We start from the raw sequence: 72,089 nt of genomic DNA, 5'->3' as shown, positions 1-72,089 counted from the left end.
ACCAGGTCCGGAGGAACGGGAAGTGCTAGACCTTCAAGCCCGAAGGTGGATCACGAATGGCCCCCAGTAAAGTGTGCAAGATTTTATGGTCACCTTTCAGCAGTTTGAGGCACCAACGCAGAGATATGTTTTTGATGCTATGTGTGAAATTTTAAGTCAAGAGTGGGAGGATATGGGTTTGGGACGAGCCCCTCGGGGCCTGCTCGATGTACAGGCCGCGTTTGATAGAGGACTGATTGTGGGCGCAGAGGTCGAGGACGCGGTAGGAACGCTTGTCAATTTTAGAACGATGCTTGCCTGCCGGTCCTTGCCGAAAAGCGATTCCTCCGTCAGGCGAAAATTAAAGCACTATCCTATGAGAGAGGTTTCCCCAGTGTGGAGAGAGGAGGTTGCAGCCCAGGGTGCTAATCCTCTTATACCTGCTCATTTTCAACGCGTGTGGGTACACGTTTCGTGGAAGCGATCTGAGGTATTGGCCCTTAAACAGTCGTTACCGGACCCCCGTAAAAAGCCTGCAGGGTACTACAAAGAGTTGTCTCAAACTGTCGATGCATGTATCATGAATTTGGCCGATATAGACATGTTAATGGGTAATGTGGTCCCACAACCGTTATGGGCTAGGATTCGGAAGGAGGACCATGTAGGAGAACTGGGGGGTGATTGGGCTGCCATACTCGCCGCGGACAGACTCCAAGTGGGTGGTGCCAAACCTGAACCTCTAATTACAGAACTCCCAGCTAGGATCATTACCTTACTGAAGACTATGATGCCTCCTCTGCGAGTTAATTGGGATAAGTTAGCAGCTTGTAAGCAGAAAGCGGATGAAAACGTCTCTGATTTCTTCACTCGTTTCGAGGAGACGTTCATCGATCATAGTGGTCAGGATATGAGCACGGAAGGTGGCCAACGATTGTTTGTAGACAAATTTGTGTCTAATTTGGTTCCGGAAATATCTAATAAGTTGAAGAATTCCGAAAGTGCGTGGGCGGTCTCCTCTTCGGCTCAGATATTGGCTACTGCCCAGTATTATGAAAATAGGGATAAAGAAGAAAGAGAGAAACTTGATAAAAAGACCAAAGAGTTGAAAACAAAAGTTCTTTTGCAACAGGCTTATCCTCCTCGCCCTGCCCAACGTGAATGTCAGCCGTCTCCACCATACCAGAGACAGTCGCAGAGGGCTGGGCCTTTCGTTCCCCGACCCCCACTGGGCCCAAATCAATGCGCTTACTGTAAAGAAGAAGGCCATTTAAAGTATGATTGCCCGGTTCTGTTACAGCGCACGAGCGGTATTCCCGCGTCACGAGGCCAGAGTGGTTATCAGTCAGCACCAAGAGGTAGAGGTCGGGGTACGCCACCTAATAACCAACGTTCCATGCCCCCTGGAAACTCCACAAATTATTTTGATCAGCAAAATGTTCAGTCTGCCAACTATTACAACAGTGATTACTATACTGAGGATGAGAGTCAGAATTCCCAACCTAACTAGGACAGCCAAGGACAAAGTAAGGGAGTAGTATCAGTTCCAGTGGACCAGAGTGAGCCTTATGTTAATGTGGAAGCACTAGGTGTTACAGAGCCATTCCTATTAGACACTGGTGCGACAAAGAGCTCTATGATTCACTCTAAACTCCCTGGGGCACCTTTGTCTGGCTGTACAAATGTTTCTGTAGGTTTTTCTGGCGCCCCAGTTCAAAACCCAGTTTCATGCCCTTTGCCCATTTCAATAGGTCCTTACAAATTGGAGGCCCCCCTCCTTTTAACGACTGGTTGTGGTGAAAATTTGTTGGGCTTAGATTTATTGAAGAGATTGTATGCGACATTACATTGTTCCCCTTCTGGTGTACGTCTTACCTTAGGTAAGAAATTGGCCTCACCGGTGTACTTGTCTAAAGATCAGCTTCCCCCTGAATTACAATCTCTTCCAGCCACCCTCTGGGCCACCGGCCCCAATGATGTGGGCCTCCTGCGGATTCCTCCCTACATTGTAACACTCAAGCCTAATGCTAAAATTCCTCGCATTCCACAGTATAAAATTTCCAGTGACGGCGAGAAAGCTCTTTTGACTATAGTTCATGATTTGGTACAAAACGATGTGGTTGAAGAGACTAGGGGAAATGTATGTAATAGCCCTGTTTTGCCTGTTTTTAAACGAACCAACCCTTCTCAACCACCTGTCTACCGTTTTGTGATTGATCTCAGAGAGGTCAACAAGATTGTGATACCTCAATTCCCTGTTGTCCCGGATATTAATGCCCTGCTGACGATGGTACCAGCCTCAGCTTCCTGGTTTTCCGTCATTGACCTCAAAAATGCTTTCTTCAGCATCCCCATTGCTGAGGAAAGTAGGGATATTTTTGGCTTCTCCTTAGCAGGCCGAAGCTTCCGGTTCAAGCGAGCTCCTCAAGGCTATTGCGAGAGCCCCTCCATTTATAGTCAAGCAGTGAAATCGCAGCTCGATACTTTGTGTTTACCACCAGGAGCCACTCTCATACAATATGTGGATGACCTGTTGGTTGCAGCAGATTCTGAAGACACTTGTAAAAAGGCTACCATTTTACTGCTACGCCACTTATCTGACCACAACCACAAAGTTTCACCATCAAAATTGCAATATTGTTGCCAAGAGGTTACCTACCTAGGTCATCTCTTGTCAAAGGAGGGACGGCGATTGACCCCAGAACGTATCCAAGCAATTGCCCAAATGCTTATTCCATGTACGCAAAGAGAGGTGCATGCCTCTTTAGGTATTACCTCTTATTATAGACAATGGATCCCCAATTTTTCCCTCCTGGCAAAGCCCTTGGTGGCACTTACTCTTTAAGATACACCACACCCGCTTCCATGGACTGCGGAATGTCAGAAAAGTTTCACGGATTTGCGCACTGCCTTGTGCTCTGCCCCTGTGTTAGGTACTCCTGATTACAGTAAGCCTTTCACACTCTATGTTCATGAGAATGAAGGTTGCGCGTTATCAGTTTTAACGCAGCGATTTGGGGACAAGCAACGCCTCTGTGCCTATGTTTCAGCCACGTTAGATCCAGTGGCCAAGGCATTACCTAGCTATTTGAGGGCTACAGCAGCAGCGGCAGTTTCCATTCGCCAGTCTGCTGGATTGGTTTTAGACAATACCCTTATGGTCATGGTACCGCATGCTGTAGATACCCTCCTAAATAGAACAAAGACTCAACACCTCACGAGTGCCCGCCTTTCGGGGTACGAATTGACACTCTTGGCTAGCCACATACACATTAAGCGATGTAATACCTTGAACCCAGCAACATTGCTGCCAATTCCAGTAGTAAATGACACTCAGGAGCAACACGACTGCTTCATCCGCACGGAGGAAGAGACAAAAGGCAGAGTTGATTTAAAAGATACTCCACTCCCGGACCCGGATGGGACCTTATTTATTTTATTTATTTATTTGTAGGTTTATATAGCGCTAGAATCGACTCCAACTGGAGTATCTCTGCGCTTTATGGAGCCTTATGGGTGAACGGTTCTTGTTTTAAGCTTCCCAATGGTGAAACGACCTCAGCCTATGCAGTCACTACCTTATACACTATTGTAGAAACAGCGCGTATTATACATAACTCAGCCCAGGCAGCTGAATTGATAGCACTGACTAGAGCTTGCGTGTTGGCTGAAGGAAAAAGGGTGAATGTGTATACTGATAGTCAGTATGTGTTTGGAGTGGCCCATAGTTTTGGCCGCCTGTGGAAGGAAAGAGGGTTCCTCACATCCCATGGCACTAAGATACAGCATGGCCAATTGGTAAATGACCTCCTTGAATCACTCACCTTGCCCACTCAGATAGCGATTGTGAAGTGTAGTGCGCATAAGAAGATCATTGATGATGTAGGTCAAGGAAATGCTTTCGCAGACCACATAGCAAAAGAGACAGCTAGAGACACTACAAGCCGCATGTATGTTGTGGGTTCTGCTAGATGGGTTGCACAAGGAGGGATGTGTGAGAATACTGTGGACAGTGTGAAAATGATCCAGGCAGAGGCCACAGAGAAAGAATTGAGTACTTGGAAAGAAAGTATAGGAAGATTGGATGTGACAGGGTGCTGGACAGACTTGTCAGAACATCAACGCTGGTTGTTACCAGATGCTTATGTACTCCCAGTAGTTACCATGGCACATGGTCCAGCCCATATTAGCGCTAAAGGTATATGCAAGTTTCTGGCTCCGGTATGGAAGAATGTGGGGATCCCTAAATGTGCAGACAATCTGGTTAAGCATTGTATTGTATGCTTAATGCATAACCCAGGGAAGGGAACACCAACACCAGCAGGACACTTTGCTCCCTAAACTTACCCTTTTGAGGTTTTACAAATAGATTACATCCACATGGAACGATGTAACAATCTGAAGTACGTTCTTGTTGTGGTATGTGCCTTCTCCCGATGGGTAGAGGCCTATCCCCTGAACGATAATACTGCTCTATCCACGGCAAAAGTCCTTTTGAAGGAGTTTCTGCCAAGATTTGGGTTACCAAGAGTTATCTGGAGTGACAACGGAAGTGAGTTTGTGGGTCAGATCATGCAGAACGTATGTGCAGGCCTTGGCATTCAGCAAAAATTCCACGCAGCGAACCATCCTCAGTCAGCAGGTTTGGTGGAATGCTATAATGGCACCCTTAAGCTTAAGCTGGCGAAAATACAAGCCAGCACGGGTCTTGCCTGGCCTGATGCCTTGCCCTTGGCTCTCTTATCCACCAGAACAACCACCCATTCCCGTATGGGACTTAGTCCTTATCAGGTTGTCTTTGGACGCCTTGCAAATGTTTGGGGAGTCCCAAGGCCAAAGAAATACTCCGAGATAGAGCATCCATTATTGATTGACTATTTACATGATCTAACCACTAAGTTACGTGTCCTTCATCAACAGGTACAAGATACTTTGCCCCAGGCTTCAACGGATCCAGGTCACACCATACGGCCGGGAGACTGGGTCTGTGTCAAAAAATTCCAGAGGTCAAAGAACTTGGAACCTCGCTGGAGAGAGCCCCGTCAGGTGCTCCTGACGACGCGTACTGCAGTAAAGGTGGTCGGCAAAAAGAACTGGGTACATGGAGTACATTGCAAGAAAGTGCCCCTACCATTGCCTTATGATCAATGGGTTCATCAACAAATTAGTGACTCTGAATCCGGAAGAACACCAAAATTTGGACTATTCAGTGATGCACTCCTAGACTTTGCCGGAGCAGGACAAGACGACGACAAGGCCCTCCAGACAGCTATACCACCGGCAGTGAAATTGGACACTACTAAACCACATCTCCTTTTCCAAGAACAAACTGTACCTGGTTCCCAGAGGTACGATTTGAGGCCCAGACTGAACAAAATACCTCAATAGTGCTTCATTGATTTTTGTCTTTTTCCCGATTTCCACATGATTGCAGGGCCGTGATCGTAAGTCTCAGAATTGTGACCCAAATGTGGCTCTAGGCCTGTGGGACTTGTAGGAAAGTATAAAGAACTACAGACAATCACAGCTGAGTGAAGCAACCTCCCGTCACGGGCAATATTTAGAAGCTGGAAATGACTGTTAACAAGGGAATGGACAAAATACAAACAATGAGCACGAAGCATTGTAAATTATTGCATAATCGTTTTATAGTGGTTTTAATAATATTGATTTTGATATGTATTATATTGTCTTGGATGGGGACTACACGTAATTTTTACACAGCCTACTCCCAAAGTTACGGTTGAAATGCATACGCATGGCACTCTACCACCTCATGTTGAGTCAAGAAGGAGTGAATTCCGCAACAACACATTTGTTTCCATGCTACACCAACATCAATTGGCCACTAATGCGACAAACTGTTGGGTTTGTGGTCTTCTGCCAAGTTCAGTGAATACTGGAATGCCATACATTACCCTTCCTTTTTCATTTAATGGCTCTTGTAGTGCATGGTGGGAATTGAGCGCCAGTTGGGTCTTTTCTGGAGATGGGGATACACGAGAAGTAAGGAGCTTGGGAGTACATCTATACCATTTATGTTGGCGAGACAGAAAAAGGATATATGGGACGGATAGTGAGAAGTTAGAATATGCAGATCGCCAAACCAAATCTACAGATTTGTATTTTCTGCCCTCTAATAGAACCTCTCGAAAAGGGCAAACTTTTCTAGTGGTACCTGGACAAGCACCATTCTGTATTAGGAAAGGAGGGTTAGACTATAAAGGTACAAGCACTTGCCAACATATTGTGACCTTAAATGGGACAGATTGGGTTCGCATGGTTCCCTCACGTAACACATACTTTGTGTGTGGAAATAAGGCTTACACTTCTCTACCAGGTAATTGGAGAGGCACTTGTTACATCGCTTGGTTGTTGCCCCCTACTTGTTACATCGCTTGGTTGTTGCCCCCTACATATATAGCAGATGCCAAGCATCATTTACAGAAAAGAGGGGTGGCGTCCGGCCAGGATACGTCAGGACAAGAAGTCGGGGATGTCTTGAAAGGACTCATTCCATTCTGGGGTTCAATAGCCAACAGTAGAGACATAAGACAACTAATTCGAGTTGTAGAAGCCACTGTCAATGAAACAGCTGGAGCTTTGAGTAACATCACTGCAGAACTCGCTGCTGACCGCCTTGTCACGCTTCAGAATAGGATGGTATTAGATATCATCCTTGCTGACCGTGGGAGCGTATGCAGATTGATCGGATCTAGCTGCTGCATTTTTATTCCAGACATCGCCCCTACAGTATACCAAGCCATCTCTAAGCTACATAAGATCGCTGAGTCCGTTCACCAGGATGAAGGGAATTGGTCTCTGATGGGATGGTTTGGGGTACTACTGTTTACATGGGGATGGAAGATTCTTACCTTTGTCGGAGCGACTTTGGCTATTCTCTTCTCATGTTGCCTTTGCCTACAATGTGGTCCAGCTATATGCGGACTCTGCGCCACCCTATGTGTTCCAAATCCAGTATCACAGAAAGCAGCAAACACAAAGATAATGCTGCAACAACAGCTTGTAGATTTCATGGCTATTGAAGTTGATTCAGATTAACACCAGCCTCTGGTTTCTTTGCCTGAGTAATGGCAAAAGGAGGGTCAGAGGAAATTCAAAATATGGCTCGTCTTTGCTTGTAACGCCACCACGCTGTTGCCCTCACTCAGGCCCCTTCAACATTCATAGCGTTTCTTTCACATTCTATACTGTTGCACATATTACACGACCTTTCCTGTTTCCCCGAGCTAAGTCCATTCTGAGACCCGGCTCGAAGCAACTAATCCCCCAGATAACCATCTATTGACCCTTGGTGACCGTTCTCGCCCTCTCCAGTTGTGTTACGAATCACCATCTTCAACACGCAAACACGTCCTGTCGTAAATTAATTCAACCTAGGAATGGCTATGCCACCTGACCTATAGGGTCGGGTAGAGAACACAACCTTAGGGAAGGAATTTCTATTGCCCATTGTTAGACCTGTCAGCCCTTTGGGTGGTCCCTCCTCATCATTATTTATTTTGTCCCACTTTTGCCTCAAACCCTGTTTGAATTTTTCCTTTTTGGGAACCACCAGACTTTTTCGTGTTGCTGCAGATTCAGGGAGCCATTTTACCTACCCCTGAAACTTCTGTCTGAGGGCCTGGAGCACAAAATGGTGGCCACCTGTGACATCACCAGCATCCACTGGAACCTACCAGCACCTTCCAGAACATTCCAGAACCCTGTGACAGTTGGAGGCGGTTTAGAATGTTGGGAAGCTAAGAGAGAGAGTTGGCAGTTGGAGCTGGCAGTTGGCACCTGACTGGTGAAGAGTGAGCAGCAAAAACGTGAAGGAGGAAGGAGTGAAGCAGCAGGGGTGGAAACTTGTGCCTGGAGTGGGGTCCATAAACCCACCCTTGATACTAGTCCCTACTGACGGAGCCCAGCCTAGAGCCCTGTGTGGTAAGAAGTCAGAAAAACCATCCTGAGGACCTGGACAGCAGGAACAGGCCTTAGAAACAAGAGAACAGCAAGATCCTGACCTGGAAGCTGGTTTCCCTGAAGTCCGACGTCGAGTAGCCTAAGACCTGGAGCCCGAGGTGGAGAAGCGGCGCTGACTGGAAAAGCAGACGTCGTACCCGGAGCCGCCAGAGGTCGAGAGAGGGCGCCGTCAGAGGTCGTGAGGAATACCAGAGGTCGAGGAGGAAGTCACCCGAGGTCGAGTGAGCGGCGTCATCGGAGGAGTGAAGTCTGCCCTCCGGAGTCGTCGGAGACCGAGGTGAAGGGTAACGGAGGTCGGGAGTGGGGATCGCACTCCGGAGTCGCCGGAACCTGTGAGAATCGTGCCGGAGGTCGGGAGTGGAGGTCGCACTCCGGAGTCGCCGGAAACCTGTGAGGAGCACCGGAGGTCGGGAGTGAGGATCGCACTCCGGAGCCGCCGGAAGTCGACATCGAGGCAAGGCCGGCCGACGTCATCGAAGCCGAGGTCGCCATCGGACCGGAGCCGCCCGAAGTCGACATCGAGTAAGACTGCCCGACGCCATCGAATCGGAGGTCGAGATCGAACCGAGGCCGCTGACATCGAGACCGGATCCGCCTGCCGGCGTAGTCAAAGAACTGACATTGTGCCGAGGCCGCCGACATCGAACCGGAACCGCCTCACGGCATCGATACGACTCCAGCGGCGTCGGAGCATCAGAAAAAGGGCAGTAAGTGGAGTAGAGGGCGCCTAAGGCCCTGTGGAGACCTGAGAGACTGCTCTAAGGGGCTAGGGAGGTGTTGGAACCAACCTGACTGTGCCAGGGATGAACTGGGACTAATCTAGAGAGTTTGTGTGGAGAGAGAGAGCCAGGTCTCTGGTACTTCCCCCCTTGACCTACCTCAGTTTAGGCCTCAGCCTTGCTTAAGTCAGGGAGTAGTCACCCTCAAGCCTTCCACATCCCCACAAGCTGTGCCTGGGCCAAATCAGCCCGTAGGAATCAAAAGTGATCTGATTCCATGAGTGTCACTGTCAGCTTTTAAGTATTTATTAGGGGCACTGTATTTATTGTATTTAACCTATTTATTGTTCCACTGTATTTATTGGACCACAGTATTTATTGATGCACAATATTTATTGGTTACAGTATTTATTGCCTCAGAATATTTAATTGCCTGTCTGAATTGCACTTTTATTTATGCCTTCAGTATTTATGATCACCCCTATTTATTGAATCATTAAGCCAGTATTTATTTGTCCTGCACTTTCTAAAAAGTTTGTATATTGTGATTGTTATTTATTTTCTCCAATCAGCAACTAAGAGAAAAAGCAGATAAAGAAAGTATTTTCATAATTTTTACGGTGTAGAGTCGTTTTTGGAACGGATGCACGCATGGTTATTGTTTGGGTATGTTGTATGCTTAGCACGGAGCCTCATTCCTGACCACTCGAGCCAAGCTACCACAGTGTGTCCGGAAGACCACCACCACCCCTTCTAGTGTGGGAGTGGGTTTCCAACACCCATTATCCTGTATCTTGTACAAAGAATGTTTTCTTGTGGATGATTTGGATTTTTATTGCACCTTGTGGGGGTTGTTGCTTTAGGGGATTCAAGCGCTACAAAAGACTGTGAGCCACAGATTGAAGTGGCAGTCTCCTGAGAACCTACCACCGATGTACTTCTAGGACAACTGTACTTAGCTGCAGCTAATAAATTGAAGTTCCTATGCCAGGCAGAGTGTTCCGTGTCTCTGTAATTTGGAAGGCGAACTCAGAAGATTTCAGGCGTACCCTGCGCCGCTGGGCTTTAAAAGCCCGGTTCTTCATCCTGCTCTCCCAACTGGGCTCCCCATCCAATTAAACTATCATCCTTCTCCAGTACAACCTCTGGTACACGGCCCAAAATTGATCTTCCATTCCATGCCATGTGCATCAACCAATTAAACTATAGTCTTGCTTTCTGGTTCAAAACAACTGTGTCGCCATACCATAAACCTTCTCTTAAGGCCTGTGCTTTTACCCTCCGTAAAGCTTGATAATGCAAAGGTCCTGGGAATATAGCTTGGATCGATGAAGAAAACAATCCTAATATCCTTGTCCAATCACTCAACATCAAACTGTCCCTTTTTATAACATGTGATACCTCCGTCTTTATCAACTTTCTTTTCTTTTCTGGCACCAACAACACTTCCCCTATCGTGTCTATCTTAAAACCTAAGAATTCCATACTCTGACATGGAATCATAATAGATTTGTCCTCATTTATGAGAAATCCTAAGCCTTCTAAGAGATGTATCATCTCCTTTAATTGGGCTACCAACACCTCCCCATCCTGTGACATTAAACAAATATTTTCTAAATAAACAAACATGTGAAAACCACTTTCTCTTAAATAAGCTACCACAGCACGCATCACCTTTGTAAAGCACCGTGGTGCAGAATATAGACCAAACGGGAGGCATAGAAACTGATATAACTGAGTTTTCCATCTGAATTGAAGGAACCGCTGACTCTTCTCTTCCATAGGTACTGTGACATATCCGTCCCTCTGATCCAATTTTACCAACCAGTCTTGTGCCTGGAGCATATGCCTTAACAGATGTGTCCCTTCCATTGTGAAATGTCTTTAAACTAAGGACCGATTCAATATTCTTAAATTTATTACTTGTCTCCATCCTTTGTCCTTTTTTCCACCAAAAATAATGTGCTGACAAAACTCTTCAAGTGATCTTGTACTAAACATAATGCACCTTTCATTCACATCACCTCTATCTCCAAATCTGCGCTTCTTCTTTGTTCCTGAGATTGATTTAACTCTTTTGGTTTGTTTTCCTGACTCAGTACATCCACAAATTCTATCTCAAATCCTTAGATTGTACTTAAGACCCACGGATCCTTTGCTATATGTTGACATTCATTTAAAAATGTTCACAGTCGTCCCCCTATTCTTTTTAGGGAAGAACTAAAAGAAATCTCCGTACTCACTGCTGGACCCTGAAGCTGATTGCCCTCTTCCTCAGTAACTTCTTGTTCTGCCAACTCAAACATATAACCTAAACAATATTGTAATGACATGTTTCAATAATTATTATTTAAACAATTATTAAAAATTAGCAATGTTTATTAATTATTGTAATTTCCTACACATCCTTTACCCATACAAAAACCACAAAACTCCCCCAAAATATAAATTACACAATTTACATAATTCATTATCAATTAAATAATTATTTATAATATTAAATAGTTCTTAAATAAATATAACTAATTTACTTCCCACCCTGTACCCTTACTAAAACCCACAAAATGCAAATTAAATTTTAATTAAAAATTAACATAAATAATTATCAATTAAGTAATTATAAATAATTAAAAATGAATCCACAATTAATCCACAGTTAACCACAGTTCTGGGGTGCTGCCTGATCGGGCAGCTTTTGGTATCGATGCCACTGTACTAGACCATGAGCTCTAATATTTTAGAAAGCTCATTCTTGATACTGGCTCTCACCATATCAGACATCCTGTTTTTTAACAGGCATGTTGTCCTTTGCATTAATCTCACGGGTACACCAGTTGGTGATCCCTGAAGTTAGTGTGGATAGAGAGATGAACTGCCCCAACAACTGGCAACATTTACTCCACGACCTTCTGGACTTCTCCCTCCACTGACCTATATTGATTCTGGTAAGACAGGAAGTCTGGGAGGGGTATGCTTTTGTCCTCCCCCACCCCATCTGTCTTCATAAGCATGCTGACTTCGCACCTGTAATAGTGTAGCTTAAATCTGTTGACATGCATAACCCTTAAGGAGTTTCTGGATTTTTGGAGGTAAGTCAGGTAGGTGACCTCACTCTTTATTCCCTTGATTTCATAGGGCTAGTCCACTAATCCTGGAGGGCTTGGATTCAATAGGCTCTACAATCCACACTCTCTGGCCAGATCAGAGTGGCTTCTGGTCATATCATCATTTCGTGGCTGGCCTCTGAATTCTCAGTCGCCTCTTGCATGTAGCACACCAACATGGCTCTGGAGGACAACGGAAAGATATCTAACAGTAGTCATGCAGTTGCCTATAGCTTGCAGAGTCGTGGCTCTCTGTCCATTGATGGTAGGCCACTGCCAGTTCTTCTTAATGTATTCAGCCATGTGATCTTTGTGTTCCATCTTCTTATCACGCATGGACACTAGGATTACCGCTGCACTGCTCCTAAAACTAACTGGTACAATCTCCTCCCCCAGCATTACACTAGCAATGCCTGGTGGGGTCCACTGGGGAGCTTCATTTTGGGGCAAATGGTATCTCCCTTCTTGGACCCTGACTGGAAACAGGCATAGCACTGGAGCTGATAGCGCACGACAGGTTACTTCCCACTAAAACCACCCAGCCTATAGTCACAAAAGCAATGGGACACCTTTCCCTGACACTCTTTTGGGGGCCTTTAGAGTAATTCTTTTGATTAGCTTTGCTCCCCTCCTTCCTTTTGCTTGTGGGGACTCAGCCCATCTTTCTTCTGGTCCCCCAGGCACCTTGTTGGACACCTTGGTGCTGATCCAGAAGTGAGCCTATTTCCCAAGATCTCTGGGCACCATAAACCTAGTGTCTACTATGTGCTGCCACAGCACAGTAAAGAACTACTTAAAATGGTTTCTTTCATCATTAAATTGCACAGCCCAGCATAAATGTATACTTTTCTGCCATTCACCCAACCTTACAGTGCCTTACTGTAAGAATACAGAAAATCCACTCATGACTGGTGTGACTGCTTCTGATTAACCCTAAATTTCATGCGACATTTCTCAGGGTTCAGATCAAACTTAACGATAAGGGCTTACCTTATGGGGCATTCATCATCTGATTAGCTACTTCTAGAGCCAATAAGGTATACCTACTTGCAATAGGCATGTGCTTCGACAGACTACCCCACCCAATCCTCCTCTGGATCTCTATGCATAGATAGGGCCACCTCATATATTGCAAACCACTTACCTTTACCATCCCCCACCATGTAAATAAGCACCATGTTTTGGGGAAGTGGACTCTTTTGCCTCCCCTAGGCTCTTCACCATAACTGCCACCATCATCCTTATCCTTAGGGGCACTCCAGGATCTCAGGATCTTGTACTTACTCCTCTCGTAAGCCAGCAGGAACAAGGACAGGGTCAACTTTCTCTCTTCTAGGGCAAGAGATTCTGCTGCCTTTTTTTCTCAGCAGCCAAGGCTGCTTTCTTCTCCTCAGTAGCTCTTTGAGAGCCAAGGTACCCAACTGCATCTTCAACATCTTCACCCGTCAGTTCTCCAGCTCTAATGTAGACAAACCATGGGAGGAAACACTGCTCCCTGCTCTGGGGATACTACTCCTTGTTTTGGTACTGGGGAGTCTTCAATATCATCCTCATTTTCTTCTTTAACTTCTTTCTCAAACTCCCCCAACTTGCAGTGTAGCTGACGGATTTCTGCCCAGACTCTGAGGGCAATGTGATAATCCTCCTTTTGGACTGCTTGTTCAGCTTCAATCCCCTTTGCTTGCACATGCTCCTCAGCACTGCCATGGTAAAGCTCTTCACATTAGCTGGATCCACCTCCTTGTGTTCCCAAAATCTTAAAGTTCAAAAATTGAGGGGATGAGCGCATTAGGGCAAAAATAAAAAATTACCCAATTGCGAGCAAAAGCCAAATAAAATTACCAAAATTCACTTTTTGCTATCTATTTAAAAAGGGATTTCAATTTTAACTTTAATCACTGTGTGGTTAAAGAAAGGCACATTGTGTGAAAGAGATAGTGGAGCTCGAAAAGAATATCTCTTGGTAAGGATAAGAAGATTAAACAAAGGAAGGGAGGACTACTGTCGTGTGGAATAGGGAGACGGGAGGAATCCAATGACGCCCTATTATGTGTAGCAAACGAAAGACATCTCGAGTGTAGTTGCCAAGTTTTAGCGTTTAAAGATAGGAAATAATTGGACATGTGTCATGGGATTCTCAAAGGTTCTTTTTGTGGATATAATTAGGCATTGCACTTTAGCTTTGTTCAGATTTCCTTTAGACTCTGTGGTACAGGCCTCTATGCGATATCTCTGTTGTGTGGCTTCTTGCTATTCTGCTATTCTGTTGTGTAGTTCCCTACTTCCCAGTAGGAACTGCACATTTGTTTGGCAACATAAATGTAGGGATGGTGCCAGACTGATTCCGTACACTCCCACAGGATATGTCGTCATAGAGACCAGCTAGCCCACACTGCCACCATATGCCCCCTAGACGGGTAACAAACTGCTTTGGCAACCACAGAACATGACAACCCCAAGCTCTCCCATGGATCATGTTAACAGATCTAGAACCCTTTAGCTCAGTCACTCGTGTGCTCTTTCTCTGGGAGAAATATACAGGGAATACACAGTGGGGCATTATCAATATTTATTGAACCAAAGTGATTCTCGTATAAAATATATGTGCTGCAATGATAAATAGACAGAAGCAGATTAAAGTGATTAGCAATATGAGGACATTGAAAAGTTCCACCATCTTCTTAAGACAATGTATATAAAACTATATATATATATATATATATTACCTACTGGCGGTGGCCAGTAGGTAGTTATAGGTAGAACCTTGTTTCTATTCAAATATCATTTTTTCTTTTTCCAATATCTTTGGCTCTGGTTGACGAATCTTCGCGAAACTTTCAAAACTAATGGCCCATTCAGGTCAGCACCTGTCTTAAAAGTTTCGGGATGAATCGTCTAGCGGGGGCCGAGAAAAAAGGGGGGGTCCCAAAACGTGTTTTCTCCATGTTAATTTCTATAGAAAACTTCCGACACAGCTACAGCCCGAACTGCTGAAGGGAATTACACCAAATTTGGCAAAAGGTAGCTTTTGGCCCAGAAATCACGCTTTGTTTTTAATGGTGTAAATCCATTCAGTAGTTTTTGAGATAGTTAAAGATTTACAAATATCGATATTTGAGAATTGTGAGATCTGATTGGCTGAACCCTCCCGATCACAAGCTTGTTTCTGATTGGCTGCCAACACTTCAAACCAGGAAGTGTTGGCAGCCATCTTGTGACTCGATAAAACCGAGTTACAAGAAAAAAGGTTAAAAAAAAGAAAAGGGGGCAGGGTAGAAACACTGACTCCCTAGGTCTGCTCAGGAGATCCCACAGGGATCCCGAGGGCCCAAAAAAGCATTTTTGTAAAAATCAATTTGGCGGGATTCGAAAAAAAACAACGCGCGGTTTCCCGCGCTTCATTTTAATGAGCTCCCGGGTGGGCCAGGTCCCGGGTCAATATGCCAAATATATGCGGGGCCCATGTGGGCACCTGCAGCCCCGGGGACTGCCACCTCTCCGGGGCTGTATTTATTATGGGCGGGGGAACGTGGCCCCCCTGCAGCCCCGGGACCGCCACCTCCCTTGGGCATTCTGTTATTTATATTAAGTGTGGGGGGGCTCCTGCCCCCCCACACTGCCCCGGGGACCACCACATTCCTGGGGCACACTTTATTTAAATACAGGGGTCTGTTGCAGACCCCCAGCCCTGGGGACCGCCACCTCCCGGGGCTTTAAATAAGTTGGGAGGAAGGCCACGCGGCCCCCCTCCAGGAGCCCTAAATGGCCCTGGGGACTGCCACCCCCCAGGGCCGGGTCCAGCATTGTCCTGGGGCGCATACCCTCGGGACATGGCAGTTGCAATGACAGGGCGGGTAATACTGCTTCTGTTTTGAAACCTGCTCTCACTTCCATGAAGCAAAGCAGAATTGCTTTTGGACAAGGGGAGTTGCATGTCAGCAGCTCCCCTTGTCCATAAGCAATGCCGGTTCCCGCAGGAGATGGTGAGCCGGCTGGGACCGCGGGGGCATTTTGGCTCCCCCCACTGTCCCCAACGCGAGGCCAGGCCCCAGAGTATGGGGCCCCCGGGTCCAAAAGTGGCCAAGGGAAGGGGGGCCACGTGCCCCCGTATTATTAACTTTTAAAAAAATGAAAAAGAGGCAATGTCCAGGGGGATGGGGTCCCCAGGGCCATTAACACGGCCCCCCTCCTTTAAATTGAGCTTATTATTATTATTTTATTTTAAGTGGCCATGCCCCGCGAATGGGGTCCCCGGGGCCAAAGTCGGCCTCGGGAGGAGGGCCGCACAGCCCCTTTTGCTGTTTTTTGTAAGTTAAAAAAATGTCTCAGGCCCTGGGAGATAGGGTCCCCAAGGCCCAAAAAATACTAAGAGAAGGGGGGCCACACAGCCCTCTTCTAAAAATATAAAAAGAAAAAAAAAGCCAGCCTCTCGCCAGAGGCCCCACCCCTTCCCTGCACCACTCTGCAAACGCACCTCCTGGAGCGTTCTGGGCTGGGGGATTAAGTCCCCTTGAAGGCTGAGAGTCCTTAGGGGCCAACTAGCCCACCTGGAACCTCCAGTAAGCCCCACACAGTGGGATTGCTGAGAGGTGGTCCGAGGCCATGCCCCTTTTTACAACACTCTGTAAACGCACCTCTTGGCGCATTGCTGGTCGGGCGAAAAGGTCCTCTTGTGTCCTGAGGACCTGAGGACTAAAGTGGACTTCATCCCCTGAGAACCAACCTAGAACGCGCCAGGAGACGCGTTTACAGAGTGGTGGAGAAAGGGGGCGTGGTGTGGAAATAAAATTGACAATTGTGCCCCATCATTTCCCTGTTTCTGCCTGACAGCCATTTTTCTCATTCAGACAAGCACCCATTTTGTGTGTGACATCCATTTTGTCTTCAGACCCACAAGCAAGACACCCTGCCTCATTGACCACACATTTCTGTGGTTCTGCCAATTCTGGGAACCAGCAGCAGATAGTTCCTGTTTTAAGAAATAGTTCCTGTTCTTGACTGCAAGCCAGAGAGCAGATGGTCTCTGTTTTACACAAGATGGTTCCTGTTCTTGACTCTAAGCCAGAGATAAACCCCCGAATGAGGAAGGGCCTTCAACTGAAGGAGAACACATTTCCACACATCGCATGCCCTCTCACGAGACACAAGACACGCCCCTACCTTGACACATCTGTTGGAAATTACTGCTTGTCACTTCCCTTTTCTTGTCACTTCTCTTTTCTTCTTTTGCCTATTGACTGAAAACCATATAAATACTCTGATGTGTAAATAAAGCTAGAGACCACTCCTGTACCCGCTTGGTGCTGGAGCTCTCCCCTTAACTCGAGTTAATGGACCCTTTTTTTGTACTCAAGCACCACGGACTCCTCTCTTTGCTTTGACTGAAATTATGATTATTAAGTATAGAAATTCTGAGATGAGGTAATATTGAATTAATTTACCACATTAATTGGCGCCCGAATAGGGACGTTCCCTTTTCCCCACGCGCCGGCGATATTGGACCCGGTACTGTCCCCTCCTGACCTTTGACGGACTTCAAAGTGCACAACGCGGGGAATTCCCGCTGATTCCCTCGAGGCAAAGAGGGGGACCGACTGCGGCTCGGCATCCACACGAGGCGGTGAGGAAAATTGCGGAACGTCCTGAGCCCAACCTGTGAAGAGACGAGTCCGAGGTTCTGCGAGCCCCACCTTAGAAGCTGCGCGCATTTCAAGATCTTCAAGAGGCCTTCCAGTTATTTTTTCGGTGAGTACTGCTGAAAAGTATAAAGACGGACTCACCATTTTGTGGGTGCGGTAAAAATACATGTTTTTGTTGGCTTCTCACCTGTCTTTGGTGAGGACTGCTAAACTAGTATAAAAGACGGACTCACCATTTTGTGGGTGCGGTAAAGATACATGTTTTTGTTGGTTTCTCACTTATTTTGTGAGGACTGCAAACTAGTATAAAAGACGGACTCACCACTTTCGTGGGTACGGTAAAGATATATGTTCTGTTTGTTAAATCTTTTAAAAGCCTTGCCATCATGCCTATTTTCTCGAAAATACGTAAGATAGCAACCAAAAGGAGTATTCTTGAGAAGGAAATTCCCCTTCCTCCTCTGGATACTCCAGGACACTTCATGTATGCAAAACATGGTGTCGGTGCAATTATTTATTGTGATTTATGGGTGGATTATACTAAAGACCCAGAACACAGATATAAATGGCCTAAAAATGGTACTTTTGACATGGAATGTATTATAAAATTAGAGGAACTTTTGTGGAAGAAAAAGGGAGTCCGCCAGTCACAAAGTGACTCGGTGGAATTATGGAGAAAAGAAGCCCATAGGAGGCAACAGAAGGAATTGCATAAAGTTGAAAAGGGTAAGAGAATGTCAGAGCAGGCCAAGAAAGAACCGTTACAAGAAATAGGGAAAGAAGTAGTTAGTGAAAGGAGTAAAAGGGAACAATCAGCCATTTCTACTGGTTTTTATCCTGTATTGCCATCTGCACCTGAAAACCTTAACATTGCACCACCTAAGACACAACCTACCGCCCCATCACCAGAGGATACTTTCACCAATTTCCTCTTAGATACTCCACCTCCATATGAGGTTCCAGTAATTCAGCACCCTCTGCCTCCGCCACCCCTTTTACAACATAACACACCACCTCTCACTCCAGGAGGGGGTGCTGTAGGTCCAGACCCAGGTAAAACAATTCCCGACTGCCCCTATGACCCGACTCCGAGCAACACAGGGGAGGGGGGCCGAATAAGTAAAATACTTCAGGACTCCTGGGAAGAAATAAGACATCTACCAGCAATTGACACGTTTCTTCAAGCGGCCTCTGAGTTTCTTCCTACTGGAGAGAACTCACGAGCCATTAACGCTATGACTACAAGAAGATCACACCCTGTAAAAATGCACATGTATAGGTTCCTTCTTTGCTGTTTCATAAAACACATACAAGCAGAGGAAAGAAATGTACCAGTTTCACTTTTTGACTTATTAGATTCCGCATCCGACCACACTAGTCTAGAACTTATAAATGATGCACTAGACAGGTTCACCCGTAAGGTGACCCGTATTCTGCAAAACTTGCAAACAAATGAAGAGAATAAGAAACTTGAGGAGGAAATTACTGAACCTACTGAAAAAGTCCTACCCGTTCGTTCTTCCGCCCCTAATTCACGAACACTCCCGCCTACATTCCTCCAAGGTCACTCTGAACGGTCATCTCCAGATGAGTTATTTGAAAATACATCCAATGCATTAGACTACTGGTTAGACCAGGAACCTCCGCTTACACCGGAGGAGGAGGAAATAGCCAGAACTGCGACCCTATGGGTCTCTCAATATAAGATATATGACAATTATCTCATAGCCCGACTTTTTCTAGCATTACCACGCTCACATCAAAGATTAGCAAGTCTCTACATGGTACAACATCTCATCCCACTCAATGACACTCATTTTAAACATGATCCAAGACTCGAAGATTTTCTGTCTGATTGCGCTGATAACATGTTCCTCCACAATAGTTCAGTTTTTCTCAACACTTTTATAGATTTTAGACAGAAATACCAGATAACAACTGAATATAAATCTTTCAATAATACTTGTGGACCAATTAATAGACTTCCTCAAACACGCCAGTTCCCCATGAGAGAGGTCCACCCCAGAGCTGACACGAATGGCGCGCTACAACGCGTTTTTATTTATGTACCCTTGACAAAACTTGAGTTACTAAGGATAAAAGAGATGGTTCCCTCCCACTCAAAGGATCCTGCTGGATTCTTTAAAGAATTAGGAGATGTATTCATGATGGGAACATATACTCTTTCTGATATCACAGCAATTCTGAAATTATTGTTGCCATCGGGTATATATGACAAACTAAGAGAAAAAGATTGGGAAGTAGCAGATGAACACATTAGATGGACCGAACTTCAGAATGACGAAAATGCTAGAGTAGCAGGTCAAGGTATAGGAAACAAACTAAAAGCACTTCTTGGCACTATTTTAAAGGTGCTACCACAGTTACTGACAGTGAAAAAGGAGGACTGGGATACCATTTCCTCCTGCAAACAGAAACATGGTGAAGACATAGGAGATTATTACACCAGACTTGAAAAATGTTTTGCGGTAAATAGCGGCCTTACGCCGACAAGCGAAGCTTACCCGCATCTGTTTGTTTCCAAATTAGTAGACAACGCCTTGCCAGCTATTAAGGAAAGAGTACTAAAAGTAGAAAGTACCTGGCAAGCACATACACCACCACAGGTGTTACAAATGCTACAATATCACCAAAATCGCATTAGGGATGAAGAAGAAAATGATAAGAAATGCATGAAAGACACCAAAATGAAAGCATTAGTAGCTCAAACTGCACCCCAGCGCCAACAGACACCAGGTAGCCAGACAAACGTGAAGAGCACTTGTAATTATTGCAAAAAGACGGGACACTTCGTTTAAGACTGCCCTGTCTTAAAGCACAATTTGGCCACTGGTAAGACACAACCTCGTCCATATCAGCCAAAACAGAATGTTTCCCAAGGCAGTTCAACACCTTCAGTTCCACCGACAACACAAATGGCCCAAATGAACATTATAGACAGCGACTACACTGAATACTACCCAGATTTTTCATGATGTTGCCCAGGGAGAGAAGATGACAAACTGCCCCTAATCCCCATCCCAGTAGATCAGAAAGGCCCATTTATAGAGGTCCGACTTCTTGGGGAGGATAGGAAGTTTCTACTAGACACTGGGGCCAGTAAAACAAAAATAAGCCATCAAGAGGTCCCAGAGGCTCCTCTCTCGGGTTCAAAAAGTATTTCTCTGGGTTTCTCCGGACAACCTGTGGCAAACGCCACATCAAAACCACTGCCCTTGCAGGTTGGTCCCCTCACGACAACTACAGATCTTATATTGACAAAATCATGTCCAGTCCATGTCGTTTGAAAAATTTGCCACACACCCTTTGGGCCACTGATTCCACCACAGTAGGATGTATGGAAATTACACCTCACAAGGTTACACTGAAAGAGGGAGCCCAACTACCACGTATAAGACCATACAAAATTCCACCTCAAGCTGAACAAGCATTAATGTTAATTATTCAGGACCTAATACAGTCAGGTGTGATTAAAGAAACAACTTCGAACATTTGCAATTCCCCTGTTTTACCAGTTCATAAAAAAGTGGCACCAGGAACACCACCTGTCTACAGACTAGTGGTGGATTTGAGAGAGCTCAATAAATGTGTCATTCCACAACACCCTGTGGTCCCAGACATCTCCACTTTACTCACAGCCATAGATGCAGAAGCAACGCATTTTTCTGTCATTGACTTAAAAAACGCATTCTTCAGTATACCCATTCACCCAGACAGTCAATACCTTTTCGGCTTCTCCTTACAAGGACAAAGTTTCCAATTCGCAAGAGCTCCTCAAGGTTTCACCGAAAGTCCAAGTGTATACAGCCAAGCGCTGAAAAGACAATTGGATACTATTCAAATGCCCGCGGATACAGCCATACTACAATATGTTGATGATATCCTCATTACGGCCAGATCTGACGCAGCATGTGCTGAAGCATCACTACTAGTACTAGAATCCCTAGCTGCAAATGGCCATAAAGTTTCCCCTGGTAAGCTCCAATTTTGTTTACAGCAAGTGGCATACTTAGGGCACTTGCTGTCAATTCAGGGTAGGCAGCTTACACAGGAACGCATCCAACTCATACAACAAATACCACAACCAACAACACAGAAACAAGTTCGAGCTTTTGTTGGTCTCACCTCATATTGTAGACAGTGGATCCCGCAATTTGCACTCATTTCTAAACCATTAGTGCAGCTGACAACACTCGAAGCTGGCGCTACTCCACAATTACCCTGGACAGATGAACACACGCAGGCTTTTCAGTCTCTTTAAAAGGCTATGTGTCAAGCCCCAGTGTTAACAACAACTGATTACACCAAAGATTTTACCTTGTTTGTAACAGAAAACTCAGGTACAGCACTATCAGTCTTGACCCAACTTCAAGCAGACAGACATAGACCATGTGGTTATTTTTCAAGTACATTAGATCCAGTAGCACAAGCATTACCTGCATGTCTAAAATCAGTAGCAGCTACTGCACAAGCTATTAGACAAAGCGATACTATTGTATTGGGACATCATCTGATAGTCCAGGTCCCACACGCTGTAGAACTTCTGCTAAACAGAACGCAAACACAGCATCTGACAATAGCAGACTCACCGGATATGAGATGACGCTTTTTCAGCCACATATTGAGATTAGACGATGCAACATTTTAAACCCAGCAACACTTTTGCCACTGACCTCTCCTACTGAACAACTTCACGATTGTATTGACATAATTGATTTAGTGACCAAACCCAGACCAGATTTACAAGATACTCCCCTTTCTAAGGCAGAAATGACACTTTTTGTTGATGGTTCTTGCATGAGACTTCCCACTGGAGAACTAGCAGCAGCCTATGCCGTCACAAATGGTAAAAACACTTTGGAAGCACACAAGATAGAGATACTGTCGGCACAAGCAGCCGAACTCATAGCACTAACACGAGCATGTCACTTAGCAAAAGGAAAATCAGTTAACATTTACACTGATTCACAGTACGCTTTCGGGGTTGTACACAACTTCGGCACATTATGGAAATAGAGAGGATTCCTCACATCACACGGGTCTAAAATACAGCATGCTACACTCATCACTGCCCTCTTAGAGGCCAGTCAGTTACCAGTGAAAGTTGCAGTATTAAAGTGTAAAGTGCACACAAAAGGAACCGATGAAATATCAAAAGGAAATGATTCCGCAGACAAAGCAGCCAAATTAGCAGCAAACACAGAATTGAAAATACTACACCGCCAATACGCAATACGAGACCCCTTTTCTGACATCCAGGATGTCCAAAGTCACACCACACCACAGGAACTGCTAGAATGGAAGGAAAAAGGAGGGGTCCTTACAGATCAGGGTTGGATGACACCTGAAAGAGCAGTATGGTTTCTGCCGGATGCTATGGTACAGGTTATAATAAACACCATACATGGACCAGCGCATCTGGGAGAAAAAGCAATGTTAGACAGCATACAGAACATATGGCACAACAAACATTTGAGAGCTGCAGCCAAACAAAAAGTTAAAACGTGCATGATTTGTAATCAGTTCAACCCAGGTAAAGGCACAAAGGTGGAGCAGGGTGGGTTCCAACCCCCTGACCATCCATTTGAAGTTCTCCAAATAGACTATATCCAGATGGAGAGATGTAGAGGTCACAAGTATGTGCTAGTTGTAGTATGTGCTCTGACCAGATGGACAGAAGCCTATCCCGTCCCAGATTACACTGCAACGACAACTGCTAAGCAACTAGTAAGAGAATATTTCCCGAGATATGGGTTGCCCCGCGTCATCTACTCAGACAACGGCCAGCCCTTCTCCGCTGAACTCATGAAGCAAGTGTCTCTTCTGTTAGGGTACACTTGGAAATTTCACTGCTTAAGACATCCTCAAGCAGCAAGTCTAGTAGAGAGACACAACCAGACTTTGAAGACAAAATTGGCCAAGATATGTACAGACAAAGGCGTGGACTGGATGGTAGCCTTACCGGTTGCCCTCTTCTACATGCGTATGGTAGCACATTCCAGAACTGGTCTATCTCCGTATGAGGTGGTCTTTGGCAGACCACCAAATATGTGGGGTACGCCAATGCCTAAAAGAATTACTGATGTAGACAGCAGAATATTGACTGATTACCTGGCTTCCTTGATGTCTGCACTCCAATCTTGTTGTTCACAGGTCAGTGCAGCCTTCCCTGACAAAACCGCCCCTGGAGAACACACCATCCGACCCGGCGACTGGGTGATGATAAGAAACTTCGACAGGACCAGTCCTCTTCAGCCCAGGTGGAAGACTCCAAAGCTCGCGCTCCTAACCACGCGGACGGCGGTGAAGGTCGAAGGCAGGAAGGGCTGGGTACACGCGAGCCACTGCCGGAGATATTTTGGACAAAGAGACACTGTTGCCGGCGACGCTGCCAACCCTAGTGACATTGTAACAGAACAATCTTTTGTGCCTTTGGAACTGACCCCACAACAAGAATATAAATCAAAGTTGAGGTCTGCCATCCGGACTCTGGCTAATTAAGTCCACTGGGCGCAGGTCCAGTGGTGAAGCGGTTGGAGCATGGGGATGGATTTAAACACCTTGACTATGTGGGAAAAAGATAGAATGAAACGCAGAAACAAGAACTTTAAGAAATTGCGTAGTGGTTCTATCATATGTTTAATGATATTGTTTTTCTTCATAACCATTATGACGTGTCTTGGTTGGATCCTCCACACTGTTTTTCCTCCAACACCACACACCTCTCATGCACCCAACAGCACTCAGGAACACACATATCATGACCTACCCCCTCATGAACAAGCCCATAGACTAGCCTTGCAAAACAATACCTTTATACAGATGTTACACTACACTCATCAGGCCAGCAATAGCACAAATTGCTGGATATGTGGCCGCCTCCCACCTCATCAGAAAAAGGGAGGGATGCCTCTTTTCCCCTTTCCATTTTCCTATAATGGGACTTGTGAAGCCTGGTTCGCCCTAATAACAGCTGACAATACTACCCCCACCTCCTGCCCTAACGGAAATAATTCATGCAAGAATGGGTGGCCTTGGGGGGACTTAAACAAGGTACTTAATGCTGCTTGTTACCCAAATGAGGATGGAAGTCCTCAGGCGACAGGTACAGTCCTAGAAAGTGAAGAATACAAGCAAGGGAACATGACCATGTCCTACAAGATGTTAAATACCAAACCTAAAAAGAATGCTGGTCCCCCTTCCATCTCGGTCTCACCAGTAAAAGGACACCTGTGCATCCAGAAAAATGGCTCTGTTCCATTAGGACACAGTGACTGTCATACCACTATAAGTTTTGAAGACAGAGGAAAGTCCTCATTTCTAGCATCCCGCCATACTTATTTCATCTGTGGCCAAACGGCCTATGTGCAGCTGCCCTTGAACTGGGGGGGAACTTGCTATATAGCATTCCTGTTACCCCCTGTCTTTGTGGCCCCATCCACTTACCACCGAGACCTCCTAGTGCCCCATGTCAGACATAAAAGAACGATCGATACCTCCTTGGTTGACCAAACAGAAACCTCATGGGAACAGTATACAGATTTTAACAAGGGGTTCTTCTTCTTTGTTGGCCCTGTACAGAACAGCAAGCTTATACGCAGGTTGACAAGGACCTTAGAGGCTGTTGTCAACCAGACGGCGTCTGCCCTGGGGAGCTTAACCCAGGAGCAGTCCGCCATACGATTGTTTACTCTCCAAAATCGCCTTGTCCTTGACATCATCCTGGCTGACAGAGGCGGAGCCTGTAAAATTATAGGCTCTAGCTGCTGTATATTTATTCCTGATAATTCCCCATCTGTATACACGGCCATAACAAAATTACACAAGATAGCCGTAAGTTTACATCAAGAACCTGGCACTTGGACGTGGTCTGATTGGTTCTGGAAGATAATATCGTCCTGGGGATGGCAACTGCTGTCAGCAGCAGGTATAATATTCCTGATAATAACTGGATGCTGCCTTTGCATCCAATGTGGTCCTGCCCTGTGCGTTCTATGCGCTGCAAACTGCATTCCTAAACCACTTGTCCAGCAGAGAGAAAGGGAAAGAATTATGCTACAAGAATGTATAGATGATCTCATGCAAATTGAGATATAATGTAGGTACACTCTGGGGCAAGGAGGGAATGTGGAAATAAAATTGACAATTGTGCCCCATCTTTTCCCTGTTTCTGCCTGACAGCCATTTTTCTCATTCAGACAAGCACCCATTTTGTGTGTGACATCCATTTTGTCTTCAGACCCACAAGCAAGACACCCTGCCTCTGGCACCCCTGTTCATTGACCACACATTTCTGTGGTTCTGCCAATTCTGGGAACCAGCAGCAGATAGTTCCTGTTTTAAGAAATAGTTCATGTTCTTGACTGCAAGCCAGAGAGCAGATGGTCTCTGTTTTACACAAGATGGTTCCTGTTCTTGACTCTAAGCCAGAGATAAACCCCCGAATGAGGAAGGGCCTTCAACTGAAGGAGAACACATTTCCACACATCGCATGCCCTCTCACGAGACACAAGACACGCCCCTACCTTGACACATCTGTTGGAAATTACTGCTTGTCACTTCCCTTTTCTTGTCACTTCTCTTTTCTTCTTTTGCCTATTGACTGAAAACCATATAAATACTCTGATGTGTGAATAAAGCTAGAGACCACTCCTGTACCCGCTTGGTGCTGGAGCTCTCCCCTTAACTCGAGTTACTGGACCCTTTTTTGTACTCAAGCACCACGGACTCCTCTCTTTGCTTTGACTGAAATTATGATTATTAAGTATAGAAATTCTGAGATGAGGTAGTATTGAATTAATTTACCACAGTGGCCTGTGTCCACCTGACAGCAATCCCACTATCTGAGGCATACTGGAGGTATCAGGTAGGCTTGTTGGCCCCTAAGAACCCCCAGCAGCGAATGAGATTTTAATCCCCATCCAAGAGCACAATAGGGAGTGCATTTGCAAAGTGGTGGGAAAAGAGGTAGTGGCCTGCTATGAGAACTTAGCAATCCTGCTGTGTGGGACTTACTGGCGGTAATAGGAGGGGGCCAACTACCCCTCCTGTTACCTCCAGTAAGTCCCACACTTTGGGATTGCTAAGAGGTCTTCTGAGGCCACGCTCATCTTTCTCCACCACTCTGCAAACACACCTCCTGCCACAGTACTGATTGGGGGATGAACTCCACTTTTCTCCTGAGGGACTTTGGCTGCCAAGTAGCCCTCCTGGTACCTAGTACCTCCTGTAAATCCTACACAGTGGAATTCCTGAGCGCTGGTCGGAGGCCCAGGCACCTTTCCGCACCACTCTGGAAACACACCTCCTGCCACAGTACTGATTGGGGGATGAACTCCACTTTTCTCCTGAGGGACTTTGGCTGCCAAGTAGCCCTCCTGGTACCTAGTACCTCCTGTAAATCCTACACAGTGGAATTCCTGAGCGCTGGTCAGAGGCCCAGGCACCTTTCTGCACCACTCTGGAAACACGACTACTACATTATAGTTAGAAATTAGCATTTAAAAAGCCTTAGAAATTCACTGAAAAAACCATAGGTTTCAGGGATGCTATAGTTAGAAATTAGCATTTAAAAAACCTTACAAATTCACTGAAAAAACCATAGGTTTCAGGGACGTTATAGTTAGAAATTAGCATTTAAAAGACCTTGGTAATTCACTGAAGCAACCATAGGTTTCAGGGATGTTATAGTTAGAAATTCGCATTTAAAAAACCTTGGAAATTCACTGAAAAAAACACAGGTTTCAGGGCCGTTATAGTTATCTGAACATTTCACTCGTACAAAACCAGGAAAAGTCGGCCGTTATAGTTAGTTGAGCTAACTATAACTCGCTCCCCCGCAATGTACTGCTCATGATGTCATATATTACATCACTCATGACATGGTCAAGTGAACTGTCAAAAAAGGTTATTGTGACAGGTTGTTCTGCACAGTTACCAGTGCAACAGTCAGGCTACACAGGGTAGGCCTGAAGCCATGTTTGCCTTACCACTGTAATAGATGGCACAATAGGCGCTGCAGTCAACTAGTGGCACTTAATGTCCCGGCCCTGGGCATGCTTTGTACACTATGTACTAGGGATTGATAGGCAAGTTAAATATACCAGTTAGGAATAAGCAATTCAACCATGTTTAAAGGGGGCAGGCACTGTATCACAGACCCTTTAGCAGGGGTAAAGTACACAGAGTTCTAAAGTCAGTAAAGGTAGAGGGTCCAGCAAAAGGCGAAGTATCTGTGATGACCATGTAGAACAGGTAGATTTCCAAAAGACATTCCATGCCACATCTATGGGTTTTTATGCAAATCCCTATCTACTAAAATTTGTAGAAAGGGATTTTGTGCCCAAAAAATCAAATCTCCTGGAGACAGGCATACCAGTGGAGCAACTTTTAAGTCTCTACATTTTTTCAACTGAGCCTGTACGCTGCACTGTACAACAAACATACAAAGGAGAAAGTACTAAAGCATAGCTTTTGCACCAGAATGCTCCACTTAGAGTACAAAACCAAAGCTTGACAAAATGCAACTAACAGTGCATGGCAGCCACAGTGAGGGAGAAAAAAAACAGCAACATATCTTTGTATAAGGACGCAACGCAGCAACTTTAGTGCTAAAACCTACTAAATCATTATCTATCCCCCCCCCCCCAGAGTGCAGGTGGGCATGTGTGTAGGCTAGACCAGCTCACCATCCCTAGTGGAGGGGTTAGGAGCGAGAGAAGACCTAAGGAGGTAAATAGAACAGTAAATTGACATGCGCGCTCCTCTGAACCTACATTGTAAAGAACACATTTAGATGGAGTAAGCATGGATTTTTGTTCTGCGTGCACGAGCCAGGAGAATTGAAAGAAATGACCGGAGCCTGCGTTTAATTAGTCTGAAGTTAGCACGCTCGGCGGTGTTCGGCTAATTGATCCATTTTCGTGTTCCATTAGTATAGTGGTGTAACCGAAGGCCCGAGACCTCACATCCGCCCCCGCCCCAGCTCTACAGAGAGGGGTGTGGAGCGAGCAGCCGGAATCATAGACCCGTTACCACTATATTGTCATGCAATAGCAGGTTTTAGATTGTGCGGCGTTCAAAATGTAGCCAAATTAAGAGTTCTCAATTTACAATGCGTGTTTAGTATTTAACATAAAATAAAACCAAAACTACAGCTCTCAGAATTCAACGAAAGTTACCGGACTGGCTGGGTTACTTATCTGTGGTCCTGGGAAACTTAATAGGATGAACGCAATTTATCCTTTTTTTAACATCTATTTGGCTAGTGCAATGTTCAAAATAATCCATGTCTACAGTGAGAACTGTAAACCCTGTGCATTAACACCTAGTTGTTTTCAGGATAGATAGTAAGTGCATGTAGACATTAATAAACCAATATATTTGTTGTGGCCATCTCTGTGCAGGTGTTATTTGTCAAAAGAGTGACGTAGACGCCTACATCGACATGAGCACAAATATGTACACATTGAGCTTGTATATGTTTTGCCCTGAGGACATATCACCTCTGCATGCCTCATGGTTTCGTTTGTTGCCAAAGTGCAGCCATGCTGTGCATCCTCGTGAGATAGGCGATAGCAACCACCTGCATCATTGCCACTTTCATCCTTCTCAGTGCTCGCCTGGGCAAGGGTCCAGAGAGACCCTCCCCGTGTGTGCAAAGGAGGCTCTTCCTGTGCGGGAAGACAGACCCTTCTTGGGTGGGCAGAGATGGCACGTTCTGTGTAATCAACTAAAAACCCTTCTTGTTCTTTGTTTGCAAAGATCTTTCCAGATTGAAAAGGAGCATCATTCCTTCTGTTCAATGGAGACCCCCTTTGTGTGTGAACAAGAGAGACCCTCATTTGTGGGAAGAACACTTGTCCCTGTGTGTACAAAGCAGATACTTTCTATCTGGGGAAGGGAGACTCTTCCAGTGGGGGTTATAGAGAACCTTGCTTCCTGTGCAAGGAAGGACCTTCCTGGGTGCACAATGGACACCATTCATGTCTAGGGAAAGAAGACCCTTCGTGCGTAAAAGTGTGTCTATTCCTTTGAGCAAATGGAAGGTGTAGGAGTGGTATAGAACCCTTCTAGTACTCCGCTTAGGAGACCTTATTGTCACCAAAAAGATTCTGGCCGCTGGACAGACTCAAAGACTAGGGTGACCAGAATTTTAAAGCCAAAAACCGGGACATTTCACAAAAATAGAGGAAGGACTAGAATTTTACTTCCAGGGAGCGCACAGAATGACAGCGCTACTCAGCAGATAATTATAGAACAGGCAGTAAGAACATACATAAATGCAATGTTTAAACCCAGTAGCTTGCCTGTTAATTAAATTGCTTGCGTGAAACAAGTGCAACTATTCCTGCTTTGTAAAACAATTAAAATCCCCTCTCGCTGTCTTCATTCGATCCTTACTAAAAACGGGGACAAGCGCTAAATTTCCTGAAATTTGAAGGGACAGCTGGCGAAAAACCGGGACCGTCCTGGCAAATCCGGGATGCCTGGCCACCCTATCAAAGACATGCACAGGCACAAAATTGTCGCGTTCGAAGAGAGACCTTTTCTATGTGCACCAGGTAGACCCTTCCAGTAAGGCGAAAGAAGACTGGGCCGGTGTTTGCAGGAGAGACCCTTCCTTTGTAGGCAAAGAAGACCCTTCGTGTGTAAAAGGGAGACCATGACTTTGTTGAAAGAGAGACCCTTTCTATGTGCACCAGAACACCGTTCCTGTCCAGCAGGGTCGGACTCGGACAAACAATAGGCCCGGGCACCATAATAAAAGTGGCTTCTATTAGCAAAGCAGATAGCTAAAAAGTAGTAATATCAGGTGAACCAACAGTAAAAACCCGCCCACCTGGCCATAAAACCAGCCCGCAACTGCTATAAAATCGTCCCACACACTGATCTGTTCGACTAGCCCTCTGGCACTGCCTGATTGCCATATTAGGCCAGTCCGACCCTGCTGTTCTGGGAAAAAAGACCAATGTGGTGCAAGAGTGACAGAAACCTTAAGTCAGATTTTTTAAGCCACGCAAAGCCACTTTGCGTGACTTTGAGAGGCTCAAAAAATCCAGAGTAACTCAATGCAGCTCAAATGGCTGCATTGCTTTACTCTGCCCTGGGTCGGCGTTGTGTTGTGTGGGTGTTCCCATGCATCTCTCATGATTTTGATGCATTCCCAGATTTACAAGACTTTGTAAACCTGAATATGCGCCAAAAAGATACACCTCTCGGGCAAGGCGTAACGAGGAGATATATCTCAATTTCTCCTCATTACTTCCTCTTTCTATGTGTGCCTTGCAGCACACATAGAAAGAAGAAAAAGCCCCTCAGGATTGTTTTTGTGCAGGAAGATGCCTCTTCCTGCACAAACAATCCTGACTCCAACATAGGCACCATTGCACAATGGTGCAAGGGTGCCTGCATTGGTGCTAGGCTGCCAAAACATCACCAACACAGAGAAAAAGAACAGGAATGCGCTGTATTGGATAAATGCGCTGCATTCCTGTCCGTTCCCTGAGACGCAGGGAAGTGCAATAAGGCGATTTGCTGTGCTGCCCTGTGCCACAAAATTCATAAATATGCCCCTTCATGTGTAGGCAATGGAAATCCTAACTGTAAATGTAAAGTGAGACTGTTTCTATTTGTAAAAGAAAGAAGCGGAAGAAGCTTCCACGCATCAGGGCGAGGGTGTTGTAAAGGGTGCCAGTGGCCGCATGATTTTCAGTTTGGAGCTACAGACACATGGGATGATCTCTTCAAAATTAATAGTTTATCATATTAATTAGGCTCAAGCTTAATTTATAAAAATTGCCAGGGCCCTCATCAAGAGGCCACTGCAGCCTACACCACTCATTGCCCCTGCTAGCACTACCAATGACAGTACCAAACCAGCTACGAACCATCACACTCCTACAAGTGTGACAATTTAGAATATACCAGGTCCCCAAAGCTATAGGAATATTTTGGGTGGCAGGTATTAGCCATTTTTAACATATATTAAATTAGTAAACAACTGTTGTTGTGCTCACTCTGAATCAGACAAACAGCCCTCCATGAGGCAGACTGTGATAAGTGCCGGTGCCCAGCCGGCTTAAATGAAGCTCTGATTAGGTTGCTCATTAGGTATAGGAATATACCCTAGCAGTTGTTTGAAGGGATGATTTTCCTCTAGAATAAGTGAACAAACTAGAACACTTTAGAGATAAATCAGGCAGTTTGAAAGTTTCCGATTCTGCGAGTGTAAACTGGTGCTCCAATTCTGTTTTTTCTTTGCAATGTGGTAAATTTAATCCTGGGATTATCATAGGATAAACAGAAATGCAGGTACGAGAATGCAAAGAAAAAACATTGATAGAAAGCAACTTGCAAAGTGCTGGCACTAAGGCCAGAACTGATTGATAATGTCATAGCAAGTCCTTCAGGCCTCACATGGGGCATAAAAAGTCCTACATACAGTGCCGACAGACAGGTAGATGTATTGTTGGAGCAGGCAAAGGGGTTGCGTGAATGCTGGCAACATGCGTGTGATGCAGCGGAAACGTGGGGGAAACATTTATTCACCACACGTAACCTAATTATCAATAAATGACGGACTCGGATTTACTAATCACTTAGTTTGATCTAATTCTTTGAAAATATGAAAATGGTCATACAGTGACACAATATCAAATCATAGATCATCACACAAAGAGAGTAATTTACAATAACATCTCATTTAAATGAGCATGAGAGAGTGGATAGGAAGAGAGACAAAAGAGCATTGTAACAAGATCAATGCAATTTCAGAATACCATACAAACATAAGGAAACTATTGCACAGCGTGCTAATAGTCTGAGGAGCTAACCCTCCGGCCGGAAGAGAAAGCTGGAGCAACCTCATAAAAGTATGAGGAGAAAACTTAAAGAGTCAGGATCAGACAGCTACAGCCATAGAGGAGCTTAAGAAAACAGCTCTCAGCTTACACAGAGATGCTCACCCTCATCACGCCTGCCTAAGCCACACCGCGCCCAGAGAGAATTCTAACACTAATAATTATACCCAAAATGTTAAAGTCCATCCCTAATTTGGTAGAAAAGTCCAAGCAATTCACAGTTCTCATTGGTTCAGGAGCATAGGCTGTTTAGTCACACCACTTCCGTTGCACCTCATTCTCAAGAGTTCTTTGTTTAGAGCCATGAGGTTATCTTCGCCCTTCAGGAGAGGAAACCACAATATTCTCCTTCCTAGGCTCGTGCCCATCTTCAGATGAATTGCACCATTTACTAGAGCAGTTATCCACAAAATTAAACATTTCCCCAGACAGTAGGAAGTTCCACACGATACAATACCCCAACCACATAGCCATCGACAAGAATAAAACACAATAATCATAATGAAGGAGAAATACATTACTCTGCAGCAGCCTACGTTTAAAAAGCAAATTAATCCTAACAGTGGTTTGAGGCCTTCTCTGCAAAGCGTGCAGTTTCTCTAGGAGAAATAAACAAATTCAGTTACTTGTTCATATAAAACACTCCATTTCATTAATTAATGTTAGTCTTCATATTATTCTAATATAAACGCAAACATTTTTTAACGATTATTCTTTTTAATTAATGCCACTCGTTTAAAATTCTTTTTGTCAACCCGTTTCATTCACGTTGCACATGAAAACTAAAACCTCTTTAACATTATTTCTCTGCTGTCTCTCATGCAGATTTCGTTTGCGACATACAGGAACCATTTGTCATTTTCCTGCACGTTCTTCGATTCTCTTCCCAAATACCAAGTGTTAATATTTTCTTTGTTATTTTCACAACTCGTGTTAATGATTTCACACAAATGGAGGTTTAATCCAAGCAGGTTTTATTTACAAAAATCCTGCTCCATCAATCCCCCCTTTGATGGCTACTTATGCCATCATAAATCCAAAACCTGATTACAATCTGATTTGATTTATTGCATTGTAGACTTCATCTGTTTCAACCGAACCCCATCTATATCTTTCATTACCTCATAATAATTTCTTTTTCTGTCTTCCATTAATATTTCTTCTCTCCTTCTCTTCTTGGCTCTATATGTTTTCTCTACTGTTTTACCCTCACACTTGCAGCATTTATATATCACAAAAAGCATTAGTATTCCAGTAGCAATAATAGGTGTTAGTATTCTCCCTAACAAGCTATTACCAAATGTTAAAAACCAGTCTCCTACAGAGGAAAAACCCTTACCAAGTTTCTCCCAAGCACCATCAACCTTCAGTTCAGTTAAATCTTCTGCGTAATATTAGTAATATATCCCTCTAGAGTCTTACTTTTGTCAGGGATATATGTATAGCATTGTTGAATTTTCAACATGGTACGGAATCCGCCCTCTTTAGTCAATAATACATCAAGAGCAAGTCTATTTTACAAAACCATAGACCTCATGGCCACCATTTCAGTATCAATCATCCAAAACCCACCAGCAGTTTCTGTAGATAAACGATCAACCACTGTGGGCAATTTTCTAATTTTGTGCGAATTTAAAATTACTCCAATGGAAGGTAACAATGTTCCAAAAATATCCCCCACAATTTCCGCAGCACCAATTCCCCTTTTACTAAGTGTTAGTGTACTCTTACCCTTTTCATTGGCTCTATGGCTCTTATCTACATGATAAACCTTAGGAAAGACAATACCCAAATAACAAAAGCCATACCAACGTGCTGGTAACCTATAGTAGGCATTCTTACCATGCACATAATAAATTCCAGGGAAAACAGGATCCGTACCACCTCTTAATCCCCAACCCCCTGTTATTAGGAAAGTATGATCACATTCGCTAGAACCAATGAAATAGTTAATAAACTCAGTTTTCTGTCATAGTAAGCAAAGCTTTCCTCTATAATGCCAATCTAGAGTCATTGCAGCATATGTCTCACCTTTCTTATAATCCCCAGCTCTATGAGCCCAAGGAGGAGTGTGACTCTTTTTCTCGGCAGCTTTTCTCTTAAGATTTTCTCTTCTATCCTCTACAACATTAATGAATTCAATGTCCTCACTCCCTAAATGACAGGTTAAGTTATTTCTATGGGCATATACAGTATCTATAGTCTTAGTAGTATGGAAAAACTCTCCAAAGTATTCAGCATTCCTTGCACTACTTACCATATCGCATCCATAGTATTGACATACTTATACAAGAGTTTAGTAAAGACATTCAACAAAACATCATTAATAGAATTATCTTGATGTAAGTAATTTCCAGGTAATTTCTTAATGTTAATCCGTGGGTCTTCTTTAAGATCTTCTCCCACATTAATCTTTGTATCCACTAAATCATTAGTAGTACTACTCTTAGTGTGGAACATAAAATAAGGCACAACAACTATTTATATGAGCCAAACAAACATTAATAGAAAGACACATATAAAGCAAGCATTAATACACGTATGTCCAGTTGATCCCTGATTCTGATTACCATTCTCCTGAATCCTAGCCATTTTCAAAAATGTATAATTAAAAACTTTAAAACTTTTAAAAAACTAAACTAAAAAATGAATTTTCAGAAAAGTATGTGTGTCTATTAGGCCTGGGCGGTAAATTCCGTTCCGCTCGCGGAATTTGCGGAATTCGCGTAATTTCGCGTTCCGCGGAGAACGCAAAATTGCTCAAAAGTCTGCTTTCCGCGATTTTGCGAAATTTTTGCTTGTTCGCGTTCTCAAAATGCGTGTTCGCGAGATATTTCTCCCCGAGCACGCAAACAGCAATTGTGAATAGGAAAAAAGCATCGCGAACAAGCAATTCCGCGTGTTCGCGGAATTTCTGCGTGTTCGCGGAGATTTTTTACCGTTTCGCGGAGATTTGCGTAACGCAATTCCGCAAATTCCGCCCACCCCTAGTGTCTATGCCCTTTCAAGCATCAGGTCTCGGGTCTTTGCTAGAAATTTCCAAGACCAATCCCATCTCCCCCCCCCCAAAAAAAGTCCTCAGTCTTTATTCCAGTTCTTGTATTCTCAGAACAGTTCTATCTTCTGCACCCCACTTTAGGGTGGCTCAAAGCAATCTCTGCGACTAGGCTCAACAACTTATCCACAATCTTCTGTTGAATCAACTGTTTGAGCAACGAAATACGTCCATTCAGGTGCCGAATATTTCTTGTTGGAACTCTTGCTCTTTTTGTTTGCCGGACTGTATCTTCTTCAGGATCACTTTGTTCAGGTATTTCAATTGTTGTATTTGGAACACTCTCATTCAAAGTATATTTTAGTCTTTTCACTCCTTTTGGCCATATGTCTCATTTTCTTGCTCTTTTCTTTTCAACAATTTCAGTTTCATCCGATTCAGGACTTATTTCAATACTTCTTTTAGTTGATTCTTTTTTTTCTTCTTCACTGTTTCCTTCTGGAATTAATTTCTTCACTGTGTCGACAGACCTAGTATCTGGTGCCCACTTTACTCGATTTCCCACTTTAATCTTTGATTATTTTCTTTTCTCTTTTCTCGATTACCTTCAACTGATTCTTTACTTTCAAGTGGACTTGGGACTCTCAGAGTGTGACTGCCATGAATCCAGTTCAGCAAGCCACCACACTTCACTGCTATCATTGTCACAAGTATTACATGATATGACCCATGCCAACGAGGTTCCAAACATGACTTTCTCACGTACTTCTTGACAAGAACTCACTCTCCAGGGCTCAAGCCGTGTGCCTGTGATTGCTGTGTTGTGGTTGCAACTTTTCCAACCTGATGAAACACAGAACGCACCACATCAGACAATCCTTTGCAATAATCGAGCACTAAATCATCAATAATATTCATGAGTTGATTGTTGCAACTATTGGCTGTCTCATTGCTCTGCCCATTACTTTCATGCAGAGACAATCCAGTCTTTCTATCAGAAATACTTCTTAGACTCATCAGGACTAATGGCAATGCATCTGGCTATTTCAGTGTAGTGAATGCACACACTTTTGCAAGTCCTGACTTAATTGTGCCATTCACCTGCTCAACAGTGGCGGTGCGTCCATTGGGGCGCAGGGGCGGAGCCCACTTAACGCACGCAGTGTTCTTGCAGCAAATCCAGCAGACCAGCAATGAATATTTATTTATTGGAATGGTAGCTCAGCTCTTACTGTGTAGCGGCCAGGAGTCGGGACATGAAGGGGGTGGGGCCGGGGGCGAGCACTAACGCTGACTGACAGCGGCTTGCAAATTATTTGCGCATGCTCGAGTTTGGCTCACGACAAGCACGAGCATGCGCATTCGCCGCACTGTCTGCCATGTTCTATGTACTGAGAGGAGGGGGCCGAGAGGCCGAGGGTTGCCTCATGCAGCAGCCCCGTCTCTCGGTATCCGGGCGAGCCCTATCCGTGCTCTTTAGCCAGTCCAGGGCAGGCGCTGCTAATGCAGCGTCTCTGGATTGGCTGAGAGCCTGAGACAGTCTCAGACCCCGCGCGGCAGCCTACGAAGAAACTGCATTGGGTGCTGCGCAACTATGGCCAATCACTGTGGCTTATGTCTGAACACAGTGACAGTGATTGGCCATGAGGTGCGCAGCGCACTCTCTGCAGTCCGTCGCGTCATCACGCACGCGGTGCCACACTGTCTGCATACACACCTCGTGGCGGCGGTGTACAGTGTGTGTCAGCTCTCCCGGACCCGTCGTCACTCGTGTGACTCGTGTCGTCGACTCGTGGTGGTGACTGACGTGACTGCCAGTGTCATCGTGACCGTGTTTGTTGTCAGACTCCAGACTCCACAGCAATTCTTGTGTACTGTTGTCCCTGACTCCCGTGACTAAGTCGGTCTACGGACTTGTTTATTGGTGAGTACTGCATAGCTCATTATCATTTTGATTAGGCATTCCGATCTGGCCCATTCCCATACATGCCAATGCCAACATTAAGAGCAAAGTGGGAGATTTTAAAAAGAAAAGCGGGAGAATGGGGCCTTGAATCGGGTTACTGTCATGTGTGGGCACTGGGCTTTGTAAGTGTGCTGCTGCAGGATCAGACATTTGATACGCAAATGCACGTTTTCGTACATACCAACATTTCAGAAGAGCAAAGTGGGAGATGTAAAAAAAAAAAATCGGGAGAATGGGGCCTTGAATCGGGTTACTGTCATGTGTGGGCTTTGTAAGTGTGCTGCTGCAGGATCGGACATTTGAAACAAATGCACGTTTTCGTACATGCCAACATTTCAGAAGAGCAAAGTGGGAGATGTAAAAAAAAAATCGGGAGAATGGGGCCTTCAATCGGGTTTCTGCCATGCATGGACTTTGGAAGTGTGCTGCTGCAGGATCGGACATTGGAAAGCAAATTCACGTGTTTTTTTTATCACCTTTCAGAAGCATGGAGTGCAATGGCAGGCAAGAAAGAGGGGTATGCAAGAGTTGTGCTGAGATAACGCTTCGAAACGTGTCTTTAGTAGAAACGTTTGAATTTAAAATTTTGATCTATCATATTCCATAAAGAGATTGAAAGCTAAAAATCATATCATTATTACATTTAAATGTAAGCAGGTTCCAATGGATAATTTTAACGTAGCAGACTAAAAAAAGTCTGGTCTCCCCGAACATCAAACAAAATAAATATTTTAAGAACACTGTAGTTGTTTTATGTTAACTTGAAGAACTGACGCTGGTAAAATTCATTGGGATTACTTGTATTTTAAAAGCAATGCTTGTCTAGTTACAGCACTTTCCAATGGAAAAAAGATAAACGTCTGTATCCCTTGTTTCTTGATGTAAAGCAGGGGTACATCTTTTCTAGTTCGAGCCTTTGAAATGAAAATCATAATAATACAAAGCGTATTAGCAGAGAATACATATTCAAGTACCAAAAACAAAACTAATGTGACAACCTCGGCCCAAGCAAAAAAGTTCTTTTAGGAATACCATAAACTCTTTCCCAAATTCCACTGGTTCCAACGAGCAGTCAGGGTCATACAGGGGAAAATATCGTGGTGGGGTTGGGGGAGGGGAAGGATGGCTAAAGCTTAAAAGACTCGCATTTGAAGCCCTGAAACTTTACTCTCCGCTATCACAGTCACCTCTCTGCATCTGTTACCCGACCCTAAAACCATAATTCAAGATCATTGTAATCCAATCAATGTCTTGTCACCTAACATAGATAATGCCATTTACTATCGGAAAGAAATGTTTTCTCAGTAGATGTATCTTTGGGCTCTAACTTGTGCACTGGCCTGGCAGGTTGCGGTCAGTGCATACAACCCCCCCCCCTCATCCCCCGTCAGCCCGGGCTGAAACAACTTCCGGGCACACTATAACTTATGCGGATGCTGTGCACGCGCTGCAATTAGTTTGGACTATTACTGTCTCAAGCTAGAGGTAAGGAGCACTTTCATTCCGACCTCAATTGAGGCTTAAAGATCTATATGCCGTGTCCCCAACTTTTCTTCCCATCTTGCCTCTTGTGATTTCAGATCAACTGGTATCATATCGGTCAAGGTTTTATAGATCTGGCCAATCTTACTTCCTGTATGCTGGGTTATGTCCAAAAGGGGAATTCTTTCAACCGATATGGACTCATACCTTAGCTTGTTCATAAATTCCCTAACCTCCAGCTATTTAAAAAAGGTCTTTGCTCCCAACCTAAAATCCTCTAAATTAGATGAGCAGCGCCACCATGTGGTAGACTTCTCTAGGTATGGTGCTCACACTTAGGTGCCGGTGCCGAGCACTGGAAACCAATTAAGTGCCGGTGCTCACCTCAAATTAAGCACTTAAAATCGTAATAAAGTAGTGGATTTGTTTTCCTAGAGAGAGGCTTCATATGTAATCATTGAAGGCGAGTGGCGGGAGTAGCAGAGGAAAGTGTTACCTTCCCTGTAGCGGTACTTATTGCACACCAGAGGCCAACAACGATTTTTTAAAGCATGGTAACAGCATGTCCGTGTAGTTCCAGAGTATTTGTTAACTAATACAAGTAATATAGTAAATATAGTTCGTTACCCATAATTATAACGTGAATGAAAGGCTGAGTGCATGTGACGTGAGAAAGTGAGCGCGTAATGCACACAGTGGTTAAACAACTGTGGCAAAGAATGTCCCTGACAGAACTTACTACTGACTGCACAGTTTTTAGCCCCGAAATGAAAGCAAATTATTATTTAACAAAGGTAGGCAGCAAAAAAAGCTCAATCATACGCCAGGCATCTGGAAATTATTAAACTCTTTTTTTTTTTTAACTTGGAAAAACTATTACGTAGAGTGGAGGCAACCATCATCTTCCGGATTAAAGAAGGCACCCAAAATAAGACGAAGCTGGGGCGATACACCCTGCCCCCGCCAAACTCCATAACACCCCTAAGCAAAGCCCACGACTGTTTGCTTTCATAATAACGACTTTTTTTTTACTAAATAATGGCACACCCCAAAAAAATAGAAATTCCACGATGATATCTATTCATATTAGCATTAACGTATGCATTTATTCATTAATAACTCCAAGATTTTCAAGTACTTGCCAACAGGCTGGGCTGTGATTACAGCAAATGTACCATAGATGTTTTTTAAGGAGTCGTCAGTTTTTAAAGTTGTGTCTTTTAGATTTAGAGGGAGTTTGTCCTATCCGTTGGAACTCAGAAAGCTTCTGCAGTTTTCTCCATTAACATTCCTGTTGATTTCAAGAACTGTGTGGGTTGAAAAACTTTTTTTAAGGAATAATGCTCATGTTTTTGTAGCTGCTGTTTCAAATATAGATGCACGTCCACCACGTTAAAGTCACTTGGCTTTTCTTCCTTTAGTCAGTTCAGTTCTCTGCTCTATATCCCACATCAACGAACTCTGTAACTCAAAGAAAGAAATTGTCAAGTACCGGGAAGAAGCTTAACACATCCATCACATATTTTAATAAATTGTTTCTATTTTTATTTTCAGCACCTTCTAAAGCTTGACAACCCTTACCAAATTTTTGGTCATATTTCCGGCGAAGAACAAGACCTCCTTTGCTGCTCTTTCACCCCGGCTACGACCCAGCAAACACCAGAGTTAAAGGTAAGGAAACTGATGCTATTTATTTTTTTAGATCAGAGTTAGGGCTATGTGTGTGGTCACTGTACATGGTGGTTGGGGTAGGCACACATTCTGAACATTGTACCCTCAGTGGATGGAATTTACTAACAGCCTTAGCCCTGTGATTTGGGCAATAACGGTTGTTAACAGCACTATCTATCCCTTGCCTTGTTCAAGGCCCTCAAGCAGTGTCTGTTTCAGTGCCTTCAGCAACCACTATGGCACACAGAGCCAGCAGGCAGTAAGGCTGTATTTTTAGCAGTCATGTTGTGCAAAGGGGAGCTGTTGGAGATTTATTGCGATACTGCACAAGATATATGTATTTATACTGAAATTTGATATTATTGCACCGCACCTTATATGTTGTACTTTGATTATTGGCAGGTTTCTTTAATATATATTGGTAAGGCCAGCATCGGCATCATGAATACAGTACAAGAGCTGATTACAAGGTCATTCCAGGAACGGCCACTTGAAGAGAAAATACATTTAAAGCAATTGGGACCTCATCGGCCTGACCTAAAACTACAGCAAACATCCCAGGACAGAGGAAAAATGTCCACACGTACATTCTCAAACGCCTGGTACACAAAAGCTGATTGGCTTACAGGGTGCCCTTTAAGAAATTCTCTGCTCTGCTTCCCCTGCTTGCTGTTTGGTGGTGGGTTTTCGTGGACAAATCAAGGAGTAACAGACTTGAAGCATTTGTCTGAAAAAATAAAGAAGCATTCACGCACAAGAAAGCATATAGAAAACCTGACTAGACTGGGAATGTTGGGGGAAGATGCTCCGATTGAGCAGCAGATAAGGGATGCATACCGCAAAGCAATACAGAAACACAATGAAGCAGTTGATAGGAACAGACAGATTCTATCCAAAATAATTGATTGCATTCGTTTGTGTGGTGCTTTTGAACTGGCATTGCGAGGCCATGATGAATCAGAAGGTTCCCCAAATCCTGGAATATTCAAAGGCCTTGTGGATTTAATAGCAACCATAGACAAGGATATGGAAGCACATTTAGCAAGTACTACAGTCTTTAAGGGCACCTCTAAAACAATACAAAATGAACTTCTTGAGTGTATGCTCGAAATTATGAGAAGCTATATTGTGCAAGAATTGCAAAACACAGACTTTGTGGCTATTCAGGCTGATGACACCACTGATGTGGCCACTAAAACACAGTCCGTTTTAGTGTTTCGATACATTGACAATGACGGACAAGTTGTGGAGAGGTTCTATGGTTTCACACATTTAAGAGACTCTAGTGCAGAAACCATTACTGCAGCTATACTGCGTCAACTGAGCTTAATTTTTCCACAGCTGCCTCAAAAAAAAAACGTATTGCGCAAAGCTATGATGGTGCGTCCGTAATGAGTGGAAGCCTTAGTGGAGTTCAGAAGAGAATTCGAGATGTGTACCCTAATGCTCATTATGTGCACTGTTACGCTCACCAACTTAATCTTATTATGCAACAGGAAGTATCAAAGATCACCGAGACACGAATTTTCTTTCAGGATATAGGAGGCATGGCAGCATTCTTCTCGCGTTCCCCCAAAAGAACAGACGCACTTCATGACATTGTAGACAAAAGCGTTCCAAGGGGATCCTCAACTCGTTGGAACTTTAACATCCGTACAGTCAACCTAATCTATGAACATAGAGAGGACTTTCAGAAATATTTTGAAGCCATAGAAGCCAATGATGAGTTTGATTACAAAAGTCAGATTGAAGCCCGTGGCTTTACTAGAACACTACAAGACAGAGAGTTTTAGTTCTTACTGTTTTTATTTCATGATATAATGGTAGCTGTCGACCTGTTATACAATCAGTTACAAGCACGAGAGATAGATACTGTCAAAGTGCAAGTATATAATACTATGTTTGTCCAAAGCATAAGCAAAGTGAGAGATGGGGTTGACAATTTAGACAGCAAACTGCCAAAGCAATCTACTTTCTCAAACCGCAGGAAAAACATCACCACTATGGTCCGAATTGCAAAGGAGATCTGTGACATTGTAATTGTGCAGGCAAAAGAGCGTTTTTCTTTCACAAAACATTTGGTGAGTGCCACATTATTGCAAAGTCAACAGTTTGCCAAATATGATGAATCCTTCCCGGAGCGTGCTCTGAATGAGGCTGTGGGAGCTTATCCTATGCTCAATAAAGAAGAGCTGAGAACTGAGTTGACTGTACTGTACGCAATGCCTGTGTACCGTAAGGCCACAAGTGCCTTGTCTTTGCTGGCTTTAATACATAAACTTAATATGGAAAAGTCACTTGGAGAGACAGTGGCTTTACTTAAAATTGTCATAACCACTCCTATGACAACAGTCGAGTCAGAACGATGTTTTTCAGCCTTAAAGAGGATTAAGACATTCCTGAGAAACACCATGCTTGAGGAAAGACTCAATTCTTTGGCAATGCTCTCTGTAGAGGGCAAGCTAGTTCAGAAAATCCCGGACTTTAACACTAAAGTTATTGAAAAGTTTGCTGCTCTTAAAGAGAGACGTGCTGATTTCATTTACAAAAAGTAAACAATGTTGAATGCTGCTACTTTGCAACCAGTTTAGTTTGTTAAATAAAAAACATCTGTGAGTGAGGGACTCAGAAATGCATTGTATCTCGAAGTCTGTTATGAAGCTCTGTGGTTATACTGAATAAGCAGCTACCTATGTTATATGACATCTCTTTATTAATGTTATAACTGCACTTTCACAATTGCTTTATTAACCTTCCTGCTTTCTCAAATTTGCTTGAAAAAGCACCATTTCTCTACTCTTTTTTCAAAATTTTCTCGGGGGGGGAACCCCCCCGAACCCTCCATATAGGGGTTCGGGCTCGCTCGCAACGGTGAAGATACCAATCATTTTACGCCCACCACTTTCAAATGTCACCAGCCGCTCCTGCTGCTCAACCATGCCTGATGCTTCTAGTCGATAGGCACAGTACAATTTTTGTTTAATTTGCAATGTAGCACAAATTGTTTGAATTATTTCATTATTAACATGAGTCCCTCTATCTGATTCAAAAGAGGCTGGAAATCCAAATCTTGGGATGATCTCTCTGAGTAGCAAGTTAGCAACAGTTAAGCTATCCTTGTGTCTTGTTGGATTAGCTGCCACCCAACGAGAAAACAAACAGCCAATCACCAGTACATATTTTAGTCCATTACATGGTGGTAGTTCTATGAAATCAGCTTGCAATCGTGCAAATGGACCAGCTGCTCTTCCAATTCGTTCCCAAACAACTGTCTTTCTCCCTGCATTTTGCTGCTGACAAGTCATACACCTCTTGCAAAGACTCTCTGCAATGACTCTAAATTTAGGGTTAAACCATGACTGTTTGAACAATCTAATCATAGCATCTCTACCTATGTGTGTACGACCATGATAAAACCTCACCATTTGGGACAACAAACTATCTGGCCATATTGGTCTTCCATCAGTGTAGATCCACACTTCATCTTCTTCCCCATGTGAACAACCTGCCTTGAGCCAGTTTTCTTTTTCTTCAACACATGCAACTGCCTAATTTCTTCCAAAGTTTCAATAGATGAGAACATCGGATTGCACCCTTTTAAATCAGATTTCTTTTTGTTCATCGAAATTGAATTTAGCGCACAATAACGCGCAACTTCATCAGCTGCCAGATTTGTGTGCTGAACATTTCACATCCCCAATTTCTTTGGGCAATTGTAGTTCCAACAACAGGTCTTTAACATATTCTCCATTTTTAATTGGTGAACCTGATGAGGTTAAGAAACCAAGTTGGGACCACAATTTTCCAAAATCTTGCACCACCCCAAAACCGTACTGACTATCAGTAAATATGGTTATTCTCAAACTCTTCCCAAAGTAACACGCTCTTGTCAATGCCACTAATTCCGATATTTGTGCAGATTTTGCTCCCTTTAAGCATGAAGCTTCAATGACATTAGCCACTGTAGAAACTGCAGAGGAAGCTCGCAAAGTACCCTTTTCATCTCTCAAGCAAGATCCATCCGCAAACATCACAAAATCTGATTCCGGTAATGGAGTATCTTTTATGTCAGGTCTTGGCTTTGTACACAACTCAGTCACATCCAGACAATTATGACCCGCTTCATTCATCACCACCTCACAATTCGGATTGGGCAACAAGGTAGCTGGATTCAAATTTGTGCATCCTGTCACCGTCACATTCTCAGCTCCCAGTATCATTCGTTCATATTTTGTCAACCGACTACTCGTAAGATGTTGTGTTCGTATCAACAAAATCTCAACAGAATGCGGTACATACACAATCGCTTCACTCTGTTCCAAGCTCACACAGGTAGCAACAACTACTTTAAAACAACCTGGGAAAGCTGCAGCCACAGAATCAAGAGTGGCAGAAAAATATGCCACTGGACGACGCGCTGTTCCATGCATTTGCATTAGAACTGAAAGTGCACAACCGTCTCTTTCACAACAGAACAATGCAAAGTCCTTGTCGAAATCTGGCTTTCCCAATGCTGGTGCTCGACAAAGGCTGTCCTGCAACTCAATGAATGCCTTCGTACACTCCTCATTCAACTGAATCAGATCTGACACATCTTTGTGAGTCAATCTTTGTAATGGCTTGGCTGTCAATGAGAACCCATTGATCCACTGTCTACAGTATACAACCATACCCAAAAACATCTGAATCTCTTTCTGTGTCTCGGGTGGTTTAATTTGCAAGATCGCATTTATTCGATCCTGTGACATTTTCCTGTCTCCTTTTTCGATATTTGCCCCAAATAAAGAACTTCTTTCTGGCAAAATTTAAATTTCGCTGGTGACACCTTCTGCCCACATACTGCCAAATGATGCAGTAGAGCTATAGTATCTGTCACACAAGCCTCTCTCGTCTTTGAAGCAACAAGCAGGTCATCGATATACTGCACCAGGACTGAGTCATTTGGCATTACCAGTGACTCTAAGCACCTCTTTAAAATCTGATTAAAAATTGAGGGCCTCTCGGTATACCCTTGAGGAACTTGGCACCATGCCAAAACACGGTCTCCGAACCGGAACGCAACCAAATATTTACTATCCGAATGCAAAGGTATCGAGAAAAACGCTTGACACCAATCAATCATTGTGAACCACTCCGCATCACATGGAATTTAATAAAAAATCACTGCTGGATTGGGGTTATTGGACAACAAGGTATTACTATCTGATTAATCTTCCTCAAATCCTGAACAATTCTATATTTACCACTTGGTTTCTTAATTCCCATTATAGGCGAATTACACGGACTGCTTAATATTTCTTTTAGAATACCTTGTTCAATCATCATTTCACTCACAGTCGATACTCCTGCAATTGTCTCAGGACTCATTTTGTAAGGAGCAGTTTTTGGAAATTCTGCACCTTGTTTGACTGGAATTTGAATAGAATCTACTGCTTTCATTATTCCAATGACTTTCCCTGAAAAATCCCACACATCAGCCAGCACAGTGTCTATCAATTCAACAGGCAAATCCTTTGCTGTAAATAAAGGATATAAATCATTCACTTTTGTCCCTTGACTTACCATCTTAAAGACAACATCCTCATCTTTCGTATGAAATGCTATTCCATCATCATCACAACAATGCTATTCCATCTGGTGTACAATATATGGTGCAATTCATTTTACACAACAAGTCTCTACCCAAAAGTTTGACTGGACTTGTGTCACACACTACAAAATGATGCACATCTCGAAAATCTCCAATCTGTATGTTCATTGGTTTTGTCACTGGAGTTTTGATCAATTGATTTGAAACGCCTACAACTTGGATAGTATCTCCAGAGAGGAGTAGGTTAGGAATTTCCACAGTTCTCACAGGGGAACGGGTAGCACCAGTGTCTACAAGGAATGTGATCACATTACCTTCTACTTCACCATCCACAAAAGAACTACACTGATCTACCTCTAGGGATGCGCCAAGCACGCACTCCTCCTCCCCCTCAGGCACCGTCATTGAGATGTATCTGAATCACTCCCTTGGCACTGCAACCAATATTGTGAAGCCACTTTTACATTTGCGTTTACTGATTTATCTGTTTGAAAACCTATATTTGCACTGTATCTCTGTATTTGACCAGTCACATTCTGATTTGGCATAGGCGCTTGAGGTATTTGTGAACCTTGTCCTCTTCCATCTAGTAATTGAGAATTCTGATTTTGCATTTGATTCACCTGATTCATATCATTTACACCTGTATCACCTGTATTTGCCAACAGACTCCCACAATTGCGTCTCCAATGTCCCAACTTACTGCAAGCATGACACGGATATTTCTTCTTCAAATCCTCTGTTACCTCTACCTCTTCCACCACCCTTCATAGCAATAGTAGTAGTATTCTGAGCATCTTGAACATTCTGACCTTTTCCCTGAAAACCTGTCTAAGTCAAATCTACAAAACTACCTTTCTGTGCCACTTTCATCTGAGCCCACATTAATTTATTTTTCAACTTTTTGTGGCTCGTTTCAATGTCATCACTACAATATTTCGCATAACGCACTATTTCATCAATCATCTCACTCTGCCCACAAATGAAATGCTGTTGAATCATCCTACTAATCTCTGGTCTCAATCCAAACACAGACCTATATACAAAATGACCCATATCTTTGTCAGTGATATTCTCAATGCCACTGTACTGTTTAGTCCTATCTACTTTGACCCAATCTGTCTCCTTTGGAGAAATCTTCCCCTTCAGATAAGTAATGACCTGATTATATTTTTTCATCACTTCATCAGATGGTGCTCCAGTTTTTGCATCTCTTGGATATATTTCTTTTGGACAATCTACAGAAATTTTACACTCAACCCACAAATCAGCTGGAACTACAACATCAAACAAACCATCTAAGTCTTTCCATTAGACTTTAGAAACTTTCACAAACCTCTCTACCTGTTTGTATCACTCCACTGGTTTTTCTCTCAATCTGGGAAATTAATTTGTAAATGACAATATATCCTGTCTCGACCATGGGACGTGAGCACACTGCCCTCCTGGTGCTTCCCTCATGGGATATATCATTTCAGTCACCTCTGCAGCTGTTTCTCTCACTGTAAACAGTGGTAAGGCCCCTGTATTCACAACAGTTTCTTCCTTCTTTTTAGCCCATCTGCCGTTCCAATGATCCAACTCACCACATCGTCTCAATGTGCTAATTAACTCCTTAATTTGCAATCTTTACCCTGAAGCATTCAAACTCTCCATTTCCTTGTCACTGAAATCCAATCTGTATGTTTTTTGTAAAGCCTTCAACTTTTCTATATCCACACCAAATGTCTGTGCAACTTCAGCAAACTTCTCATGTAGATTTCTTGCTCTCATCATAATATTCTTACAAAAAAATAACAACTCCTTTTCCTGATACCTACTCAATCTCTCTGGACTAATTGTACCTAATATCATTTCTTCCAAATCCGCTTTCAATTTATTCACATCCATGCTCTTGTCAACTCTATTAGATGTCATCCCACTAATCCACTCATACAGTTCCTCTGGTGAAGGTCCTAATGACCCCACTGAAGTAGGTGTCACTCCTTTCGTATTCTGCAACAATCTCCTTGGATCCATTTGTACACTACTACGTTTTGGAGTTTCCACTGACCTCTCTGAAACATCAATCAATGACTCTGATTCACTCGCACCATTACTAATCCTGTCATTTGCTACGGGAATAAAAGTCTCATCTAAAAGTGCAGGAAATGTTAGAGCATGTACTTGCGAAATACTCTGTCCATCCCTATATAATGGAACTATAGGACCAATAGTCACTAGAACTGACAAAGCATCTACATTCAAATTCAGCTGATTAATTTTTTTGTTAAGTCCCCTTTCGCCTGACTCACTACAGTAGAATTCTTCCCTTGAGGCACTTCCATCTGAATCAATGGAGCACTTGGTGAAGGTCTCTCGTGTTCCTCCACATATGGTGGCAGTCTGCTCAAGAATAATTCAACCAACAACTCATCATCAACCTCATTTGGATCTGATTCTGTTTCTGGTATATTTTTCTTCACTTTACACTTTCCTCCTTCCTGATTCTGTACCAAAACAACTGGATACATTCCTTGACCCATTGCTCTTACATCTCTTCTTCATTTCTTTATCTGTGCATCCCATTTTGCCTCTGAGCATCTACTAACAGTGTTTCTGTATTTACTCTCAGTCCTGTCTCTATCTCTTTTGTATGACTCATGTTCCCATTCTTCAAGCGCTTCATACTGCATAGGTCTAGGACTTGGTCTCAACTCGTTCATCTGATATCACAGATTCTCTAAATTCCTGGTATTGTACTCTGGAAATGCCAAATTTCTATTTCTTTCTGTATACTTCACCCAATTTTCCAACCATGTACACGAATGGTGACCCCTTTCCAATGACATAGAAGAAGCAGGCGTACCCTCTGGAGCTACAGGGATTCCCTCTCTAATGGGTATAAGCTCATCCTTTCTAAACAAAGTCTTCAACAATTTTAATACCTTCATTTTTGTCTCGATCGCTAAACCCTTATTCAAGTAACTCCTTTCGTACTTCTAGCGAATCAGATTTGTTCACACTGAACAATATCATGGCGACTCACACCAACCAACCAATAGCAGAACAACACTCTTGTGACGATTCACACTAGCTGACCAATGTCAGCGTGGCTCTCTGTGATGTGAGTATAATTCCTGCGACTGACCCTCCCTTTACAAAATTATCGTCAATAATTGAAAAGAACTTTGCAGAGAAACAAGATTAGAACATATAAGACAATTCAGCTTGTCTGCTCCACTAAAAGAAAGATAGATACAATTCTCTCTAGAAATTCTTCCTCTACTAGTAAAACCTCGACCAGCGCGATTCTACTCTAAATTAAGTGAAAAGTTTCGGGACTTCTCCAGATTCGCTTTCTAAAGGTACCCAAATAAATCTCCACTATACAAACGCCAAAGTTCCTTGTGCAATACTGACAATATAACCATTGCTCAGCACTGCATCAACAGTGGACAAAGCAGTTCTACTTAGTGTATACCACACTAAGACACGCCCTTGGGCGTCTCCCAGGATCTTAGGCCTACTTCGGCCATGCTAACTATATTCCTTAAGGTCAAACGGCAGATCACAACATGTAACAAAGGTACGTAAACAATATTAATAACAAATAATGATTTTGGTCTTAAATCAATTGTCAGTATAATCAATCTAGACAATCCATCCTAGCTTTGCTACCAAAAACTGATGCAGCGGAAACGTGGGGGAAACATTTATTCACCACACGTAACCTAATTAATAACCACTAGTCATTTCTCTTATGAAACTACATTTTGGCCCTTACCTATAACTGGTCCTTGATGAACCCTTTGAGAGATGTCAGGGAATGGCAACTGTTAAGATGGATAATACCCCCCTTATGAGGACCTACAACAAAGGGAATATACTATAGACAATCTATACATTGGAAGAGATGTGGTGCAGTGGCCAGGGTGGCTGATTCCGGAACACGGGGGGTTCACGGTTTGATCACTGGCAGCAGGTTAGCCCAGCACCTTGCAACTCTGGGCAATATCTCGCTTAATCTTCCCGATGGCCCCCAGCACTGGGACACCTCTCTGGAGGTAGCTGTGTGCTTTACAAATGCTGGTATTTCATTTCATTTATGAGTGCCTACAGCAAAGGGAATATTCTACAAGCAATCTATACATTGTATGTAAAAATCCCTTTAATCATGATTGTCAATAAATGACAGACTTGGTTTTACCTATCACTTAGTTTTATCTAATTCTTTGAAAACATGATAATGGTCATACAGTGATCATAGATCATCACACAAAGAAAGTAATTCACAATAACATCTCATTCAAACAAGCATGAGAGAGTGGATAGGAAGAGAGACAAAAGAGTATTGTAACAAGATCATTGCAATTTCAGAATAACATACAAACCTAAAGAAACTATAGCACAGCGTGCTATTAGTCTCAAGAGCTAACCCTCTGGCCATAAAGGATAGCTGGAGCAACCTCACAAAAGTATGAGGAACAAAGTTAAAGAGTCAGGATCAGACAGCTACAGCCATAGAAGAGCTTAAGAAAACAGCTCTCAGCTTACACAGAGGTGCTCACCCTCATCACGCCTGCCTGAGCCACACCGCGCCCAGAGAGAATTCTAACACTAATAATTATACCCAAAATGTTAAAGTCCATCCCTAATTTAGTAGCAAAGTCCAAGCAATTCACAGTTCTGATTGGTTCAGGAGCATAGGCTGTTCAGTCACACCACTTCCGTTGCACCTCATTCTCAAGAGTTCTTTGTTTAGAGCCATGCGGTCATCTTCGCCCTTCAGGAGACGAAACGACAATATTCTCCTTCCTAGGCTCGTGCTCATCTTCAGACGAATTGCAAAATTTACTTGAGCTGTTATCCACAAAACTAAACATTTCCCTGCACAGTAGGAAGTTCCGCACGATACGATACCCCAACCACATAGCCATCGACAAGAAAAACAACACAATAATCATAATGAAGGACAAATACATTGCTCTGCAGCAGCCTACGTTTAAAAAGAAAATTAATCCTAACAGTGGTTTGAGGCCTTCTCTGCAAAGCGTGCAGTTTCTCTAGGAGAAATAAACAAATTCAGTTACTTGTTCATATAAAACACTCCATTTCATTAATTCATTTTATTCTTCATATTATTCTAATATAAACGCAAACATTTGCAACGATTATATTGTCACTCGCTTAAAACTATTTTTGTCAATACATTTCATTCATGTTGCACATGAAAACTAAAACCTCTTTAACATTATTTCTCTGCTGTCTCTCATGCAGAAATCATTTGCGGGCTACAGGAACGATTTGTCATTTTCTTCCATGTTTCTCAATTCTCTTCCCAAATACCCAGTGTTAATATTTTCACAACTCGTGTTAATGATTTCACACATTTAGAGGTTTAATCCGAGCAGGTTTTATTTACGAAAATCCTGCTCCATCACGTGGTTAGGAATAAAAAAAATAAAGTCACGTACCTTGCTTGCTGAACGTCTGACATCCTCCTCGCTCCGGTCCCTCAGCTCCGATTGCTCCTGCTCCAGCCAATTTAATTAACTAATGCTGGTGCTACTCTCAGGCTGGAAACCAGCATGAGAGAAGTGCAAGGATTGGATGGAGTGGGCTGGCTGGATGCTCCTTCAGGACCTGGAGGCCTGTGCTTGGTCTCCACCCAGCTGTCGAAAACAGCTGGGTGGAGAGCTACAAAGAGCGCATGTCACTTTGGCTGGCGCAAGAAAGCCGGCCAAACTGACATGCGTACTTTGGAGCATCCAGATTCTTCCTCCAGGACTCTATGATGCCAAACCACAGTAGAGGAGGACACACTGCCATTTCTCCCTGCTGGGGGCAGGCTGGTGGCTGCAGCCGCGCTAGACGTGAAAAATAAAATGGCAATGAAATAATTTAATTGCATTTTATTTTTTCTCGTTTAGTCTGCCTTCAGCGGGTGGGTGGTCGACGCCAGGGCTTTAAGTGGGCCGGGTCCTGCTGGTGCTCAGGACCGGCAGTTCTGAAAAGCTGGTGCCGAGACAGGTCGCTATCCAGCTTTCCATTTTTGCCCTCACCCTCAGGGTGAAACAAATAATCTTAACTCTGCAGCAGTACCACCCTTCATTCATTTCCTTTGAGGTAACTTCAAAGAGATTCTTCATAGTCCTTTCACAGTCTCATTATTTCAGCACTGAATGAAGCATTTTCAAAACTATAAACAACGAAGCCATAGTTGTGGCTAATTTCTTATGCAACTAACAACCATTGGCAAAGCCAATAGTCCTGACTTGTTGCATGTTTAATGTTACTTGTTGAATTATATATCTGGATGCAATGATGAAACAACAAAATACCAGATGGGCAGCACACTATGTAAGCACAGATTTTTAGCTTAGGTCTTTTAAAGCCACGCCCTTAATTACATCATCACGTGCCTTTGAGAGACCCCCAGTGTTTTCATCCCACTTAAAGCACTGGGTGACACTCTCCCGCCCTCCTGCAGAAAACTCTGCTGATATAAATGCCAATAAAATATAATATAGTGTATCACAGCATGGCATAATGTGGCTGCTTTGCAGATGTACTAGGTATTACATTGTTATGAGTCAAATTAAAACATCAGAACATGAAGACCTTTGAGATCCAGCTCAGAAAAAAACATGAAAATCAAATGCCTGTGTATGTCCTTGAACCTGTCACGGGGATAGGATCTTTTTGGTACTTACAATCACAATGGTCCACACAGAACTCATTTGTAACCAATGGTCGAAGTGGGGGAAAAAAAGTAGGGGAACTGTGGGCGGAGAATCAGAGGGCGGGAATAACCCACGGAGTGGATCAGTGGGCGGAGCCAGAGGTGTGGCCAGAATGTACAAATATCCCAATTTTTAGTATCTGTTTGGCATTTCACTGCCCAGTTTAATCAACCAATGGATACACATAATTATTTAAGGTTATAATGAGTTATTGACATTAAAATACATTCACAAAGTGGGATATGCTTCTAATCACAGAATGTCCCAAATACGATAAAATGTGGAAGTACAAGCCATTTGTCTCCGAGCCATGGAGTTTCTGTCATCAGCACTTCTCCCTTTTTCCACAACAGCAGTTCAAACATGAATGGCAAAATATCCTAGTTTGCAAATGTTTTCTATATAATTATGGCTCGGCCATATTTGCCTCATAATGCAAGATCTGCTGCATGATTTGACCATTTAAACTAATAAATTGTTTGTAGCTCAAACGTATTAAAAGTTAATAAAAAATATGACTTGTATTGCCACGGAGTGCCTGGCCTATTGCAAAGGTTGACTGATCCCCTTTCTAACTGCTGCATTTGTATGTTACACTGATACTAATAAGGCAAAATCTTTCCAGAGACTTTTAGTATGTGTACACATGTCAAAATAATAAAATATCAGAAAATATACTGCATTACGCTGCAGCCTTTTTTAAATGCATATTTTAGTCAACACTGCGGCATAATTTTGTCCTCCTTTGCTGCATAATTAATTCCAGTGGCCCCACAGTAGGCAGCACATGTTAAAAGTGCTTGTGAATGAAGCAGAGGGACTGTGAAGTTTACAGCCTTAGCACTAGTGGTGCCCTGTGCATTAATGTTTGTTAGTGCCCCCCCAATTACCACCTCTGCCATGGATTCCATCACTACCACCCTTTAACAGTGCCCCTCAAGCCTCCATAACCACACTCTCTCTCAGATGCATTTAATTTTATTTACAGCGCCACTTATACCATATACCATTGTAGGGTGTCAGAGCACTTTACATCCCACACATTACACAGAGACAGTCAATATGTGTGTAAATCACTGTATAGAAAATGTTACATAAGACTAAGGACTACAAGGTGTAGGAGTCGCATGACACGCATACTAGTAGGCCGAATAGTTTAATAGTGATTGGTCTTGAGAAACACAAACTCAGAATTTAAAACGTAATACCATGGTTGGGGGTTCTCTTTAATAATCAGCTTTGACTTCTGTCCAAAAGAACACTTTTTGCAACATAAGGATAATCAAAGACTGGGGGAAAAAACATAACACACTAATTTATACCTTGCAGTTTGTATGCAGCTCTTAGATGACAGTTAATAGCTCACTGTTCTATGTTAGGATTTTAACTTATAAACTGCAAGTAACAAAAGGATCTCGCTGACAGAAGCAGTAACACACTGACCTATTTACATTATGTGGACTTTGTGATCTGCATGGTACATGTTCTTTGCAGCAGGCACATTAACCCTCTGAGTTACCTTTCCATGATTCAAAACTTTCATTAGACAAAATTCCGATCTCTCTCTAGGAAGAACATTAATCACCAGTCATCATGACATTTTTATAGTTGCCGAAAAATGCTGGAGGCTAGGAAGGAGGCAGCAAGCACTTTTAACCATAATATACTTGCAAACATAATGCCTCTACCCAAAGTCAGCACCCGGTGCGGTCACACCGTTTGCACCGCCCTAGAGCTGACCCTTCTCAAGGGTCCTGTGACCTCAGTGACAGAGTCACTGTTGTTCTACTGTGTGCTGCTTCATAGGCCTGCCCGCAAAACTGGAGATGAACTTCAGTATGGATTGTGGTGGACAAGCCTTGAAGGTTAACCCACACTTGCCACTGCTAGGTTCCACCTGCTGATGCTAAGACACCAGGGCTTTTAAGGTCTTATGAAGCCTTCTTAGGTCTAGCATGGGATTGTGTTCCCTCAGAAGAGTGGTCTGGTGGACTGGTCATTAAGGCTGAACCTGGTTCCCCAGTTCCAAATTCGGCAGCTCTGGGCATAGTGCCATATCCTCTCCCCCACTGAACACCAAGCTGCCCCACTGAGAAAAACTCACACTGCCTTCAACTACAACCCAATTGTTGCCAGCTATAAACACCTGGATGCGGTTCAATTTAAAATACGCACTAGACAAGAGCAATTTGCGGCTGACAAAAAAAAAGTAACAACATCCTGGAGAAAGCAAACACTCATAGGGAATGCAACATTTAGCAAACCATGTGAAATGTAAGCAGGAACAACATGGTTACCTTAACTCTTTTACACTCACTATTCAGAAATCAGTGAGTGCTTTTGCCTGAAAAGTTAAGGACATGACTACAGGGCCTAGAATGGACCCATTTCAATGGCCATTGCTTATATCCTTACAAATCGTATGGTAAAAAGACCACATCCTTGAACGCAGAGCCGTAGTACACATTTTGTTTTCCAATCCATGCATTGTAGAACCTCCAGGATTGGTGCACTAGTTCCAAGCCTAGGGTAAACAAAGGCAAGAAAACAAAAATAGCGCTTCACTGGCAAACTCTGTAAAAGTGGCGCTAATGTGTTTGGGTGTGAATAAAATCAATCTGGCCAGTTTGCTATCACTTGGTCTTACTTTGTTTACTTATTTTTCATATTTTTAATCTTTTATTACCGATGCTGCACTTTGGAATTAAAATGTCAGAAAAATACGACATTTCCTGCAAAAGAGTTTTTCTTTTTTGGATCCATTACACAGGGGAGCAAATAAAAGAAAGGAGAGGAAAGAGAGTGAAAACTTCGTCTTGAAGTCACGGTTTTCAGTAAGAGAAGAACTGCTAGACAGACAGAGAGGGAAGAAGGGAACAAGAAAAGAGGGGGGTGGGGGGGCAGCTGAAACGGCAGAGCCGAAGTGGACACTGTCTTTGTCTTCTCTGGGCAAGAAGTAAAAGACAGAGTCCTGCTACTTCTCTGCCGCCCGCACATCATGAACGCCAGGAACGCCCAGCTTTATTTATAGGCGATGGTGATTTATTGCGTCCTGGGACGCATTTTCAAAATAAAAAAGTAGGGGAACGGAAATCTTGGAATTAAAGAAGTAGGGGCACGCCGTGCCCTTCCGATCCCGCCCACTTCGACCACTGTTTGTAACAAAAATACCTGATGAGCACAGCAAAGTTACTGTAATTGAAATGTTATACCAAAATGATAATTTTATTCGCACAGTCTGTTCCAGTGAGTTTTTTTTCACATGGGTGTCACTTTGCACCAGAATTGTTCAATCTTCTATTTTAAGATGTAAATAAATCTGCTCCTTTCCCTGGAACCTAGTGTGGGAATATAATTATCATTTTGATATATCATATCAATTACAGTAATTTTGCTATTCTCATGCAGTATTTTTGTGGGAAATGATTTGTGTTTGAAACATTGTGATTGTGTCTATGTGTACTGTCCAGGTTCATGTGGACCTCTGGGTAGCTCTTGTCTGTAAAGCATGAAGATCTTTTTGATGGCAATAATGCCTCATAAGCTGAGCACTAGAATTGATAGGTAATTCAATGCGTTTAATGAATATTCTGATTGAGAACGCAGATAGAAAAGTCATGGAAACAGCTGAAGAGGTTGACAACCTTGAAAAGGAAATCGCAGATCTCAAAATGGAAGATGTAGCCAAAAAGAACTATGCAATCTTAGAAGAGGTCTTGGGTAAATTTGAGGAAGATATCAAAGCACGCAAAGCCAATAAACTTAAAAGGGATGAAAAGGATTATATTAATGGTCGGGTATTTACTTTTGCCAAAAAGTTTGACAATTTGGTCAAACAAGACCTACAGAGAGTAGGTAGCAAAACCTCACTTTCAAGTAACATAAGTGTTGTTTCATCTGGCACTGTTTCAAGTGTGAGTGACGAAGCTCAAAATGAAGGGGCAACTGGGGAGAGCCCAGGTGGTTCTTTTTTACGCGAAATTCAAAGAATCAGGATGGGCAACAAAGAGCCAAATATCCTACCCAGAGAAGAACGTCGAGGACCAAGAGAGGTTCCAGGGGGGGAATCAGGTCCAAGAATGAGAGAAGGGATGCACACTCGGTCATGGAACAGGGGCAAGTAGCAACTTCGACATCAAACCCTGGTATTCAAGTGATAAACCTTTCAAATTTAATCTTGTCACAGGACATGGTGTCTGTTTTGGGCAAGGGGATGGGTTTTTGCCCTACCCCTAAATGTGATTTGACAAATGTTAAAATAGACCTGTATAGATTTGTACGCAATTTAAAATTGAAGAAGTTTTTTGGTACAGATTCTACTAATAAACCCAATGCATCAAACATGACGTTGAGTGTGGGCAATCAATCTATTCAGAACATCAGAGACACTGTGTTACTTTTATCTATCACAGAGAATGATGAGGATCCTGTGACAATGGGACAAGTATTGGAGGAACTAGAACTTAGCACTGATGCTAGTATGGACAGTGGCCTAAAATCCAAATCTAGATGGACACCACAACTTCCTAGTGGTAACAACATTGAAGTTTTTCATAGAATTGTAATGGGTGAGCTGAATAAATTTGAGGACACCATAAGAAATAAAAGCGATAGTCAATATACCACCAATAATCTCACTAAAGGTGAACAAATGGCCCTCAAACTATTACGTTCTAACGATAAAATCATAATCAGAGAGGCCGATAAAGGAGGTAACATGGTTATAATGGAAAGATCTGACTATGAGGCTGAAATAGTGAGTCAACTTTCCAATGAGTCCTGTTATGTTAAACTGACTACTAATCCGATTTTTGATATAACGCGATTAGTCAATTCAGAACTCACCAAGTGGCACACTAAGGGCTTACTAAATGATGACGAACTCGTCTATTTAAGGATCGCTAAGCCCCGTTTCCCTTGCCTATACACGCTCCCAAAAATCCATAAAAATGCCACTAGACCACCGGGAAGACCGATTGTCTCTGGTATAGGAGGACCTATGGAAAGGATATCTGAATTTGTAGATCTTTTTCTGCAACCATATGTCCTTAACTTGGCCTCCTATATCAGAGATACTAAACATATTCTTAATGTGTTAATGGATCTTACTTGGGATGCCTCTATGATACTAGTAACCCTAGACGTGGTGTCCTTGTACACGAATATCCAACATAAGCAGGGGTTGCAGGCACTTGAATACTTTTTGTACAAACGTCCGGTGGAACTGTTGGAACATTCGGATATGCTGATACACATGTCACAATTGATTTTGGAACACAATGTTTTTTTGTTTAACAATGCGTGGTACAGACAGAAGTGCGGAGTAGCAATGGGTTCTAAATTTGCACCGTCCCTGGCATGTTTGTTTATGGGGATGTTTGAGACGCTACACCTCTGGGGTTTTAATGGTGCCAAATGGCATGAATTCATAATCTACTATGGTAGGTATATAGATGACTGTCTTATGGTATGGACTGGTAATGAGTCACAGCTACAGGACTTCTTCGAATTTATGAATTTGAATTCATTCAACATGTCCTTTACTATGTCATCAAGTCGGGACAAAATAGTCTTTTTAGATACTGAGCTTTTTGTGGCAGATGAGAAAATCAATAGCAGACTTTACAGAAAAAGTACCTCCTGTAACTCCACCCTATTTGCCACTAGTGCGCACCCTAAGTCACAAGTAAACACCATACCCTATGGGGAAATGTTCAGGGCACGGAGAAACAACAGCAGGGAGGAAGACTTCCTTAGCTGTATTAATGATATGGAACAACGATTCCTGGAAAGAGGCTATAATAGGGACACTGTTACAAAAGCTAAACAAAGATCATTGAAATTATGTAGGAATGAAACTTTGAGACAGAAAACTAAAGCTAGAGCTAACAAGACCCAACATCTTAAGTTGGTAACGGATTATCATCCCAAGTCTCATAAGATCTACAATATCCTTAACAAACATTGGCACCTTTTAACTGCTGACCCGACATTAGGGGCTCATCTCAATAGTAAACCTGGTATTGTTTATAGGAGAGGAACGACAATTCGCAACATAATCAGTCCGAGCTATCCGAGAGGCACCAAAAATGAACACTCCTGGTTGCACAAACAGAATATAGGGTCCTTCAAATGTGGACACTGTAGCATGTGTAGATTTTCAGTCCATAATATCAAGGAATTTGAATATAATGGATCAGCAAAATATAAAATCTTTCAACACATAGACTGTTCAACCAAATTTGTGGTATATGCAATCCGTTGTAAATGTTTAAAGGTATACATTGGGAGTACCATTAGATGCCTTAAAGAAAGGATGTCTGAACATTTCAGAGCCCTCAAAAACGTTGACCTCAGATATCCCCTAGCAAATCATGCTAAAGAATGTGTAAGTCAAAAGGGGAGTTCCTCCTTCTCCTTTTCGTTCCATGGCATTGAAAATGTGTTGTCTGATAAACGAGGGGGTAATAGAGAACTTAGGGTCCGTCAATGTGAGGCAAAATGGATTCTAAAATTACGAGCCGTCGAACTAGGGCTCAACATTGATTCATAGTTACAATATTTTTTGGGCTGTTAGACGGTCCGATAATATTACCCTTGAACTATCTTTTCGGATGGGCTGTTAATCTAAAGATGTAACCATGTATAGAAATGTTATGGGACTTGTGTTGTTTACTGACAGCTTTAAGAACTGGTTATTAGCCGTTGTCTCAACTATACATATGATTGATGTGACTGTCATGGCTGTTACCATCTACCTATTATGCAATGAAATTGTTAATGTGTATAAACTGTTCTTCGCTCTTTGAATCTTCCTCGTAATGACATTTTGGTCTCACTGTGAGCCACTGATTAAGTATCTTTCCTCATCTTATGGCTTTTCCCTCCCTATACTCTCTTCTTCGTTATTCTAGCTATGGGAACTCAATCTCTATCCCTCAGACCTCACTGAGTCTATGTTCATTATGTAGCGGTTAGCTTCGAATCGCAACATGGTGCAAGAATTGGTCGTTGTTTTGCTGTTTTTTGTTTGTTTTTTGTTTAATACTAAATACGGCAATCCTATTCAGGTTGCCGGCCAATTTTAACGTGAAGGGTCCTTTTAATCAAAACGTCGTGAACGAAATACAGTTTGACTTAGCAATCCGGGGACGTACACTTTTGTCCCGTTAAATAATGGCCCTTGATGATTATGGATTTAAGTTAATTATTTTTCGAAAATCATATAGTTGTTTAAATTGGACATTAACTTTATATGTTCAAGTCTCATTTAACACTTTTCCAAGATGGCGCGGGTAGGTTAGCGGCGGAATTGGTGTTTAAGGGTTTTAGTCCTCTCTCTATTTTTGGTAAAGCACTCACTTTGCATATAACACATAGACAGACATGGCGCCTTTGCAAAACGCCGATGGAGCATGGTGGAATACAACCATTCTCGGTGCCTCGAATATAGAGGTAAGAAAGGCATTTTACCGTGTATTAGACATATAATTCTTCTTGTTTTAAATTGGATGGCAAGGTCAGATATAGTATGGTCGGGCTTCCCGTTCGGTCGTCATTTAAATATGTTAAGATACGACCGTACTCGGTGTTTTTAACATAGAGATAAGTATGGCAGTTCAACTATTTGGTTAAATCTTATGCCTCTTGTTACTAATGGGCTGACTAGGACGGACTCAATATTGCTGAGCTGCCCGTAAGGTCATCCTTATCTCTTTTTACTTTTGTATGGTTTACGAACATTTCCTGTATTTGAATATCGTGATACGAAATTGCTGCTGCTATTATAAATTAGATGACTGTGAATTAAGAGTCTTTTTTTTTTAAAATAAAAAATTGAGTTATGTACACATTTGCCTTTCCCTGTTTTTCTTCTAATAGGCTACGAACAGTTTCTGGTAAATTTTATCTAGTAGGGTCGGCTGGTATTACTGCGGCCACCCTAATCGTAAGGTCCGGGTAACTTTATTGAAATTCTGGAACTAGGGTGAGTGTTCTTTAATTTAATTTTTGTAGTTAGGTAGTTTTGGGTTGTATTTCCTTTGATACTTGGTGGAATTCTTTGCGTATTTTGGTGATTTTATTATCTCGGATGTCTGACACCAGTTGTGGTGTTTTTCTCTCCTTTTGTCCCTCCTTTGTTCTTCACAACTGAGTGTTACTAAGGTGGTTTGGGTGTATTGATCACCATTCTAGTCACAGTTTGGTTCTTGATTCTTTTCGATTTTTACACTGACACGGGTTATCCTCCCCTGTTAGGTAAGGACCTCTTACTTATTTTGTTAGGAGGAATTCAACTAATGACTGTGCTGTATATTTGTTTATTACAGCCCTGAGGAAGTCTTATGGAATATTATCCTTAGACGAAACACGTGTTGGCTGTTCTTTTATGACCTGTTGAACCTGTCGAAACTGAAATAAATATTCTCTTCTGCAAAAGTCACATATGGACTTGGATTACTCTTTTGAATACTGAAGGCGCCTACGGTTTGAACAAGTCTCCTAAGGAGAAGTGTCTTGACTGTGATCACAGAGACTATAGAAAGAAGATACTGATTGGACAAGGCCTTTATTAATATACTTATCTGTGATCCGTATATAATTTCTATGAATTGAAATTGAAGCTGACGATATATTTAGTTTGCTCAGGGAACTACAAATGTTTTTTCACAGTGGCAATTGTTTACAATTGTAGGCAACAGCGTTGGGTGGTGGCTGTTTTGTTCCCTTTTGATGCAAGCCTTGTAATAATTTTTGTCTTTTTTACTGCCTTAATCACTAATTTTTTGCGCAGGATATACCTCACTGCCCGTCTTTTCCTTGTTTGAGTACTAGAAGGCTTTCATTGAAACCACTCTTATACGAGGGACAATTAAATTAATTATATTTTTGATTCGTCATTGTCCATCGAAATCTGCACGGGCCGCGGCTGCTGGTCCCCCCCAAAAAGAGCGCTGCTTGGCCCCAACGGCAACCACTGGCTCAAATTAAGCACTGCCTCGGCTCCTGCATTCAACTCCAATTTCGTATTCACTCACTCATTCACTCATGACATCAGGGACTGTATCATGTTGGCCGTGTAGCAGTGTAGAGCGCCCGTTTGCCTGTGTGATGCCCCTGCAGTGCAAAAAGTGAATTAACCTCATATTTCTCTGAGTTAGTGCTTTGTTTGTAGACAGCACATATCAGAAACATAAAGAGGCAAACCTTGGGCACTGTTTCCGAGCTGTACAATGTGAGAATAAGGACTAACTCAGAGAAATATCGAGTTAATTAAATTCACATATGGACAGCAGGGACATAAAAGTGGCGCGCGGCTGTTGCTGTGCCAACAGAGCCCATCATGACATGGCCCCAGGCTGCCTGTGGATGCTGCCTGGCCTCCGTATTATAATGACAAGCAACAAGGATACCGGAATGGTACTGGAGTTCACAAAAATGTGTCAGAATTTCTTGAGACCGGGGCTCTATGTGCGCCGGGTCTCGCCAGGCCACAGATCGGTGGGTAACTATAGATGGGCACTGAAACGGGCCCCTATCTGGCCCTTTATCCATGCCCTTAACTGTACAGGTAAAACATTGATAGATTTCTGAATGATGACTGTAAAAATTATCAAGGTCCATGGCAGCAACATTGTCCTTGCTTACTTTTCACGTTTTTTAAAATCTCGAGTTCTTTTAGTGTGTGCTTCTTTCTGGAGGTTTTTTGTTACACTTTTACCGTGCGTTGTGTGAACTGAGTCACTTCTGTATGTCTAAGTGAGTTCAGGTTGTGAGTGGGCGTTTAAGTAGAGCACAATTGAAAGCTCTTGAGTTGAGACTGAGGAAGTGCTCATCAGCCAGGCTAGCTTGAATCCAGTGGCAAAGTGAGCAAGGGACCCACGTCTGGGCATACCCTCTCAACTTAGGGCTAACAAAGCAAACACAAGGAGATTATGGATGGAGCGCTGAAACATTTCAGACACTCACCCCAGTCACAGATCTGGGTTGAATGCATCATCGTTCTTTAGCTCACTTCGCCACTCCATTTCAAGCACAGCTATATGCAAATCAGTCTTGACCCTGTGCCTCATGGGAACAGTCCAGCCCGAACTGCCAAGCCATGTCTTCTCTGGACCAGATCCAAGCATCCTTGGCTGATGAAGGGTGTTACCCAGAAAATGGTCACAGGATGCTTGTTTCCAGTTCAGGGAAGACCTGGCTTGCCAGTTCGGGCTAGACTGTTCCAATGAGGCACAGGGTCAAGACTGATTTAGATATAGCTGGGTCTGAACTGAGGTGGCGAAGTGAGCTAAAGAATGATGATGGATTCAACCCAGATCTGTCACTGGGGGTGAGTGTCTGAAAAGTTTCAGCGCTCCGTCCTTCATCTCCTTGTGTTTGTTTTGTTCGCCCTAAGTTGGCAGGGTATGCCGAGACGTGGGTCCCTTGCTCACTTTGCCACTGGATTCAAGCTAGCCTGGCTGATGAAGGGTGTTACCCAGAAACCGGTCCCAGGATGCTTGTTTCCGGTTCAGGGAAGACCTGGCTTGGCAGTTCGGGCTGGACTGTTCCCATGAGGCACAGGGTCAAGACTGATTTGCATATAGCTGGGTCTAAACTGAGGTGGCGAAGTGAGCCAAAGACTGATGATGGATTCAACCCAGATCTGTGACTGAGGGTGAGTGTCATAAATGTTTCAGCGCTCCCTCCATCATCTTCTTGTGTTTGCTTTGTACTATGTAGGAAGTCAGAGTCAAGATATTCACTGAACAAATTCCAAAAGACATTCAGCAAATTAACTGAAAAATAAGTCACACATGTCCTGACAGTTGTCATACCTACGCTGAAATAATTTTCGTTCCATTATAACCTCTATTCTCCCTTACAAACCCTATTCTATGGTTGACTACCTCCTTATCAACAAAATCTTGCTCATCTCTACAATAAATACAGATACTGGTCCGATGGAGCTCCGGACAATGCTCCTGTGAAAACTACTTTTCAAATGAACACTGTTACAACACAAAGATGGAAATTGAAATCCTTATTACCACACAATCCCGATTTCAAATTCTAAATTCAAGACTCCAAAAAAGAATAATATGAATTTATCGACTTCACAGAGATGTGCATTCAAATTATATGGGATGCATTTAAAGCAAAATTGTACAGCTGGTATGAGTTATAAAGATAAAGTCATCACAAGAATATAAATGTACAAAAAAAAGGGGCATATTAACAAGGGCCGGCGATAAATATCGCAAAGCGCGCTTAGCGCTTGCATATTTATCTCCGGCTATCTCTGGAATTTATCGCCTGGTTAGCGCGTTATCAACAACGCGCATCGCCCAGGCGATAAAAATTCTAGAGATAGTGTGGATATCACCGTTTTTCCATGGTGGGAAACGGCGATATCCTAGATGATAGGGCCTGTGGTCTTAGCCACAGAATACACTCCCCAAGTTAAGTATGCCTTAGTCATTCTGCGTTAAGTAATACTTAACACGATTTAAATAATCGCTACCCTTCCTTGTTAATATCGCGGAGTTGCCTTCGCGATATTTTCCCTGGTTGGTTTCACAGCCACGCCTACTTTGCATCTCATTAGCGATGCAAAGTTAGACGTGCTGGAAACAGGCGCTAAGTCAGCAAAACATGCTGATAAGGCGATAAAATTATCGCTGCTTTTCGGCCTAATACGGACGGAAAAGCGGCGATAATTTTATAGCTCCGCCTTGTTATTATGCCTCCAAGTTCTTTAAAGACTAGACAACTTGCTCAGCCAACAGAGCACATCAACAACTATCCAAAAGTTGCTGAATTTGAAAACATACTTCAAAAAGAAATGCAGTTATGCAGCTGATTTCATGTTACTACTAAACCTTATCAACTGTAACTCCACAGATAACCAAAGTGGAAAAATGCTTGCTAACTACCTGGAAAGTAAAAAACGAAAAGCCAAAGTGTAATTCATTATTGACAAAACTGGGAAAGGTAGAACTAAAGATTCATCCATCCATAACACATTCCACAGCTTCTATGAAAAGATATTTAACTAAGAGATCTAGCACTCTGAATATAAAGTAAAAAAAATATCTCACGGAATAATGCCACTGAACATATCAAGTCAAAAGATCCTGAGACTAGAAGCAGACATCAAGGAACACAATTTTTTAAATCTAACAAAAGTCATAAAGTGGACAAAGCTCAACCACTGATGGATTCACTCCAGAGTTCCACAATATTTCATAAGGGATCTAAAAGCACGACTCCAAAACCTGTTCAGCTTTTTTATAATTGGTAGACTACCTCAAATATACTTAACAAAAACAAAATAATGCTGAATCCTCCAAAGAGGGCAATGAGTTGCAACATACTAAAAACTACAGACTGATATGATTGAGAAATATGAATTGGAAATCTGTGCTTAGATACTGGCATCCTGAGAGAAACGTCAAAGCAAAGAAGAAAACCCCTCGGAACTCAAGGGGACGGGGTTTAACCAACCACAAATTACTGAAAGATTCCCTTACGAGGCTTCAAAAAACACAATCTACCTACATTCAGTCTCCACACAACCAAATCTGCTACCATGGGACCTTAATGAAAACACATATACAGAATGGAATCACAATGTTTAATAAAACAACAATCTATAAAACTATTGCAAAGCAATACAACAGTGTACCTTCATATACAACATAAATAGTGCAATCAACAATGCCTCACATATAAATGACAATAATCAACCATGCATCACATATAAATAGTAGTTAGAAGCCCAAGGGGAGGCCAAGTATCTAAAAAAACTATATTCAATTATTAAGAAAGAGTTACACTCCCACTAAAAGTGTCATTGGGTATCGTCGAATATGTTCAATGACATATTATACTTGTCCAAGCACTGTGGGTCGTGTTTGTAAAATCTGTCGATTCGCTTTGGTGGTCTTAACTGAAATATACCACCTACTTCAGGACAAATATATCAATTTAGGATGGTAACAATTTCCAAGTCACGACTGTTCTGTATGTGATTCTTAATTACAAGCACATGTCTGAAGATGGTTGCAGGTACATAACCTATTTCCCTTTAAGAGGCCGAGGCATTGTGTTCCCGTCTACATCCGCGGATACATGTGTTTAGTTTAAAAAAAAAAAGACATTGGTTTTTGGGAGGAGTGAATTGTTATATAGCATTTATAAAATTCATGCTACATCTGATAAAAGAGATATTTTATTTATTTATTTATTTAAGCAATTAGTAGAGCGCGCAAATACCCTTGGGTGTCTCGGCGCTACGGACTGGAAGGAAAGAAAAGGCCAAGGAGCAGATGAGTTATTGGATAAAGAGCCAGGTTTTCACTTGTTTCCTGAAGGTTAGGAGAGTAGGACTGGTCATAATATTTTTAAGGGAACGTGTTCCACAACCTGGCAGTGGAGACTGTGAATCTTATGTCGCCTCAGGACGCTTTCTTGGTGCGAGGGACAATCAGAAGGTTAGCTGCTGATGAGCGCAGGGGTCTGCTGGGCGTATATGAGCTGAGAGCTTTCTTCAGAAACTCCGGCCCTTTGTTGTGGGTTGCCTTGTAAGCAATGCATAACGCCTTAAATTTGGTTCTGCTTCTTATGGGCAGCCAATGGAGCTGTTGCACCACCTTGGATATCAACTTAAACTTGGGGGTATCTGACAGAATCCTGGCAGCTGCGTTCTGCACCAGTTGTAGCTTACTCAGGACTTTTTCCTGGGCATTAACTAAGAGACCGTTACAGTAGTCAACTTTAGCCATTACCAGTGTGCTGATAAGAGTTCTAGCAGCGCTGGTAGGGAGAAATGGTAGGAGTTTTTTTTATCATCCTAAGGACGTAAAAGGATGAAGAGACGACTGTGTTAGCGTGGTGCATGAATGACAACTTGTCGTCAAACAGAACACCCAGGTTTCTGACCTTTGTAACGGGGGACGGAGGTGAACCCAGCTTGGCTGGCCACCATGTGGGGGACCAGACAGGGGAGAGATTACCAAAGATCATCACCTCCGTCTTTTCAGAATTTAATTTGAGGCAATTGTTAGCCATCCATGCACTGATGGCTAGCATTCCTTCTAGGAAGTTTGCCGCAACTGTCCCTCCATCATTGTGTGCTGATAGCACCAATTGCGTGCCATCGGCGTACGATGTTAGACCCATCCCGTAGGATTTGATGACCCTCGCCAAGTCCGACACATAAATATTAAATAAGGTCGGACTCAGTGATGATCCTTGTGGCACACCACAAGGGAGTGCAAATGATGGGGAGTTGAAACTACCGAAACTTACTAGCTGAGTCCGATTGGATAAGAAGGAGGACAGGAGGGCTTTGGCCTTGTTTCTGATGCCGATGGCAGAGACATGGTCGATTAGGATGGCATGATCGACCATGTCGAAGGCTACAGATAAATCCAGGAGCACAAGGACCGCGGCACCACCGTTATCTAGTACTATCCTGATTACATCGGAAGCTTCAATGACGGCTGTCTCCGTGCCGTGGCCTTTTCTAAAGCCAAATTGTGTGTCATCCAGTATATTGTGATTATCAATAAACTGGGCCGGCTGAGAGTTTATGATTTTTTTGAAAATCTTTGCTGGGAGAGGGAGACAAGAAATGGGCCTATAGTTTTTGGTTTCTGAGGGGTCCAGATTATTCTTCTTTAGCAAAGGCTTGATGATAGCCTTTTTCCAAACGGAAGGATAAATGCCTGTGCGGAATATCGAATTGCAGATGTTTGCTAGAATGGGACCTATCAGGTTGGGAATCAATTTCAGAACAGAAGGGGGACAAGGGTCGTTAGGGGATACGGATTTGACAGTGGAAATTAGGTCTGTGATCTGTTCCAGTGAGACCTGGGTGAATTCCGAGAAATTAGGAGTAACTTCATCGTCACTGGGGTCGTCAGTCTGATTGCCAGCCTTCGAAATGGCTGAGAAGTTGGCTTAGATATGGCTAACCTTTTCTTGAAAGTAACTGGCGAGTGAATTGCAGAGTGCTTGTGTGGCGTCTTTGGAGGAGTCCGTCAGCTGCCCTGATAACTTGGCCACTACCTGGAACAACTGCCTAGCAGAATTTTGGGCAGTCTCAATTTGTCTACGGTAGTAGTTACTTTTCTTGGCGATTATGAGAAGTTTATATTTGGTCAGCGATTCCTTATAGTGGATTTGTTTGGCATTGTCATAGTCTCGATGCCAGTGTCTTTCTTGATTCCTGCATCGTTGATTCTCGAGTGTCAGTGCCTCTGAAAACCAAGGGGCAGAAGGGACATTCCTGTTTTTAGAGGTGGTTTTAAGTGGTACTGATGCACTGAATGTGTTTTGAAGCCATTCTGAATAATTAGTGGAGGCTAATTCAGGATCTTGTGTGGTGTCGTGCTGGGTGGATAGCAAGTGTGATTTAAGGAGATAATGATCAATACTGCTCCATGCCTTGAACAGTTTAGGGGGGTAGGAACTGGTGTGCCGTGGGGTATTACTTCCTGTCTGAATGTCAAACAGAACAGCAAAGTGATCAGTCCAGGTAAGAGGAAGGACGTTCCTTAAAGAAATTAGCTGATTGTTAGAGAACACCAGCTTCTCCGACAGCAAGCTCAATGAAGACAATACAGAGGTACTTCCCCTTACAAAGTTATGTATGAAGCACCATTTAGAACAATGTAACTATAACAGGAATCTATCACTTACTATAGCCTTATAGGCTATTGCTGAGGGCAATTCCGATTGTTAAGGGCCCAAGGGAGAGGACTTTAAGAACTGCTATAGCCCTCAGCAGTGGGCTGTAAGAATCTATCCAACTTAGGAAAGAATGCTGTAAATGGAAAAGAAACAAAACTACAAATATTGGAATGTGGGAGCAGAAGGCCTACACCAGCTATTATTGGTCCTGTCCCACTCCATTATCTTCAGTGGAGCCCTCAATGTTCCAGTATTGTAATTAGTAATACTGTTTACTAGAAAAATAAGTACTACCTTGTAGTAAATACAATCAGGAATCCTAGATGAAGAACAAAAACAATGGTGTTGTTTAGGTCACTGTTGAACTTCTCATGGTGACAAAGATTAGACATCATCAAAATGATGATCACTCCAAAGTCATGTATCTCAGCACTATGCTTCCCCTGACGCTGTCTCCCTTTTTTGTAAAGAACAGCCCCAAGTTTATTTCTTTATTAAAGGTACAAAAAGACAAAAAAACTAACTTTCCAATCACATAGATGTCTTAATTTGCTGAGCTTTAAACCATGTTAGAGCACACATCACAAAGCAGCTGTTTTGGTTGACCCGCTTTTTGGATTGGTTAGTGCTCTAGCTTTTGGAAACTATTTCTCTCTGCTCCCAGCATTATTTAAGGGCGCCCATGGCACGGCAAGAGTCGACATAGGTAGGTTGTCTCTCTGTACCGCCTTTTTCTTAAAAAACATTTTTAACAAACAAGTTTGGAGAATTTGTTGGGGAACCAGTGGGCTTATCTGTGCTTTTTTGTGTGATGAGTATTTAATTTGCTTAGCTTCAAATCATGCAAGCGCATGCATCACGGAGCAGCCATTTTGACTGGGTCACATTTCGGAGCGGTTAGCGATCTAGCTCTTGGACACTACTTTGCTCTGCTCCCGGCATTATTAAAGGGCGGCCGTGGTGCAGATGCACCGCTGGTGTGCCAAAGGCAAGCTCGTTTGAACCCGTCCACACTCAAAGGGGCCCAAGGGCCAGAAAGCTGCCTTTTTTTAACTGGTACTATGAGGTGTAACCACTGCAACTTTTAGATCCCTCCTTGTGAGAACCTTCTTGGAACCGCTCTAAAATTAGATGTCTCCACCCCTAGTGTCCCCACGGCAAAGGCCCCAGATTCATTCAATTCTAAATTCACTAACTTTAATTTTTATAACATCAATTGTCGCTCTTTGACCAAACATCAGTTAGGTCTCTTTAACTTTTTGCTAGAAAATTCGCTAAATTCAGTGTTTCTAACAGAAACTTGGCTCCACGAGGCTTTGTCCCCGGATATCATTGCTGCACTCCCCCCTAACTATTGCATGGTCAGACTGGATTGTGTTGTTAAGAGATGGGGTGGTATTAAAATTGTCTTTAAAAAGCAGTTCCAGTGCAAGACACAAGATCTCCCCATTCCAGAGTGCAGGCCGTACTTTTTCTCTTTGCTTCTCACATAACTTTACTATGTCAAACACTCTGATTTATCATTCCCTGGGATATGCGGGCAATTACAGTGGCCAGCTACCGGAAGCCCTTTCCCCCTATATCCTCAAACGTGCTAATTATAATGTGCTAGGATATCTTGATATTCACTTTGAGGGTGCTACTTGCTGCTTTGCAGGATCTCAGAGTTTTAAACCTTCATTTGATGAATAATGGCCATAATAACAGTTCTGTACATCTGCTGGGTCCCCTTTTTCTGAAACCTCAAGGGTCTTATTATAGATTGTCCAATTCCTCTACTTTGGTCAGATCACTGTGCAGTGCCCTTAATCTGTTCCGATTTCTTCTCCAATCACTACATTAGCCCCAGGACCCTCTATTATTTCAAGAAACTTGCCCAAGCTCTCCATTTTCAATTATACACTCCAAGACATATTAACCAGTCTGAGCCAGTTAATTGACCTTGACCAGTGAAAGGTTAATAACTGGATTAGGGATTCCCTAGATTTAATTTTGCCATCTAAACGTATCACTCCTTCCAGACTGCATCCTCCAGCCCCATGGTTTAATGACACTCTTCATTTGGTCAAAAAGCACTGCAAGCACCTAGAAAGGAGTTGGAGAAAATCCTATGATGAGAAAGACAAACTTAAATATAAATTAGCTCTGAAAGAATATCATAAAACATGCAGATCTACTCAAGCCACTTTCTATTCCTATAAAACCACATCACTCTAAGCTGTCCCAAGACTCTGTTTAGAGTGGTCACAGAATTATCTGATCCTGGAAAGATATTACCCCCCCACCTTCCCTCTCACAGCCGCAATGTGAAAAACTGGTTTGCTTTTTCTGAAAAAAGGTGGCAGACATTTAGGCCTTGTTATCTTCGTTATCTCAGACCGCCAAGTCTTTGCCAGAATGTGGGGTGACCGGTACCGTGACAGCCGCCAAGCATAATCAATTTGATAGTGTTAATCCTGATGTAAGCTGTCCTAATTACCACTTAGATTCCTTCTCTCCCATGGAAACTTCTGCCCTCTGTACTTTGCTGAGCTCTATAAACTCAGGGTACCCTCTCGACCCCCTTCTCCTGGCCTATATGAGCAAACGTTCCCCTGAATCTTTGCAAACAATGACTGCCCTTCTTAACTCCTCACTGCAAGAGGGCCATGTTCATAAAGCATGGAAGCATACCATGATGTTACCCGTTCTGAAGAAGCCCAGTCTTGATTCTGCTAATTGGGCTAAGTACAGACCAATCACACTTCTTCTCCTGCTCTCTAAAATTCTTAAAAAACATGTAAACCAGCAAATTTCATCTTATGTGAAAACGCACGATCTCCTCCACCCATCGTAGTCTAGATTTAGGGCTGATTACAGCACCAAATCCACTCTGCTGGGAGTCACAGAGCATCCCAGACTGCATCTGGATAGTGGCGGTACAGCTACATTAATCTTGCTTGATCTTAGAGCAGCTTTTCTCACCACATGCTCCTGATAAAACTAGAAGACATGGGTCTCCAGGATATAGCGCTGTCTTGCTTGACTTCATTTTTGAAAGACCAGGACTTTTCAGGTCTTCTCCACCAATTCTACCTCTAGGTATCACTCTCTTCCTTCTGGAGACCCCCACGGCTCCGCTTTGAGCCTGATGCTGTTTAACATTTATGTGCGTCCCCTGGCTGATATTGTTGAAGGCTGTGGACTCTTTTTTCTCCTATGCTGATGACCCCCAGATCATCTTTTCCCTGTCATCTATTGAGGCTCTGTTGAACTCCTGTCTGCTGAACTTTGCCACCTGTATGAGCAACAGTTCTTTGAAATGAAACTGAGAACAGACTGAAGTTATGATTGTGGGTAATGACTCCCAATTGTGGGGGCAACACCATTGACTGGCTACTCTTGGATACCCTACAGTTGCTGTCTCTAATGTGAAGCACTTAGGTTTTTGGCTCGATAACGGACTTTCAATAAGAATTTAAATTTCTATGGTAGCCTCAACCTGTTTTGCAATTATAAAGTGGTTAAAGTAATTCTCTGTATACCATCTTTTTATGTTCAGCATAATGTTATTGAAGCTCTGATCTTGTCAAGGGTGGACCATGGCAACATTATTTACCTTGGGGCTGGTAAGACTTCACTCAAAGGCCTACAAGTGGTCCAGAAAGCAGCCCCAGACTGCTATTTCATCTCC

The 72,089-nt window shown here is 43.0% G+C and overlaps 1 protein-coding gene across 1 annotated transcript; it reads left to right on the top strand.

Moving 5' to 3' along the window:
* Window positions 1-23,811: 23,811 nt before the first annotated feature.
* Window positions 23,812-47,621, top strand: LOC146861345 (endogenous retrovirus group V member 2 Env polyprotein-like). The gene is made up of 2 exons (XM_085646232.1): window positions 23,812-25,313; window positions 47,567-47,621. The coding sequence occupies exons 1-2, from the start codon at window positions 23,986-23,988 to the stop codon at window positions 47,619-47,621; spliced, it is 1,383 nt and encodes a 460-aa protein (XP_085502358.1). The 5' UTR covers window positions 23,812-23,985.
* The last annotated feature ends 24,468 nt before the right edge of the window (window positions 47,622-72,089 follow it).

The sequence above is a fragment of the Triturus cristatus genome, chromosome 3_1 (assembly GCF_964204655.1).
Source record: "Triturus cristatus chromosome 3_1, aTriCri1.1, whole genome shotgun sequence".
Taxonomy (NCBI): Eukaryota; Metazoa; Chordata; class Amphibia; order Caudata; family Salamandridae; genus Triturus; species Triturus cristatus.
This window is presented reverse-complemented; position numbering and strand designations above follow the sequence as displayed.

Excerpts from the sequence above, each read along its gene's own strand:
- LOC146861345 (XM_085646232.1), top strand. The coding sequence starts at position 23,986 with ATGGGGATGGATTTAAACACCTTGACTATGTGGGAAAAAGATAGAATG. Across the intron at positions 25,314-47,566 it reads GAACCTGGCACTTGGACGTG|CCCATCTGCCGTTCCAATGA; the intron begins GTCTGATTGGTT and ends CCTTCTTTTTAG.